Raw genomic sequence first — 72,089 nt, 5'->3', positions numbered from 1 at the left:
ATCAGCTGTAAGTCTGAAAGCTTTTGAAGATATGAAACAATATATTCTTACTCTTTAACATCTCACCTTACACAATCAGTTTTAAAGATAGGTCCATTTTTTAATTCAGCTTCTTTGGACAAACCAGTTATTTAGAAATATCTACCAGTCTGCAATGTTGAGCACACAAAACCAAGCAACACCAGCCGTGGCACACTTACAGAATCAAAACTGCATGACTTTCACTAGAATTTGGTATACTACATTTCCTTCCCTTTCCCTTCCCCTACCCCTTTTTTCATGACTCCTTGCCATTCTAATTAGGTTGGAAGTGTTGTTTAACAAGAGCAAGATAGGGCAAGATAGTCACCTTTGCAACAGAAAATGACGGTGGGAAACGACATGTTTCCAGGTTGTGCTGGTGGGACTCCACCTTTGCATGGAATAGAGGAGTGGTGTGTAGCCAGTTCCTTTGAGGATAGGACATGGTCTTGCTTACACAGTGGTGGAAGGAAGACCAGCATCCCACACTATCTGTTTGGAGGAAAGCAGGGGTTTCATGCAGGTAGGGGGTAGAAAAGATAGGAAAAAGGCTAAGCTTTGGCTTTTTTCAAAGTATAATTTCAAACGGAAATTACCTGGATTGAGGAGAGAATAACTTGTTATGAAAAGAGTTGTGACGTGCTTTCCTTCCTGAAGCAAAAAGAGAAGCTGTGAAGACAGTGAAATGTCACAGATTACACTTACTTCCCCAGGAAGATCCTGGATTTTATAAGTTCTGCCCCTGGGGAGACACATGAGGCTCAGTCCAGTCACCTAAATATCAACCATGAAGGGTGAAGGAAAGGAGACAATTGAACGGTGAGGTGGGCTTGTGGGTGACATGCCTGAAAGGGAACAATAACATAGTTCCTTTCAGCTTGCTGTGGTAGGATCCCACAGTTTGCTGTGGTAGGGTCTCTAGCTGAAACAAAATAGGAGTTTATATTCATTGGTAAACAGGAAAGAATCTAGATGTGAGCTTCCTAGCCACCTGTAGGTAGGAGAGGTAGGAGAAAAAAAAATAAACTCTTGAAAAGAATTTAATTTCATAATATGTTTACACAGTCATTCACGCAGCATGCACTTTTAAAACATTACTTATGGATTTTCAATTAGATTTCTGAAAGCTACACTTGATATCATTTTACTTCAGTATGCAGCCTGTATTTGTCTGCATAGTATAACTTAAATATACAAATTCAATTAGAACTCAACGTAAATATTTAAATCCAATTATTACTAGCAGGCAAGCACACAGATAAATATTACCAGACAACAATGTCAGTCAAAATTACACGTAATTCACTGCACTTGGAAGACAATCAGAGTTTATATAAGCTTGTGAGTTCTTTATGCGATAAAATGGATACCAAAATTAGCTTGTATTACCACACCGTAGTCAGGTTATCACAACCAACTAGCTAAGACCCCATGTGGCACCATGGATGGGTAGCATCAGACAGCTTTCCTTCTCCCATTTGAAAGAATTAGAAACCAGGCTCTACTGCTATTCAGATAAATGGTTCTATCTGCCTGACTGACATTTGTTTTTCTGCTATAGATATTTATGTAAAGTCCCTTTAAAATCAGGCCAAGGGGACTAATGGGAGCCAGCTGAGAGCAACCAAACATTGTGTAATTTGACAATACATTTTGTTTTCTTTTTCTTATCTAACCTGGATTTCTTCCTCCTGTCTCACCCCAAAGGCTGCTTCTCTGAAACATCCTGAATGGCGCTTGAATTTATGGTTATGCTGATCTCATTAAAGAGCATTTGTGCCTCAGCTAGAGCATGCGAACCGGTTTCTGCTGCCAATGAAAATGTTTGCAAGGCAATGAGAATGATCCCCCGTGTTATTGCTGTGGATAGTCATTTTGAATACATAAGTGATTTTGTGGAGCTTGGGAAGAAGAGGAGGGAATATTTTTTCTGATACTTGCCACTGTTTTATGCTTGTGTGATGGGTTCAATTTTGACCCTTTAAGTTGAGTGGATTGATTTTATCAGGTTCTAGGAATAAAGAACTGATCAACTGCTTAGGAATAAAATTTTAGGAATAAAGAACAGACACATTTCCTAGAAAATCTACACCACTTTTTAGCCAGCCAGCCACAATTCTAAACCAAAGTTTTGCTACAACTTCCTTCTGTGAAGCACTTCTCCTGATTGTATGCACAGAATAAAACTAAGCTGCCAGTTCCCCATGCTGGTGAGCTGCATGGAGCGGATGTTCTCCAGCCAGATCTTTCCCATGCCCACCTCACCACTTAGAAGGCCTGACATTATTAGTCTAAATCTCAGCACATTTAAGTCAGAAACACAGTACACAAAGGAAAATCAGCGAGGAATTGTTTGATGCTGTCTCTCTGGATACCTTCCAGGTTTGGGAGGTTGGCTGCTGTGCCGGTCAGTGCTCTGGCCTGAAGGACCTACTAGGCATGCATACTTTTCTGTTGGGTTGTAATTTGTAAACGATGGGGAAGGTGGTGGGGGACTACCTAAGATCTCTAGACGGCTTGCTTCAGACTGACTTTGGTATCAGAGGGATTTGAGCAGGATGGTTTCTTACCAAAAACTATTTCATGATTTTTAATTCAGGGACGTCCGAAACTGATTGTTACGACTTGGTTTTAACAAGCTGTCTTTAACAAACATGTCCTAAAGAACAAGGCTAAAGGGCAGAGAAACTTATTAAGCAGGTTTCTTTGTGGACTCAGTGGACACAATGCTTAGAAATGAAGAGCTCATAATAATTCCCAAATGTAAATTCTCAATAATTCCCAATATGTATGCTCAATAATTCCCAAATGTAAATTCTAAGTTAAATAAAATTTGAGTATAAGTGAGCCACACTTCTGTTTTGCTAGTCTGATCTATATTTAAGTACAAAACCATTGTCATATTTCAATATTTTTAGGATTTTTTTTTGTACTATTGACCAAATTAATATTCAATGGGTAAAACACGATCAGCTTTGCATAAAACATGTCCACCCAAACCCACTATTGCAAAGACTTCATAAATAGTTTTTTTTATATAACATCACATATGGTATTTAATAGGTAAAGTCTCAGATCTTAACTTGACTCTTGAATCTCAGTGAATGCTTCATAAAAGCCAACCTTACAGATAGTCTTCTTCAGTCTTTCTCTCCAAAGAAAATTTTGATCCTCAAAGGCTCTATGTTTGAAATTCTGTTAAGAGTTGGGACAGGCAAAACACTCTTGTCAATCTCACTTACTCTTTGGAGCAAAGCAATTTTCTTCACCATTTTCCTTGAGAAGCAGCATTAGAGCAAAGAGAATTCATTTTGAAAAGCTATGAAAGAAATTAAAATGGGAAACTGTGGCTGGTCATCTTAACTGGAAGTGCACTACTCCATGGGATGTACGACACCGACACAATGAGAGCTGCTGTTTTCTGAAGAGGTGTAGTGTGAAGCCTGAGACCATAAAAGATATGTGCTGGAGAAGGCAAAAAAGCACCTGAGAGGGAGTAAGTATGCTTACCACTTCAGCAGAAGAGCTTAGGCTGTGATTGCTGCATTTTAAAATTCCAAAGGGGAGAGTAATTGAGCAATTTAGGCATGGTGGGCATGTTAAGCAAAATCAGAGCATGTGCAAATCAGAGCACTTGCACTGCTCCCAAAACACCGCCTTCAGAATGTGACAAGTGATAAAGATTTCTGTCTTTATACTGCCATAGACTTAAAGCTTTTAAAATAATCTGTTTTCTATGACTATAAGCAGCATTGGGACGAACTAAGCTGCATACAAACAGCACAGAGAATGGAGTTCATGCAGGACCTTTTGTTCTAAAAATACATGTGTCTGTCATTTGAGTTAAACAAGAGATTCTGTTATCCACAACAGAAGCAGCAGGAGGGCTTTTATTCAACTTCCAGAATGACATAGTAGGCAATATTGTGAGAAAATAATATTTCTCTTTCCTTATCTGAACCAATGTGTTTCAGTAGGATAAGAGGGCACTATATATATATATATTTTAAAATTCATTTTCTGCCTCCATAATAAATTTTCCTTTGTGAGACTCTCACATATTCCATACAAAATACAAGTCCATCTAGTGGAATGGTAGTTTTGTGGCCTAGAAGACAGGAGATAGGATTCAGTTCCGACTCACGATTTTCTCTGCATCACTTTTAATGTTGTGGTAATAGTGTGCATTCACTGAGACAGAGGGCTCTTCTCTGCATATAAGAATATTTAATAATTTGTGAAATTGTGTCAGGTTTATTTTTCACTGGGCTAAAGGGTAGAACAGTGTGGCTTTTTACAGGAGCCATTCTCCTCTCCTGAAGTCAATAGGATGTAACTGTTATAGTGTATTTCTGAGGCAAGCTTGAAAGGGAGGTGACAGCCACCAAAAGTTTCCCCCAAACTTTTGGGGAAAATTTGTCTGAAAACACATGGAAGTCTGGAAACAACATATCGTGGTGCATCATGAGCCCTTTCACTTGTGGGATCAGGTGCAGGAGAGGGGTAGGGGCAACGCCTCCCCCCGTGCAGCACAACCCGAGTCCCGCGCTGGGGCCAGGCTGGGGACGTGGCACTGCAGGAGGGGGACACATCTGTACCACCAGCCCAACATCCCTCCCCACGCAGCCTGCGTTGGGCAGCTGAGGAGAAGCCACCACACTGCCCTGGAGAATGCCCATTTCTTGCTTCTTGACTGGAGCAGAACTCATAGAAAGGCTAAATCTCTCCGAGCTTTGTTTGCCATCCTCTCTTCCCTTTTCCTGACAAATCTGCTCCTGGTTTCCCTTCCGGTTCTTGCACTGTTTTAAGCTGCACGTTCTCCAGCTCCTCCGTGGGCTAGTAAATTTGTTTCTTGTAAGGAATGCAGAAACATTCAGGAACGGCTGAAGTAGAAGAATTAGGACTTTAAGAGGCAATGATATTGCACAGACTGCAATGAAATCTTAGAGAAGGTGGTACTGCTTCTATGTGAATTACAGCTAATTTTCCAAAATAAACTGTACTACTTATAACCATCAGAACCCATCCCTCTATTAAACGTGAGTATTTGGTATATTAAAAAGAAAACATTAAGATCAAAGGCAATGGCAAACTGGAATGGCATTACTTATTAGATAAAGACCAGCAGTTTTTCAAAGGAAACTGAATCTTTCAATCACAGTTGTAAACCAAGTCCCTGAATTGAAGTGGAGAACGGAATTGCATTTAATATCTCAGCAGAAATTTGACTTAGGATAGATTAATGTTCAACCAAGAGAGATCAGAAGCAGGATTGGAACCTCAATGCTATATATCTAATTTCACTTCAGGAGAATTACAAAAGCCTGCCAAGGCAATTGCTCATATGTTGAACTTGGATACTATTTTTCTCCAGACAATATTTTCCAGTGCTGCAGATATACTACAGTGATGTTTTTTCCCCAGTTTTTATCAGATGGAATTAAGCAGCTGTTAGAATGGAAAAAGATGTCATCCAGCTGAAACTGAATGCTTGCAGCTTAGGTTTCCTCTTTAAACTGTACAGTCCTACTAAGTGCCAATAAAGTATCTGACATGCTTGAGCCTGTCTAGCCTGGATCGTCATTGCTTCGTAACGTGTTCTCATTAGCACCAATTCAGCTGAAACATAAATTAAGCCCTGTCCAAATCTGTTTTTTTGTTTGTTTGTTTGTTTTTTATTTTTCTCCTTCGCATGGTGGTAAAGTTCTTGTCTGTTTGATCTATATGATTAGACAACTTGAAACAAGGACATTGGAAATTAGGCTTATGTCTCTTAAGTGAAATATTTCAATAATCTTAAATACTTTAATAATCTTAAATTGAATAATTAAAACATTATTTAAAATATGGTCTAATGACTTTGAAGATTACAGCAAACAATATCATAGCAGGAAATGGAAGATAATGTGAAAAGCATTACACAAAGTACTAGTTAATACCAGAGCTGCTTGATTTAATTGCTTTCATTGAAAGATATTCTGTCTTCAACCGTGAAAAGCTAGTGGAAAAAAGTCTTACACTTCTTCATGTTGTAAAATTTTCAAGTAATGGATTCATGAGAAGAAAAGATTTTGTAATGATACTTGGATACAGGCAGGGGTGCTCAACCTGGGGCCACAATGTTAAGAAGGCTGCTCTTCCCATCCATGGAAATGAAAATGAACTGATTTGTCAGAGTTGATCCTAAGGGATCAAGTCAGTGGGAATCTGCTGTAGGCGCCCAAGGAATTCTGGTATGGAAAAGGGAGAAAGCAAACCGGAAAAGATGATCTCTGCAGTTATAACCCACTGATCTCTACTTACTTTTGAATAATTTGCTTTTGTAAGAAAGACAAAAAAATGAATAATTTTAATCACTTTATTTCTTGTTCAAAATACATATGAAACAATTAGAATAAAATTATTTCAAATGAGTTCTTTTCTTTTTCTTGTCTTTTTAAATATAAAATTATCACAAACTGTACACTTCATAACATCTTTTGAGGTTTCATTGTTACATATTTTTTTCAGAATTGACAAATAGATTCACACTTTCTAGAGAATACATTGTAAAAATACTGAAATGTGTTACAGCTCTCAAAGGCTAGTGCAAAAAAACCCATTTACTATCAGTAGTACAATTTTATGCTGTCAAGTTTCACAAGTGGCCATTTAGCGCATACAAAAAGCCAGTAACACAAGTTCAAAAAGTTTTGTTTTCTTGTCTCTATAACGCAGAAGCCAAGGATATTGACTTGAACAATGGCTAGGTATCAAATCACAGACTTCATTTAAAAAGTCACATCATGAACACTGAATAAAGGGTACTAAAACAGTCAGGTATTTAATATTAGATCTTGGTCAGCCAACACCACATAGCAAGAAGAGACAAAACCTTAGAAGAACTCTGCAGTTCTTTGTAAGCTACATAGACTTGGCAACATTTCTGATCTAATCATAAAAATTATTTTAAAGGTAGGGAGTTCTATTAGAGTTTGGGCCAGTTAGGGCCTAATCCAGAACCCCACATTGTCACAGCAAAGATGCTTATTCTGACATTCTAATTGTACTGTGTGCTTTCTTTTGATATTTCAAAATACTAGTATTGAGTGGTTTGGTTTTTTTTAAAGCTGTCAATGTTTCCTATGGCCAGGAACTCCAATTTAACTTCCTACCTTTTGAAGCATACACTCTGGAGAATGCCTTCCCCACAAACAAGCATATACTAGAAAAACATAATGTTCTGTGCTAAAGAAAAGATGTGGCTAATTTCTGTATTCTACAGTCCCCGCTTCAGTTCTCATGAGGAGTGCACTGAAGCCAGCTGGCTTGAATGCAGTGCAGACCACAAGCTCACGAGAAGAAAGGAGAAGCTTTTTGGGACTCCCCTTGCAGTGGCTAGAGCAGCATCTGGCTGGTGCGCAGAGGAGCCGGCGCTGCAGTCCTGCTGCTTAAGGTGGTGAGGACTGGGCAGAGCAGGACAATGAAGAAAAGCAATTTGGCTTTGCCCACTCTTATCCCAGCTAGCCCGGCTACGCTAGCCTGGAGGGTGTGGAGATGTGCTTTTAGCATAGACTACCCATGAGACTCCCGACATCACCCCATTCCTAGCCAGCAAAGCACCTGAGCGGCTGCTCTGCCAATCACGACTTCACGGGGACTGGATTAGCAGGTCATATTTAAAAAAATATTTCACATGGTTTGCTGAACAAAGGCCCTTGTGATCTCCACCAGAAAGGGGAGAAAGCACAAGTCAGAAGTGCGTCTCCAAATCAGGACGCCAACAGTGCCTACTTGTAGGGTTGGGAACCAGCCATATCCCATCCTTAGACATGTGCATTTAAGTCCAGTGTATCCTACTGAGACTACTCACCTAAATAGAGAAGAATAGAAAGAATTTAGACTCACACTTGGAAGAAAAAGAAACAAGAAACAATATGAAATATATATCTATACTTTTTCCTTTTCTTGAGAAATAGTTTTCTATTTATTTAACAAAAGTAAATTTTGTTTACTATTTTTCCGTAGAAATATAGAGTGAAAAGAAGTGCTTTATATCTGATGTGCAACAGGACTACCTAAATGTTACGTATTAAAGGTTTAGTGTATACAGACACCCTCTGAGCTTCAATAGCAAGACAGAATCTTCTGGAAAACTGTAGGCCACTATTAAAAAGGAAAAAAAACAGTAAAAATACATCTGACCTCCATGCCTGACTACAGAGACCAGACATTTTTATTAACCAAATCAGGCAGCTGAGGCTCATATTTCTTACCGGTATTAGTAAAATCAGCATTTGCAATAATAATTCATACCCTAGAGATGCACTGAAGACTTTTAATGTAGTCCGAATTGTCAGCAAGCCACAAACATCGATAGTGGGTATAAGAGAATTCATTCTGCTTGCCTTGAGACTCCTTACTGGGTTCATTTCATAAGATGCTATGGTACACCATCACATGCAACTTGATGCAAAGCCAACTGAAATCAATAGGAGTTTTTCTGCTTGATTTCAATGGTGGGCTGGTCAAGTACGTAAGGCTGTGCTTTGAAATAAAATGACATATTAAAAAGACCTACAGAGTAATTTTGGTGGATATATTTAATGGTCTATTGCCATGATATATAAAAAAAAAATAATTATTTTAATTAACACAAGAACAATTGCCATATAAAGTAGCAAGTGATAGACCTAAAAGAAAGTGCCTTTTGGAAGCATGTTATAATTCTTATATATAGGAAATAAGGTAATGAATAGATTTCAGTAATATTTTGTAGTAATGCAAAATATATAAATGTGTATTGTTAAAACTGCACCTTAAAAGGTTGAATGAAATCACTTTTTTGTGCTATATTATTTCAACAAATATTAAAGCTACATTAGATACATTTACCATCTTATGTTTTTCTTGAGATAGCCCAAAAAAGGGAGAAGTATTTTAATTCTATTTTTAAAAAAGAAAGAAAAATCACAGAAAAAGCAAAATGTCTTTTCATCAGCATCTTTATATTTTGCTGCCACATATATTTTTGCTAAAAGGCTTTTTAATTTTTTTTGCGTCAATATTATTTTCAGTGCATGAGTAGATTGGTACTTTAGTACCATTTTTGCCCTGCTAGAGATTAAATTATAAAGTTTTGTCTTAAGAAAAAGTTCATTTTTAACAACAGTAGAGAAAACGAGGCAAAATGTTCTAAAGGATGCCTTGGAATAATTTGAACGAAATCCTTTTTCTCGGCACAGATTGCTCATTATCAAGCCCTCTTTAGGTAGGACTGCTCTTTGACTTCATAGGCTGCCCTGTCTCTGGAGGGCATGCAGAATTAGATCCAAGATTTTAGAGGTTAATCCTCAGAGCCTCTCTGAAACCTGGCTATGACCTACAATTGTCTGTCTGCTACTGGCGAGTAGCTAAAGTGCAGTAGTGCCAGGCTCCCTTGCAGAATAACGCAGAAAAGGTCTAGCTGTGCAGATCCAGTTGCTGGCTGAGATAAAGCTATACCTTTTTGTTAGTGACTTTGATTCTCTGGCCCAAAGTTACCTTGGTGGAATAAGAACTGAAAAGGTTGTAGATTTAAATAGACCAATCAAGTTCTTGTGCTATAAAGATAATTAAGATCATTAAACACTTATACTACATAAAGCTTGAAAGGAATAAATGTAAGAGTGTAAAGTGCTCTTTGGAGAGTCTACAAAATCTCCTTTTTCATTTTCTGTGGTAGCCAAGTCTCCATTTACATAAAGAAGAAAGACACACCCATCCACGCATACCCATTTGCCAGAATTAATTGCAGATGGCAATTCTATGTCTTGTTCAACTATGCAGCCATTTCCCTCATAAGTATTATTACGCAATTAAGCCTCAGAAAACTGTGGTGAGGGAAGTAATGGTCCTCTATTGATCACTCTGATTTTCAGTAAAAGGCATCTACTCCCAGGGTGAAACAATCACAGTACACCCTGTATTATGTGACAATTTAGGACAATTTAGGACAAAGGAATAAGAGTTCATTATTCAGCTGAACCTCCATGAATAGGAAGAACAGAAGGAGACGGGATTTGTCTGGAACATCAGTTCCAGGACCCTATTCGTGCACAAAGACCTGTGGGATTTTAAGTGAGAAATACACCATAATCACGACTTCAGTTTTGTGAGTCATTGGAGAATTAGCACCCGCAACAGCCCAGTGACTCCTCCACCACTGTGTGACATTAGTTTAGGCTTGACTTGAAAACAAAACCAGTACCTTACGTATCACAGCAGCATTTTCTGAGGTGTTTCCTATTGGTAATTCAAGTACTGATTGTCAGAAGCTTTGAAAATGTGAAGAGGTGACATTATAGAGAAAGGATTTTTCACCTATTGGAGATTTTCCAACCTGTGCCAGCTACAAATAAATAGGAGACCACTACAGCATCTAGAGAGGAGCGCATCTGAGCACATACTGGCAATGTGCCTTTTTTGCCTCCTATATGCTGCAAGAGAAAGACCGGAGGGGGAGGATGTGCCATGAGCAACTACAGGTGCTCCCGGCACTGTGAATCCTCTGGGATCAGGAGCTGTAGGGTGGAGGGCTGTCTATATTTTAAGAACAGACTCAAGTTCTGCAACATGGCTCCCACTACCCTTGTGAGCTTGCAAATGGCTGTACAAGATATGAGGTAGGGGAATTACATTAAAAATCTTGGGTTTTTTTCGGAAGTGTTCGCTACACACACATTGTTGACTATCGAAAATACTCAGTTCACCCCCTTTTTATATTTTCCACTTATTAACAGGGTTTTTTCTCAAGAGCTTTTTACATGCTGAATAGGCTTTTCCCTTCCTCTCGCCTCTCATGTTCATGGCTCAGATGCCACAAAAGATTTTAAATACCTTCTTGTTCAGTCCTTTTCACTTCTGATGCAATTATCAGTCTCAGCTCATAGTATATTGAAAAAAAAACAACTCCACCCTTTATCTCTCTTCTTTTGTAGGCTGTATTAATACAAATGTATCTGCCTCACAAAAACAGCTAACAGCCCACAATCTCCCTTCCCCTGAAATTAACCTAGAAACCATCCAAAACCCAGATTTCTGGTGATGTTAATCTTAAGTGCCTAAAATGCCTGTCTGTTATGTTGACAAGAATTTGTTAGACCATCTCTGATATTCGGAATCACACAGGGACTAGGCAAGTAGGAATTCTGTATCTACAGATAAATGTTGTTTTATAATAGGAAACACAGCCTTTCCTTTTAGCCCTAAGAGGTATCAACATATCAGGTCTTAAATCTATACCATTATTCTACACAGGAAAACAACTTCAGGCATGTTCTAGAGCTTTATGTATTTTTACTGAAAGTTTTGATTTTCCTCTTTTTTTTTTTTTTTCTCATGGGTAGATGCATGATAGATTTGCTTTACCTCAGGGGTTTGAATTTCTGAGGTATGAAAAGACCCCAAACTATTTAAAAAAGCAACCTCTCCAGAACGTTTCTATGCTTGTATTTTGAGGGAGGGGAAAACTATAGAGGGTAGCTTGCTGTCATGAAGACATGTTGCTGGCACTCTCGCTGTGCCTTGTATAGTAAATGAGCGGGAAAGTTCTCCGTGAGCTCTGAAGTTGTCATGAAATAGCAATACCCTCATCCTTTCCTTGGTCTGCCTTCAGTTCTCTTTTCATGTCAGGCATTCTACTTTCACTTATCCAGGGGAGAGGCAAGATTTCCCAATTTTTCTATGATTATGCTGGGCTCGGCGACACTGTCTGTGTCTGTAGTAACTGCTAACCCAGACAGTTTGAATGGATTTACAACTTTTCTTTCAGGGAGTCTGTGAATATTCCACTTCATTAAAAACAGAATGCTATTTAAATATTTAGGCTTGAATATGTAAACTTAAATATTTCAATAAAACAGACTTGAAAATAACCGTCTGTATACGTAGCTGTCCTGTATCAAGCTTTCCTATACATTAATGGAAAAGCTTAATTTCTCTGTAAAGTATAGCAACAGCTTGCATCCCAGCCTGCTCAGACATAAATCTTGTCTGTTCTGAAACAGATCTCTTGATCTTTCCTACGCTTTTTTGCTATGCCTGCTTCGGTTTTCACCATTTTTGATGAGATACATTTTTCAGATGGCTGTAGCGTCGGGAGAATCTTCTGGGCTACCAGGATGGCCATTAACGTTTTGCAAATCTCACTTTCTTTTAAGACGCAGTCCCTTGTCAAACATTTTCTGCCCGTTGTTCTTTTTTCCCTAAAGCCTGCTTATTGAACTCGCCTAATTCGAGACCGAGAGCCAAGTCAACGTATTGTATTCATAAATTATTACGGAGCAGCTCCACTTTCATCACAGCAGCTATGTGACTTCCTGCAGACCCAACTTGCAGAGCACAGCGTCTTGAATTATGTATCAGGGAGTCGGTATTTCTTTCCCAGCAGAGAGAGCTTTGGTACTCTGATAATCTATGTATAACCTGTATTTATGTCTATTAGTTATGTTCTGACAATATTGATACAGAGTGTCTTCAACAGTGCTAACACGGGTTGCCAATATGGGCTTAGCAGTACAGAGTACTGTAAGAAATGTCCTCCCTTGAATCGGTAAGGCACCAACGCTTGCCCGAAGTATCAACAAAGTGCATAGTCCTCCTGAAGGTACAGTGCAAAGCTTTAATTGCTTTTTCCTGCTCTGCACATTTAACATGCTTCGTGCCCTTCCAGAGGACTGAGTCCCATGTAACATAAGACCCACAGCCTGCGCTCGGGTGGAAAAATTTTACATAGCAATACCAGAGGCATTCTCCTTTCCGAGCAAGTAAAGGAGAGGTTTCCCAGCAACAGCAACATTGTAGAGGTACTATCAGATAAAACAAAATCATAGCCCTGAGCACTTGCTATCGTCAAGCATCCCCTAGCACTCAGCACAAGATTGAAGGTGTTAGTTCCATTTTCCTGGCCAGATTCCCCTATGATATTTAAATCCCACCTGCAGCTTCACTTTCTCTAAGAGTTCCAGCTCTTGCTTTCCTGCGTGCTGTTAAAAACCTGCCAGTTTTTTAGGGCTAAGGAAAAGGGGAATTGTGCAGGAGATATTTAGTCACTTGGATGAGTAAACAAAAGACACTTTTTGAAGTGAAGGTATTATTTGCCTTGGAAATGGCAAATGGCTGTGATCAGCACCTCGATTAACTCCTATGCCTAATGCTGACTCTTCTTCAGGAACGCCCCTCTTTCTTACCGCTTTACAGTACAGAAAGAAAGGACAGGGGCTATGACTACTGTAATGATTATCAGTTTTGAAAGGAGGCTTTTCATTTCAGAGTGTTTGCCGTTGCATTGAATAGCTGTGCGTCTACTGCCACTTTTTCCTTTGTCTGTCTTAGCTCTGCGGTCTGCTCTGTGCCATGATTTAGCTATTTTCTGACACCAGAGAGCCCAGTTTAGACCGGCAAACCTCAGAAGCTAAGTGCAAGTGAATCTCGAGCAAAGGGTTAAAGTGAGTCTCAGCTGTGGTGTGAATGACAGAGAAAATTTTCCATGAAAACATGTATTAATAGTCCTGTCATATATACTATTCTTTATCCATATTTTGGATGGCATAACAGATATTATGTGAGCTTTGTCCAAAAGTCACCTCACTGTCTTATTAACATATAAATCATGCTTTAACACCTACAGAATCTTCAAGCATGTTCGTTTGCAGAAATAAAGTCATATGAACATTTCAGGTCAAGGAACTGTCACTCAGTATAGATTTGTCCAGTTTTTATCACAAACTGAAACATATTTTTGATTAGGCGTGGGTGTTCTGCTGTAACAGAAGTGCTAAATAATAATGAATGTACATTTTGCAAGTGCAAATACTTGTATGTGCAAATTTAGTTTTTTGCATGCTCTAATAAGGTGGTTTTCAAATTTTGCAGGCACATTTACGGATCTCTGAAAAATTTGACATTTTCAGCAGGAGAAGAACTCTATTACTGAGTTCTAAAATTGTTACCCTTATTTTAAAGGTTTACACACTTTAAAAATATAATCAAATTATTTCAGATGTATAAAGATTGTTAAATTAATGGAGTGTAATAAAAAGTTAGTACATATAAAAGTTTATAAGATACAAGCAGTTAATTGATTAAAAAGACATAGCTAAATAATCTTGGAACTAGACTATCATGTATTTGTTGTGCATCATCACGTTAAAAACTTTCCAAAGGATTACATTAAAGCAAACTAAAAAAACTGAGAAATAGGAGAAATGGATGGAACAAATAAGTCTTTTTTAGAAACTTAAAGTTTTCTTAATATTGCTCCAAAAATGCATCCATAGAAAGAAATGAGGAAGTAATTGCTTTTTCCCTGGAATAAAATCAACCCAACAAAAACATTTCACGTTTGCTCAAAATTTTCTTCAAAAATATTGAATGTAGTTGTGATTCTTTAAGAAAAATGTATAGGTTTGTCATGTAAACATAGGAAGTCAAAACAATTCCATGTATTGAAGAAGAAATTTTGCAGGGGAACTTTTTCCCGATACACTAAGTTTTGGTTTATCTTATTTGTTCTGGCCACTTTCTCTGTCCTTGACCAACGTACATATCCCTGAGATATGTATATTACCCTTTTAGTGCTTGCTAGAAGCGAAAAACCAGACAGGATTGCTGATTTCTGAATGTCTGATGATTATAAGGGACTGCGAAGAAGGGAAGTTACTTCCTTGACAGCTCTTCGTAGAATGAAAATGAGTGATGTAGCTATCCTACACCTTTTGGTCAAGACCCTGCAGGTTTCATATTACCACTTTTTTAAGGCCAGGAGTCAGCTTTCAGCACTGCAGATGAAAGTTAGGGTCAGGGCTCTTCTGTTTGAACAGAAGCCCAATATAGACTAAAGATGGTGGGAGATGGTAACTTGCTGGGAGAGTGAGGGAAGGGCCATGTTGGCAGAAGTATACAATACAGTGACCTAAAGTTGAGATCATGGAGTACAATACGTGACCTACATCTCACTGAGCATATGCTCACCTATGCTACTGTCTGCAGTGCCACTAGAATCCTAAATCTACCTGTGGTTTAGGGTCCTGCTTAACATTTTGCATAGACCTAATAACAATTTTATGGTTGCTTAGAGCAAATCTAATGGTCCCTGAAAACTTATTTAATACGGGGAAGGGAAACAGTTGCTTGAAAACAATATTTACCCAAAAGACTAGAATGGCTCATTAGATACATTTGTATGTGGGCTTTTTCACTTTACAGTGCATTATTGAAAATAAATATAAAAATTTAACAGCTCCCCTGGAACCACTTAATCCGTCATGTACTTTCTCTGTACAGTTCTGTGGTTTACTGTTGTGAAAGTATAAAAAAGCTCTGCAGTGCAAAATACAATTCTTATTAAGTACTGTTGCTGTTTCCAGTAAATCATTTCAATAAAAGAACTCAGGCTTGTAGGAATGCGATTTTTTCAAACTGTTGTAAAATTACTACAATATATTTTACACCAACCATTTGCCAGATTTGATTTTGCTCAAATTAGGCTAATGTTTGTGATACGGCAGAAATGTGGATAAGCAGCAAAACAACATTCAGGATGGAAGCAGGGAGTTTACAACTTCTACAAATTAAAATATTTTATATTTCTTAATAAAGAGATTCATAAAGAAACATATTCATTGATTAAAACTGCGCTAAGATTTACTTGGTGCTTCTGTGAGTATGCTCAGAGAGTAACTTGTGAACCAGGTGCTAAAGCCAATGGGTTGGTTATAATAAATCTATACCCTGTCTTGTGAGATAGCTAAGAAAGCAGTGGAAAAAACCCCAATCTTTTGCATTAATTCTCTTAAACACTGATCAGAGACTAAAAATAATTAATTAGGGGATCATTTTTGAAGTTAGACATCCTGATAATTTCGCAGCCCGATTTTATCCTAGATGCAGAGCACCCATAAATCGAGTTTAGACACAGTAGTTATTCACTATTGTTATTAACAATACCAAAAATAACACAAGAGGGCACAAACCGAGCTATTATTCCTTTGGTGTTAGACAACAATTTAAATTTAAGAAAACAAATCTTGAAATACCTTTCTACTTATGACGAAACATACAGGATACTCACAGAGAACAATGAAATAGTTAAAAAGATGTTGCTCATTGCTGAACACTTATGCTACATTTGATCGTGAAATTGTTAGCTTTTTGGATATTAGGTGCAAAAAAGTGCAAAGAATATTTAGTTAACTGTTACAGTACCACATTACAAAAAGTATTTGCTAGGCCACAAAGGCCACTGCTGATATAATTTATATTAAGATAAATGTATACACAAAATAGTTTTTCAGTCTCCACATATATATATATCTGTTTCTATATCAACCTTGCAAAATCGTGATGAAAATGATCCAGGCCACAGAATCTCATGATGATAACAATGATGGGAGGAAAAAAAAAACGGAGGAGAGCTTGTTCTCCGATTTAAAAAGTTACTCGCCCAGAGCAAATGAAAGAATGAAATTCTGCAAGGCTGCTCTGTATTTATGGTGATGAAAATACAATCTTGAGCAGGGAGGATCCGTGTTCAGCATTACCAACCCTCTCTGGGAAAAACTGTTTCTGTCTAGAGACCATGAATAGCAACTTGGAACAGACATTCAAAAAATTGGGCTAGATCCCTTTTTTTTTGTTTTCTTTTTTTCTTTTTTAATAATTTGTAAAGAATGTTTGAAAGATTTATTTATTTGTTTTCTTGCTTGCTGTGTTTGTAGGCACAGAGGGCAAGGTATAAAACCTGCCTCCTTTTTTTTGGCCTTCGAAACACCTGTAATGTTAAGACCAGCCTTCCTAACTTTCCTGGAGCAGTTAAAACTCTTCAAGGTATATTTGACAGTCTTAGAGATTAGTTAGCGGAATGGAGGAACTGGATCTTTATGAACATATTCTGTGTCAACCAGGCCAGACTAACCAAGCCAAAATGATTCCTCAGAAGTCTAAACTGCCTTTTGCCTTCATAACTGGATTAATTACCACAAAATTCTTTCATCATCACGAACCAATCCTCCATTGGCATTTTTCTAGTGTATCACACTTTTCTTCTGTAAAAACGCTGTTTTGGAAAATAGTATCTTCTCGGTTTTCTTTATACATTACAAAGATACAAGAAGAGCCACCACCTCAAATTTTTTTCTATTTGCAGTTCAGCCTTCAAAATCTCAGTCCCAATCATGCAATCTTCGCCATGCTCATCAAAAAAAAGGAAAAAAAAAAAGGGAAAAAAACCCCAGAAAAACAAAAGAAATTAACTATCCAATCTATCCAATTGAGGCAAACCGCAGTGTTAAAAAGAGTTAAATTCACAAAATAATGTGTGGTTCTCTTCCAGGGTTTAAAGGAGCTCAATTCAGCCAATATAGTTTTGCATTTGCTGTCATTGTGTATTCTAATAAATGAGTTTACCAGTTTATAAAACTGTTACATTTCAATTTCTCTCTCCATATATTGACACAAAACATATCTCAAATTCATATTTAGCATATAATTCTAGAGGCATTGAGCCAGGGACCAGAAACCATTCCACATGAGCTATGCACTTAGTCAAAATAACTTCCAAGAAATCTAATACTGTTACATTAAATCAAGAATCAGAAAAATGTTGTGCGTAACTGCAGTTTTTGGTCAAATTTTTTAACAGCTAAAATATATTAAATTAATTCCTTTACTTCAGAGCATTCTCTCATCTACAGTTTGACCTGCGTGAAGACCAAGTAAGGACTGCGTGATGCCAGCGGCAAATGGGCTGCCTCGAAGGGGCCGGATGCACCTCATGAGGAGACACCTACATCTCTGCGGAGCTGCATCAACTTCCACACAACTCATTGCAGACACATTAGTTTTCCACAACGATACCCGTCCACGCGCTGTTCAGTGCCACGCAGAGACACCCCAGCTCGCTCTTCATCAGCCGGCGGGTAGCTGAAGCAAAACAGCCGCTGACTACGGCCACCTGCCTGGGCGCACGTGCCTGGTTGTTTTGCTGGACAGGCTAACGAGTTCCTGTAGGGGCAGCCAGCATCTTGATTGCTTGAAGATTTTAACTGCATAGATCCAGTTGTAAGACCTGTCCCATAAAGGCTGAAACCCGTAAAACCCAGTGAAGCCAGTAAGGTCCTTCTCATCGGCTTCAGTGGGCTTTTGATCAGCCCTTCCTCCCTGCCCAAGGAATGAACTGATTTTCCAAACACTCAAAACATGGCAACAGTTGTTCTTTCATGCAACATTCAGTTTGAAGTGTTATCTTAAGAAGTCATACAGGATTTAGTGCAATTTAGAAGAAATTTACTACATGAGCTATAGATGACTATTTGCTTTCCCTCAAAACAATTAAGCGTTACAAGCTGCAGTGGTTTTGAATTGCTTAAGGGTTTGGGTTTTTTTCCAATTTCTTTGTCTATGCGAAGATATAGGTCATATCAAAACACTGCTTGGATATGACACTGGATATATGCCAGCGAGAAAACAGGTGAATGACTTTGTATGAGGAAGGGTTATATTTGGTTCAAGTCAACTTCATTCATACATTAAGAAATTAGTATAAACTGTAATATAAGATGTAGAATAGGAAAAATGTATTTTAATAAAAAAATATGGATACAGTTCATCTGTGGAAGCAAACCTTCTGTTTATGTAGATGTGAGCTAGAAGGGAGCTTCGGACACTGAACACGACGAATCCACTCTTTTTCCCTAGGGTGTAAGCGGCGGTTTTGGTGATGAACAGGATCCCTGGCTATCAAAACTGGTTGCTCGGCCAGGCAACTGCAAGAAAAGCGTTTTACAAATGTCATCATATCTGGCTGTGCATCACAGTCATTTCAGAGGATAAGCGACTCCCTCAAGAAAGAACCCAAATCACATCTTGACCCTTTCTGAAGCAAAGTCTCCAGCAGAACTAATAACAGAAAGAAAATTTTTAAAGTGACCTCCTCAAAATGCCTCTCTGACACATTTCACAGGAGCGGGTTTATTTCGCCAACCAGTCGGGGTGGTACCTCTGTCTCCAAACTGGCATAATCCAGACAGAGCCAGGAACCTCTAAAGAGAGGCTTCTTTGCTGCATTGACTCAGCTTCCTTGACCTCACACTCTCGTTTAGGTGTTTTACTGAAACTTTGCTGTTGGGCTGCTTCTACCTATCACTGGACATGCTGTGCAGCCATGGGCTACACAGTGGGGAAACCAAATGGCCTCTAATGCCTCAGAGACAGCAACTCATTTTTCTGCACAGATTGCTTTTGGGAAGGGCTAAACAGTGTGTCCTCTGTGTTCCAAAACAGGGCCTGCTGCTTCTTGGGGCTTCAATATGAATCTTTCCGAGTCCAAAGCTGTGAGCATTTTGCATACAGAAAGCCAGTAAGATGTGTCCACAGCAGATTGAAGACAGGGTCCAAGCTCAGGGACTTGTAGGTATAATCACCCATGCGTTTGAATAAGCTTCCAATAAGTGTCTGTTTGAGTTACTCTGGAGGTAGCTGCTGGTATGTTGCCTCAATTTAGCCTAATTAGCAGGCCAGTTTCAGATTAATGTTTTAGTAACATAGCTGTTCATGCTAAAGATTTTTGAATAGGAAATGATTGCTTTTGAAATACTTGCAAATGATCTCCTCTAAGTGGATGTAAGCTCCTTATCATAACCTCTGGAAATTTTAAATATCTTAATTCACTCTTAGAAAGCCGTCGGCTCATCATGGAAACTTTTGAAATGGCACATTTAAGTAACTGATAAACCCATGCAACTAGATTTACGTTGTGCTGAGGATCTTATAGCTGCTCCATAGATGCCATACTGGTTTTCATCATTCTCAGAAGCACATAAGTGTGAGATAGACAAAAACATTCAATATACTGAGAGGAAGAAAATGTCGCTACTGCTTACCTCTACTAGTGGATGCCAGTGAGTTATTGGTTTACGTGGGTAAGCCAACATTTCATTCCAATGATCTCTTCCAAGCCCTTCAGCATCAATTCCTGTCCGACATACCCCAATGACCTCATTGTGCCCTACTCTGAGAAATGCAGAGAGGCAGATTTTTTTTTTTTTTAATAAAAACAGTTTTAATAACATCTGATGTATAATTCTGTTTACTGGTTTAGTGCAGCACAGAACACATGTCCAAAGTTTTCACATTATTTATTACAGTTATTAGTTTTAGTGGTAGTATAGTAATATTAAGTATAGTAATATTAAATTTTGTAATGGTAGCATCTAAAACCTCCAGCCACTACCAGAGTGCTTCTAGCAGCTATAAAAATAGCAATGAAAATGTAACCCTTGTCATTAAAAGGTTACAGCCCAAAAGACACAAGGACTGAAAAAGACCATAACACACCAAATGATCTAGAAGCAAAGCATGCTTAAATTTTGTGGGAGATGAAGGTGAAGCAAAATGGCAGGGAATACACTTCCTGCTGCAAATCCTTCGACACTATATTTCCCAGCTTTACCTGTTGTGGTCATTGGAACTTCAGTCAGAAAAGTGACCGGCAAGCGGCATAGCCGTAATAGGCTATAACTTTAATACTTGATACTCCTGGCAGTGCCATAGACTTGTTGAGGCACTCCAGAAAGTAATTTTCTGTCTCTTGCCTATATGTACCTTAGAATAATATTTCCTAACTTCCTCTTAGCAAACGCTTTGAAAGGAGCGGCTGAAGAGGACTGAAACTGTGCAAGTTGCTGTGCTCTTCTCCCTCTAACAGCACCGCAGTCCCACTTTCACATCTGACTGAAAAAGTCTTCCTGACAGAAGCTGCAGGACAATCAGAGATCTGATGGTAAGGAAAAACTATCTGAAGGTTCGTGTTACCGAAATGGACTTTCACTGTTTGTTTGCCCTGCAATCTCAAGAGCTTACTACTAATAGCACTTGAATGAAGCAGACTCGGCTCGGGCACGATTCTGTCAGTCTTCGTCTGGTTTAACCTGTAGTCCTTGAGCCACTCTAAGCAGGAGTCTCTTCCTGTCAGTTCTCAGTGAGGACATAGATAATTGAGGCTCAGATATGTTATCAGCGAGGGCTGAACACAAAGGTTACAAAGCTTCTTTAGTCAACCGGAGAACTAATTATGACTCAATTCAATGAGGTAATTAGCATCTAATTTTTTAGTCATCCAAATTGTCTTTGATTTCAAGTACCTGCAATTTAAATAGAAATTAGAGGGGAGTGGGCCTTTTTTAAACTGGGAGACATACCTGATTGAGCTTTTACATAGTCCAGCCACCAGATGGGGACAGAAATGCATGCCAAGGACAGTGGCCCGTAATATTGAGCCATGTTTCTTCCTCATCACAGTTATTTATGATGCAGATAAAATGGCCTGAGCTCTAAAAGGTGTGGAAGCTTTAAACCTCTTCAGGAAAAGACCCAAAGGCTTTACTTTTTGTGACACTGAACCTACTTGAACGTTCAAGGAGGTAGAAAGCAGTTGCTTGCAATGATAGGTAACTTCTCACTGAAGATTAATGGCCAGAAAGCAAACTGCGCTTACCGATCATAATCCATCACTGCAATGGAGAGGCTGACCTGGTCCACATTCTCTGGAGGGATATCAAAGATGATGGCCTCGTTATAAACAGGATTGAGCGTGTTCTTCTTTGTGGTTGTTTTCCGCTTTTTCAGTCTTCGACCCTCACACATCAGTGACACTTTGACATACGGATCTGAGGAACAGATAATCAGTTGTGTGCATTTGGACTCGAAGTCATTCAAATGTGTAGCATAACAGCAACACGTTTTCTAGGAATCTCATATTGATAAGACAAAAAATGACAAAGGTTTTAGTGATCCTGGCAAACACTGCTTTCAATGAGCTCTCTATGCAGAGGAAAGGTATAGGCATTCTGAGCAGACATACCGACAGACAGACCAAAGACAGCCAGTACATCTGAACAGGGCCTATACCCATTCTCCTGATACTTCCATTTCACAACCGTGTTAAACACACAAAAATGAAGGAGCTCTTATTTGTCCCTTTCCTGAATAGACTCTGCCTTTTTATTTAAAAAAGAAGTAGATTCACCTGATGCGCCAGTTATGTCCATTGCTTTGAGATTCCTACATTTGATGACTGTCAATGTCATTCTCCCAGCAGTAGGCAAATAACAAAGGGAAAACATGATCTCACCCAAATCTATGCTTTCCTGAAAAAGAAAAGCAATGATTAGAAATCAGACCATACTGCCAACGATTCAGTTCGGATCATGCAAAAATTTAGAATTTCTTTTTTTAACATGAGAGACTTCTTTTGCAGCCTCAGATGCTTTTAAAGAGGTCACAAAAAAATTCAGGAATTATTTCTATAAAGTACAGAAAGAGTAATATTTTAGTGACAGGATCTAGAATTACTGAACTGAGAAATTAAAACAATAGCAGAGCCAAAATTTTCTGGATTCCTGATATGTTTGTGTTGAATTCACACGAATGAAAAGGTGCTGAATGTAGAATGTCAGGTTCTGCTCTTGAAGACTCAAACTCCCAACAGAAAGAAATCTGGTGGAATATTTTGATCACACACATTTACATGCCTTTTAGCCACTGGAATTTATGTAGGAGGTTTATTTCTACACACGTGTATGTGTATGAAAAGTTTATCCTAAGTGCTTTGAAAAGATGAACGTGGTTGTAAAAGTTGCTAGCTTTATTGCTTTTACTGTGCTTTGAGGGGTTGTTCTGTTCTAGAAGAAAAGCAAAGTAAAGGAGTAGCACCTACAACTTTCCTGGCTCAACAGTAATTTTTTTGAGGATAATATACTCGGAAAGATGGGTAAGGTCCATATGGATCTTAATAATCCTCACAAAGAGATAGTTTCTATGTTGAGACAATGTGCTGTGAATTCATGCAATATGATGTTGCTATACAGTTCAGATGCTATAACACTTGAGAAATGTAAACAAAGGAAGAAAGGTTCCATCAGTTTTTATTTTTTCTTTTCTCACAGTCACATATCTAACCTAATACTATAAAAGTTCAGCTGTTGAGTTCTTAGTTACATTCTAAATTGTTCCTGCTTCTTTTTTAAAGATTTTAAAGACACCCCCAAAAAAGCACAAAGAAAACTGCATATTAAGAACAACTCCGCATTCTTAAATATGAGCTTGTAAGGAGCATGTAAGGACGTCACTTCAGCAAGGCAGCCACTCTCAAGCACACTCGTGCAATCTCAAAGGACTGTTTTTGACTCCTACTAAAAAGCTTATTTTTAATATCTTAGCTTCAATATTTTATCTATCAAACCAACAGCTGCCCTGAGAGGACAAATTTGTTTGAGAACTGCTGGATTTATGGAACAGCTGTTCTAGCATCAGAAGGCAAGCATGATATATTTTTAAATGATACATACTAAAATAATGATTGCTGTGTAGATGACAAATACATTGCCTATAGTTATGAGACAGATTGGGGCTTCTTGTTCACATTTTTCAGCTGCTTATATGAAGAGTTTTATTGACTTCCTTCAGGGTAATGCTCTGCCTAAATTGAAATAGGTACTTCGGATCTTTCTGGAGTAACAATGGACTTAGTCACATGCTTCAGGGGTTTTGTGTTTTGTTTTGTTTGTTTTTTTTTTTGTTGGCTTTTTGTTGTTGGTGGTGTTGTTGTTGTTGTTGTTTTCCTCTGCATTGCAGACTTTAGATTGAAGAATGCAGTTTTAGAATGCAGCTTTAAATTCCCTGTTGCACTGTTAAAATATTGACTTTTGTGTATGTTGGTCAAATCACATAGTCAATCATTTTGCTGGGATTCTGTGCTGAGAATTAATAGATTGATAAGCATGTGAACATGCACTGTGGGTAAATTTCATCTTTGTCAGAATTTCAGATTGCTCAGGATTTCAAAATGATTTAGCTCATTCTGTCCACACAGGATCAATACAGCTATTTGACATCTCCTTAGCCCAATCCCTTACTTTGCCACACAGTGTGCAGAATTTTGTACCCCAAAATACATTAACAAACTCACTTTTCTATTTCAGAAAATTTAAATTAAACTTGAACAAATGAAGTGTCATTCTTTTCACTCATTTGTTACAGTGGCAAGTGCTCTCTGTTATATTTTACAGTTGTTGTCATACCCGAAATCTGTTTTAAGCACAGCTTCTGTTACTAGCATTACTTTCTATATGCAGAGTCTGATAGTTGTTCCTCATGTCCATATGTCAAAGAGGTCTCACTGTTTTGTTTGAACTGGAAATATAGTTCCCCTGCAGCAGTGCTTCAAACTTTAAGGTCTATGTTGAGAGAGGTGATGAAGATGAGTTGGATCATAAAAGACAGTGGGCAGCTTATAAAAAGGACTAATTCTTCCTTCTTCAGACAGATGACTTGTTTCGGCGAATAGAGAAAAAATCATTTTTGAAAGATGGGAGTATGAGCTTGAGTATTCTATTGTTTCTTTTCGAAGAGAAATTGGATAGACACTCAAAGGTTTGGGTGAGCTCAAATGATAAACAAGAATATAGACAGGACTATTTACCATGACTAAAATACTTTAAAAGAAGTATTGCTTAAAATACTTGCAAAACTCCATATGGTGGTAACACTACGGTATTTTTTTGAAAAGCAGAGAAAAGCATTGGTGCTTAGCAAAATGGCAACCATTTGAGGCTTATGCTCAGTCCTGTTCCTTTCCTTTCTGGACACTGCATACACGCTTGAAAAAGATCTTGGAAAACCCCTTGCAATCAAACCCAGGGGTTTTGACAGTGCAATGAATAAGCAAGACGCCTTAATGCAAAAAGAAATACTTGGACAACAAATGAGGGGAATCTTTTCACTCTGCCCAGCAGACTGTCCAAAGGGCAGATGTACCGAAGTTACCAGAGCTCTGTAACTGGTGTATTGACTCTTCAGTTTGAAGTAGTTTTGGGAGTGGGAAAAGGCTCTCTACCACTCCACTGTTTATGCAGGCATTTTCTGACACCTGTGACCTGTACCGGGAAAAAACGTGGCTTGTGCTGCCCTGAAATGTCTGGTTTTCTTGTTGTGGAACAACAATCATGTTGTTCTATGCACTATTTAAATAGACAAATTCTGTAGTAGACTAGAACAGATATTATTTCAGAAAACACTCTTGTCTGTATCAAAGACATTTAAGAGTCGCTCATTGTAAGATCAACGGGGTAGAAATAAAATTAGTCGTTACCCTGCACTAGTCTATGGACACCATTTAACTCCCCTCCTAGTGGAGAGAACTGACTCTTACAGATTGCCACCACGGACTAGGAGTTCCCATCGTCCTTGGATTGAGTTAAAATACAAGTTCTTTCAGAATTCTTTAAACAACTCTGATGATTTTATTTTTTTAATTTGGTACTAGTTGTGACAGCTAATGTTTGCTGATAGTTTTGTAGACAGTGTCTTTTTGGTTAGTAAGGAATAGAAAGTCCTAGTACTTTTATTTAGTTTCCACTCTGAGTATCTGCTGTTACTGGTGGTCTTTCTTCATACCTGAGTGAACGGACTATATTTCGTTAGGACGTCTACAAGTCATAGAGCAACTGGGGATTAAGATACTAAAATGCATGGTTAAAATAAATATTCTTTGGAAACCAATCACACAAGGTGAAGCCAAAGACTCACGAACTTTTAAATGTTCTTTTGAAAGATGAAGGTTAAAGTTATGCATGTATATATATATATATGATAGCACCAGAGACTGAGTACTGGGTAAAATGTCTGGGATATCACCATTTGACCCCCCCACTCTTTTTGTTAACTTAAGCACTAAATGTTCATGAAATTGAAGCTGAAAGCAGAGGTTCAGACCTAGATAATGAACAAAGTAAGGCTCAGCATTTAAACTTCTCATGGCAGTCTTTGTCTACCACATTGATTATCATGAGTAACATTTTTAAATGACCTGGATCCTTAAGTAGTATTGATTTTAATTGAGATTTAAAAATAGGATTTGAATTACTTCAGAATCCCAGTGCTCTAGAAAATTCATCTTTTTCTCACTTTATAATACACTAGGTAATTAAGTTCACACAAGTCATCCGATAGGAACCCTTCAGTACAAGCAAGTCTGAGGAAGCCAAGGCACAGACTGCCCTCAACAATCACATCTGCGTTACACTCACGGTCCACCTCAAACAAAACACAACTCAGAAGACACAAGCCTGGACCCAGTGGCTGCCTTTCATGCAGATTTTTAACTATGCTTCAGATTGTCTTACATATATCATACAAATTACACATTACTTAGGTAACTCCCATGAAATTTTATCTCTTTCCTAGGTCTATTTTGAGTTTTTCTTTTTCTTCTTAAATTAAACTTAGATTTCAATTAACAGCTAGCTTTACAGATGCTTGTAATGATTCCCCCCCACCAGCTTCCAATAACGGGTACAGGAAAAACAGCATCGAGCACAGCTGCACTAATGCAAAAGGAAGCATTTGTTGGTACTGCATAACTCGCCTTCATTTATTTCCCTTTTGTATACACAAGCCATCATACACAACTAAGGAACAGGAACAGTGATAAGTGCTATACCAGCTTCAGTTATTTTTATGGCTCCCAGTTTACCTCGCTATCCAATCCATTTTCGGGTACAGCAATGCTAGAACAAAATAAAACAATCAAAACATCGATCACAAATGCATATGTCAGCTATTCAGATGAACTTGGTTTTTTCTTAGCTACAGAATACAGAGTCTTCAAATAGCGTAATCCTCATCCCACACAAGCAACCACACCTGAATGGACTTGCTAATCACTTTTTCCTTTAGGTTACCAAGGATCTGTCTGCATTCCCTGCTTGATGGGCTCTTGGGAAATCAGTCCAGGGGTTGGCAAAGTCAGATGAAAAAAGGTCTTTTTCTATTATTTTTCTTACCAGACCCAATGGACACCAGTGCTCTCATTTTCACAGTTATGCCTGTAGAAGCAGCAGCATTTCTACAGAGGCTGTGCTCCCTGCTCAAAATATGGACAAGCAGGGGAGGTATGTGAGGAGAAGTATGTAGCCCTTGTAGGGGACCATCAATTAGCCTGATTGAATTTTCAGAACTGTTGTTGTTGGAAAAAGCTTTGCTGTCTCTTATTCCAATTAATTGTCCCAGCTGTTTCCATTACAGTCAATAGAAGAGAACTTTTAGCTAGGAACCTCCACAAATTCAGTGAAGAAGTTAGATAGAGATCCTTCCATGTTCAAGGTAGTTTCTTCTCATGTATCACCCATATTATGCCACCCATAATCCTGAACTGAACGGGAAAAAATATTTACTGACTACACTGAGGGTGTAAGAACTTCTGTAGTCTCTCTCCTACACTACAAGATCTTACCCGGTTTCCTGTGCTAGCAGGAGTGAAAAGCTTATAGAGAGCTGATAAGTGAAATAAGGTGTCATTTTTGTGTCATTTTTTGATCACAAATGAACTCTAGGCCATTTTTTTACTGATGTTTGTTTCTTCTTCTTTTCCCCTAGTTTTGCAATTCAAACAAAGTCTTAAAAGGGCAACTTGCTATGGATGCTTGCAATGAGCTATGTAAATGTTACTGGAACTAAAATAAATATACACTTTTATTGTTACTTGTGTGTCATTAATTTCCATGGTTAAAATAACAAGTATTTGCATAATTAATACTTCATTATAAATTAAATTACCTCAAAAACTTCATTGTTGTTACTTTCATTATCATTCAGATTATCATAATCCACAGTAAATAACCATTTTAATTCTTAATCTCGATTTCAATATCCAGAACTACCTTCCTATTAATTGTAATTTAAATTATGTCTTAAAGATTGCATGTGAGAGTAGCATAGCAAAAACATTGAGGATGGCATGAATTTATTTTGCACTTGATTCCTAAAAAAGTGGTTTGCTAATTTTTTTCTCTTCATTTTCCTGCTGCATTTTGAGTAAGCATCTGTACTAACTAATAATAATTTTCTAGATATCAAAGAAGGTATTCAGGCTTTTAAATTCCTAGACTTTTAGCTGTTTCCTTTAGTCACACTGAAAATTGCTTTTCTGTATAGTGTGTAAATTTAGAGAAAAGCGCATTGGCAGAACCAGACTTGAATACTGCAGGAAAATAATTCCCTCATGGGACAGATTTCTCTCTCTTTTTTCTTGTTATGTTTAGAAATATATTATATATATTCCTGCTTTCCAGTAAAAACTACTGACCTCAAGCTTCAAGAATCAGGGGTAAAATAAAACAGAACTATAAATATTGGAGGTTAGATGGAAAGAAAAGAAGAGGGAAAGCTGTTCCCCCAGACAGTTAGCCAAGAATGGATTAAGACATCTCTGGTTTTGAGGTATAGATCAAGAGTTAAAAGAATGATAGGAAAAAGCAGTACAGAAAACTACCAGTCTGTCTGTTTTCTCATCTATGCATGTAGACTTTCATGGTATTTATACTATCACAGAAGTTCTCAAAAGTTACAGGAAGCTCGAACTGGAGAGCTAATTCTACCACCTCTCAGGGGGATTTTATTTTGGAAACCTTGTCCCCACAGCTAAAACTTATTTTCCTCTCCTGTTATTCCTCGCATATCAAATCAAGGTCTTTTTCTTCCTCCCAATACGACTTATTGATTGAGTTGTCCTGTGAAACGAATCAATGAGGTTTGTGTTTGTTCTTGCCTCTGTGGAAGACAGTATGGAAGCAGTGGGGCCTGTTGCTCTATAATGACCGCGTCTTCTGCTTGGGGAGGCCCAGTGCTTGTTTTCGCCTGACATCCTGATTGCTCTGGGTAAGCGCAGCTGCTGATTGCAGTCCTAATGGCCTAGAGAGGACTCCCTGAGACAGCACGCTGGGTCCAGCAGGCTGGATGCTCTCGGTAGCACCCTGGGAAGCCTCCTGAGTCCTTCTTTTGTCACTCCCTCTGTACATAACCATCTGTTTTATGCACCGGGGGGTAGTTTCATCTTGCCAGGCAGCAAGGAAGCCCATACCTGCTTCAGAACAGCTGAGAACAGAGATACTTCTGTGAACTAACTGTGGCATCCACCGGCATGTGAATGAACCGAAATGTATGCGTCTTCCCGTATAAAGATACTCTTCTGAAGCAGCAATGCATTGACTGCAAAGAGACTATTTGCAGTGAGACACTCAGAGAGAACTTAGGGCACAGCAGGTCAGTCAGGCCGTGCACCTTAACACAGCTATCACAGTACTGCCTGGATGCAGAGATATTAATTTCCCTTGAGGAAACCATATTCTTCATACATCTAATATTTCTTACTTTTAAGGTAGACTGAAACTAGCAGTTTCCCTCTAGCAAAGCAGAATATTCAAATCATCGTCGTTTCAAATGAAAAGAAACATTCATTAATAAGAGAAACCTTCCCTGCTTTCAGTAACAGGACAGAAACCCACCTTTTCTCCATCGTCTTTACTAGTTATCACCCAGACCTAAAGCTGTCCCGAACCTAAATGAAAAACCTTAACATGTTTGCTGTGAAGACTGACCCAGAGTATTCTTCCATCTACTCAGAAGCAGGTGATCACGTGAATCCTTTATATCATTGGCCCTGAGTAGAGACGACAAGTGCATTGGCTTTGAAGGGGCTGTTCCCTTTATGGAGATGATAAATGTTTTGATACTGACAAGCTTTTACACTTTCATACCTGTTTAACATTGTGTTAAAGTTTTTACATGGATTTCCAGAAACACTAATAGTCTAAGTCTCTTCTGAGGAGGATGGCTAACTGTAGGCCATAGTCCACTACATTGCTGGTGATAAAATATTTCCTGATAGTGCTGCTCTTTGAACACTAAGAAATAGGACAATCCATATAATGTGGCCTCAAAGTTTGCCTGCCATAAGACGTATCTTTGTCAGCACTATACCACTATTGCCTTACTCAGAGTAAGGCCTAGTGTGCCATTTTTTGTCCACCTATGAAATAGCAAACTATGGAGAAAACTAAGCAAAGACAATGTCTGCAATTGCTCTGGGTGAACAGCGGAGGTGGGCTTCATTCTTGTTTGATCAGGAAGTCAGAAGAATGTCTTTCCATAACAGAGGCCAACAGCTAGCAGGATTACCTGTGTGACATCCTACTCTAGCAAGCGTTTGAGATAAATGAACTGAGACAAATGCTACTGTCCCACTTATTAAAAAAAGGTATTTAAGCACTTCTGCCTTTTCCAGCAATGCTATTCACTTATATTACAAGTGCTTTAGAAACAGCACACACCATGGGCATCGCATGAACTCTGTGTCCTCACAAAACCTTCTTTTATATCCCACCTCACAAATGAGAAAACTGCAGTGCTAAAATGCCTGGTGCCAGAAAACTAAATAATAATCAAGTTCCATCTGTCTACGTGAGATAATTCAAGAGGCTACAAATATATGACAGCTCCATGACTAACATCCCCAAGAGACTACCACTGTGCTGGAAATGGCTTTCCTCTAAATTCTGAGCCCTATTTTTTTTCCCAGTTGCAGAGTTTCCTATAATTGGTTACACTAACAGACTTCACAGAGTACCTTTGGAAAAAAAAAAAGTTTCTGACAGTCACTCGCCAATTATTTTAGGCAACGACATTAGAGGCAGAGACTTCCAAAGCAATCAATCATTTTAAAAACTATAATAGGAAGTTAATAAACTTTTACATCCAGAAAGTGTTAGATCACAAGAGGTGGTCTTTTGCCTAAACAATTTTACAACACTGAATATTTGCACTTAAGTGCTTGTTAGCAATTCCAATAAGTGAGGGGTTTTTTTAATGTATGTGGTATATTTTGATAGTAACAAACCTCAGAAATGTATGCAAAACTCACAAGCGCTTTGCAAAAACAGAAGCTAGATATGTTGACTAAACAATCCATTTGATATTATTTGTTTGCCTCTGATGTTATGAATTAATTTTCCTAAAGTACATTAAGAATTACAGTATTCCTATATACTGAACAACCTTCACAGGTGGTCCAAAGTTGCCTTTTGAGCTTTTCTTTTTTTTTTTTAATTAATCAAACGAACAGAAGTAAATGATGGATTATTTATTGAAAATTCAATCACCCATGTATAAGCAAAATTTGTGGATATTAGTATCATCAAATATCTAGGTTACTTTTTTTCCACAACGGATTTTACACCATATTTAGCTTGTTAATTTAACATTAAAGAATGAAAATGCTTTAGCACTTACAACAGGTACATGCTACGTATTATACAATAGCTGTAGTTTTCAACATAACGTATAACAGAGAAACAATGATATGAATGAAAAATTAAAGGAACAAAATACAAACTACAAAAGATGAATAAATATCAACAGCTGAAAACCATAAGAATAAAAATGAGCATGTGGGGGGCCAATCCTGCACTTCTATAAAATAGTTTCAAATTACTATTATGAGAAAAAAAAAATATTCAAACTGTAGATTCCTACAGAGTCATCGATTTTACGGCCAAAAGGACTCAGTGCAACCATCCAGTCTGATTTTCCCCTGTACCAAATTAAAACTCTTTACGGATGTGGGAGTAAATCTTTTAAAAATTACGATAACTACTGACGTAGAGTCTTTGCATAGCAAAGAATCTCCCAATCTCTTGTGGTAACTTCCTTCACTGGTAAAATCTTGCAGTTCATTTCCTTGGTAAATCTGTTCAGTAGGTGTTCAACTCCGAGACTGCAAAGCCTTATGCAATAAAAATAGGTTCTTTCCAAACAGGTAATAGGAATCATTTATACCCTCACTCTACCTTCTGGATAGAAAATTCTTGGCTATGGAAGAGACGTAAAAGACTCAAAGCTAAGGAGAGGCCACTTCTGCCGTGTTTTTCCAGTTTTGGACCAGTCTTTCGATCTATCACTTCCACCACTTTCTACCATCTATCATTTAGCAACGGCATGAGCAAACCACTGGGTGTAGGAAGCATGTCTGAACAAAAGGCTGAAAAACTTCACGGAATGTACAACAAAATAGAGCAGCGGTGAAGCAGGAAAAAGCATGAGAGAAATATATTTGCAGAATGGCATGTTGGTTCCTCTGCTCTACCGTGTAAGTAAGGACCCTCCCACCGAGACAACAGTTTGCTTTAAGATTCTTTTTGAACACCAAACCACACTTGCCTGGAGCAGTTATTTTTCACTAATTGTAGAACTAGCTGGATCCTTTTTTTTTTCAAGGCTTAATCCAAGTCCAATTGACTCTGGTAAGCATTAGTTAGTTAGTTAATTGCTAGTTAGTGACTTTGGCAAACTTCAGATCTGGTACTTAAAACTGTAATTCTCCACTGATTAACACCTTATGCACTGTTTATTCCTGTGCAGGATTGGCTCCCTCACCTCACAGTTTCTGAAATGGCAGAACTAGAAACCTTTATTACTAACCAATTTTAATCTACATGAAACAGCTGAAGTAAAACACAAGGCAGCACATTGCACATATAGTAACAGGACATCGTGTAGGAGGGCTTCATTTTGCCAGGAAAAATCAATTCGGTGAGTTTCTTACATGATTTTCTGAGGATGGTGTAAGGCGTGTGAAAGCTGATGCAGTCACACAGTGCTAGAAGACATCTCAATTTCATGTGTTTATTGTTAATGGTTTAAGTGGAGACAACTTATTCACACACATGGAACACTGTAAACTGTACCGGCTGAAAGGCTGAAATCCCAAAACTTCATGCTTTCTCTTAAACTTTATACATAGTAAAACACCAGCAGAGTGAATTAAGCACTATAACTGCATGTACTAAGCCCTGGTGAGGAAGAAACTTGAATAAGAGTTCAGCGCCAAGATTAGCAATCATTTTCATCCAAATGTAGATCAGTATCTCTCCCAACTGCATAATTTGGTATGGCATTTTAATCTGCACAAAACCAGTGCTGAACAGTCCAGGGATTCTAATTTACTGAAACCATTCTAGTTATCAGGTAAAAATCTCACACACACGCCTGTTGCAAAGGACCAGTGAGCATCTAAGTAATTACTAAGGTATTAAAGATTATATCAAAGCTAGAAGAAATTTTTCAAAAATGTTACTGGGTTATTATTCCAAGACCTTAAACGCAGATTCAATTTTAAGCTTGAGAACCCAGTGCTTAAATTTACCTGAAATCTGAGCTCGATCAAACTAAGCATACACAGATGCGGTTTTCTGGAGGTGTGCCGGGGGCTGTTCGGATCAGTTTGGTAGACCCGGCAGTTAAAATAAATAGCTAGTTTTGGGAATTCACATTCAAAAACTGTCTCCGCTATGCTCCGCTCCCTAATATTTCTCCTTCCTTAAGAAACACATTGCTTCCGATCAAACTGGTGAGAAAATACCAGTCTTCTGTCCTCCTAGTCGTGCAGCCCCAGACTTCCCTGTCTAGCAGGTATGAACAGCACAAAAACATTTGGGAAAAGAGGCATGGGAAGTCTCCGGCTCTACTGAAGGAATGGTATGAAGCTTCTGCCACTGAAGCAGTGTCTAGTACTGCTCTGTCGTCTGTTCATCCCTGCTGTGAAGTCCAGCCCATACTCAAACCCAGGGACGACTCAGACTGTTTTGGATAGCTCCACAGAACGAGATGGGAAAACTTCTGTATAAATAGCGTAGTAGTTAAAAAAATACAAAACCAAACCAAACAAAAAAGCCCACACCCCACCATTTCATTTTTTTTTTTCCACTGTAAAATTCCAGCCAGGGAAGATGAGTTTGAATTTCAAGGTTAATAAAGACAATGTTTGGAGACTGGTGGCTTTCCTGCTGGTAGCCTGTCATCCATCCTGTCATCCATGCACAGGCCTCCTTTTCTTGCTTGCAACAATAAACAAATAATTTCTATGTCCTAACTCTGCTTGCCTCTTGAGTTTTGCTAGTAATCAGCAACAACACAGACACATCTACTGAGGACCCTAAGCACTGGGCGGCCAGCAAAGAACATTTTAGACTTCAAGCATTTTTAGCCTCTCTCTCTTCCTTCAAAAGATTCCCAACCTATGAAAATCTGCCAACAAGAGCAGGATGGGCCCTTAATAGATGGTCGTTTTGAAGGACAGGAACAGGGTATTTTGCTAACAGGAAAACGTTAATTGTCCTTGTTAAGCAGTGACTTTTGTGATGTACTATTTAATTAATAAACCTAATTTATATTTGCACAGTGAGCCGTAAGGGTGATGGTATGTTCCCAGAAGATTTTTTAGTAATTAAATTTTATAGCTTCCTAAGCATCGTATTCTCTACGTTTTATACGTTTTAAGGAAAACACTGACAACTCTTTTTTTTTTTTTTTTTCCTTCCAGACTCTGCTGATAAACAGGGTGCTCTGCCACAAACTACAAAAGAGAAATGAAAAGATCACGTTAATGCTTTTGGAACACATTACTTACTGTGGTGGCACAGTGGATGTCTTTCCATACATTGGCTTCCCTGGAGAGATCTGAGACTTCAAAAAGGTTATCAAGAATAACTTCCCCAATCATGTCATGTCTAGAAAATCTGTCAAAATCATAAACACTGAAATGCAATTTCCTGTTGCTGAGTTGATCATAGGCTACAGGAAACTGAAAGGTTTCATCAAAGACAGGATTTAATGTCTTTCTGTGAACTCGTGTCTGAAACTTCTTTTTCCTATCTGGAAGCAGATAAATCTTAACGTAGGGGTCGGATGTTCCTGTGAAGTCTTTAGCAGGCAGATCTAAGGCTTTCACAATTGTGACAGCCAGAAGTTCATTCTCATAATCATACCGGAGAGTGAAGTTAAGTTTTCCACATGTTTTCACATCTTCTTGTTGCCCATCAGAATCCACAGACTTCTGTTTGTAGAGTTCCGGTTTTATTCTCCCGATGCTGGTTGTCGTCTCTCCCCTTTGCAAAATCGGATCTGTCCCCATGTTAAAATCAACACTGGACACTTGCATCTGCCTTGGCAAGTGCCTCCTGAAAGAATTGTGCCTGCACACATACACACACACAAAATGAGCCATGGTTATCTCTGGGAAAAGACCTGGCTATTACTAAGTAGCAAATACAAGAAGACCAAATTAGTAAGGGTCCCTCTCTTTAAATTATTTTAAAATAATCCCCCCCCCCCAAATTTTTTGCAAGTGTCAAAACAACCTTGAGAGGAAATGATCATTCAGAATGAACTTCTTGGCCTGAGACACCCCCAGCGTCCTGGCAAGGCATATATTTATAACCTTGTTTTTCAGGCTATGCAGCTGAAACAGAACTCAGATTCTTTCACAGAACAAGTTGACAGTTCCAACATTGCTCGATCCCACCGTGCTAGAGCCTGAGTAAAGTATAGTCAGGCAGAAAAACACTTTCAGAATTGCCATTGGTACTTCCTGGGTTTTGGAGGCATTCCTTGGTGGTTTTCCAATTAAATATTTACCAAGCCTCACACCGATCACTGTGAAAGGCACCTGAAATTGCCATGCGGAGCTATGTCTGGAGGTTTTCAGCATAGTGTTTTGCCACTCTACAACATTTTAAATACACCTGCTTGGCATTTGCTAGACTTAGGTACAGGCTGCCTTCTCCAGACATACTGGGAACATTTTGTTCTGGCCGCAATACCTTTCAAAGTTTTGGTCAACGTTTTCTGTTACAGGTTTTTTTCCTTCTGTTCTCACACTCTGCTGTGTAGTGTATTAGAAAGCTGATTCCTGTACTCCTAGCAAGAAACAATATGTTTAAATCCTTGTAATTCTGAATACAGTGTTGCACAAGCGTATGTATTTATGGGCTTATCTTGACTCATGAACATCAATGGAAATTCATGCCCTTCTTATTAAGAGTGAAATCAAACCCCTGGTATGCCATAGAGCCTTACAGCAGTATAAAAACACTGGTGAAAAAGCTTCATAGGATTAAGCATCAGCAGATGCCATTATGACCCCGCTGTCCAGTTTATTTTTTGGGCATTTTCACGTTTCCTTGGTACCTCACTACCCCAACAATCTGTACTGGAAAAGCTCACTACCTCCTCCTGTGAGCATACTTAGTTGCCATTAAAAAACAATTTAATTGTCAGAATTTCCTCTGCTTTTTGCAATCAATTGCTTATTAATGCCAAATGCAGCCTTGCCTTATTGCTTGGTTTCCCTGTGGTGTTGTGTTCTGAAAACAAGAGGTGTCACAGCTGTGTGTTTCTTTCTTTAAATCAGAAATGCAAATTGTCCATTTGAAAGCAACCAGGACTCATTTCATAGATATTATTTGTATTTTTGCTGTAAGTGAAGTGGCTGCAGAAGGCGTGAAGCACAAAACTATCGCAGTTCAGCCGAGCAGAGATACAAGAGGGTAATCTGCAGCCATTAAATAATAGACAAGAACGTTTCCCCTTTCGGCTGTTTCAGTACTGGTAGGTGCAGAGAGCAGTACTATCATAATACAAGAATAGGAGAGGGAGAACTTCATAGTCTAGATTTGAAGTAGCTCCAAAAAATCCAGGTGTTTTGATCTCAAACTTAGATGAACAATACGCCCCTCTCATAACACATTCTACCTTTCTTTTTTTACAGACAGACAAGTTGAAAAGTTTTCTTTTCTCTTAGATGTTAAAACGTGCCGAATTCATAATGTACGATGTCTCCATTGGAATGGAGCAAGGAGTCAAAGGGCCCTAACTAGTCAGAAAAGTACAACGTTGTCCTCAGGGAGTTTCAAGGCTGTCCTTGTGCCTTTGTCCTCGGAGAAGTCCAGCCTCATAGGTGTGCTAAACACAGGGGAGGAACTGAACTCCATCCAAAACGTAGTGGCAATAAATGTTTGGGTATGCAGTAATTTAGGCACTAGCTCTCTAGTATCTTTGACTCCTAACGAAGTCCAGGAAGACCTGTGTTACTGCTACTTCTATCTGTGCTAATGAAACCTGTGCAGGTAGGCCTTTCTGAGTGCTCCTCACACCTGCAGCTGGAGTACTGAGATGCCCAGATAATCACATTCAAACCCCGCCACACACAAACAATAGAGAAAACCGCCTATGCAGGGGAAACTGTCTGTATGGCATTTCCAGTTTGAGTGGATACACAAAAAATTCTCTTTTCCTCGACTTCTCTTGCATTTATGAAGCTCTGAGTTAATATTTGTAAAAGTAACATATGAAACCCCACATCTCTGATTTCTAAGGTACCAACCTTATTTCAAATTTTCGAACTTTAGGCATGTAAGATCCTCCAGTGAACACAGTCAATGGTGCGAGATGTCACTAAGTAAAACAGTGCAGCTGTATGGCTGTTCCCCATGGGAACCAGCAGCGTTTTTGCTCTGGTAAGCCAAAGTTCTAATTACATAGTGCCTAGAATCTGTTCTGAGTCACAGCATTTCACCAAGATAGCTAATTGGTCTGTTAATAATTAAGATGCTTCGTTGTTGTCATGGCAACATATTTATCTTCCATTGTTCTGCAATAACAAAGGAATTAATGACTGTGATAATGAAGTACAAGGATGTCAGGCAACCAGGTTGTGAAAATGCTGCAAAGTTACTAACATGTGCAAATCCAGGTACCTCAACCCCTACTGGCTCTTATGTAGCACTCCTATAATAGTCATGCCTTCCGTAACTTAGAACAAACACATTTTGAGTGGCAGTAAAGCTGTACGTAAATCTCTAATATAGAATTGTGCTTGCATAGGAATAATGATAGTATGAAGCTGATTTCTAACTCAGTAAGATTGCCATATATAAGACAAAAGAGAAGGACGGGATGCTGATTTATGGTATGACTTGAGATTTGTGAGTGGTGGCTCTGGACGAGCCTTCCTAGATAGCTTTACACCAATCTTGGACCAAATCCAGGAATGGACACCAGCACTTGTGGTATTTAGAGAGAACAGAGGCTGCTGTCTCCTCCTTGCAATCGCTAAAGTCAGCAGACCTGCTTGTTTTTCTTTAACGAGCTGCACATTGCCCACCTTGTTGGTGAGAACAAGGTCCAGCATAGCACCTCTCCTCATTGGCTCCTTTATCACTTGGAGCAGGAAGTTATCATCAGCACATTCCAGGAACCTCCTCGATTGTTTATGCTCTGCTGTGTTGTCCCACCAACAGATATCGGAGTGGTTTAAGACCCCCATGAGGATCAGGACTTGTGAAGATGAGGCTGCTCCTATCTGTCTATAGAGGACCTCATCCACTTGGTCTTCCTGGTCCGGTGGCCTGTAGCAGACTCCCACTGTAACATCACCTGTCCCTGCCCTCCCTTTAATTCTGACCTACAAGCTCTCGGTCCCTAGGCGGAGCTCCATGCACTCCAGCTGGTCACTGACATAGAGGGTGACACCCCTTTCTCGTCTCCCCTGTCTGACCTTCCTAAAGAGCCTATATCCTTCCATTCCAACACTCCAGAAGGAAACAGGAGACCTGGTTGTATGGGATATGGAGAAGGCTGATGTACTCAATGACTTTTTTGCCTCAGTCTTTACTGGCAAGTGCGCCTAGCCACACTGCCCAAGTCACAGAAGGAGAAGGCAGAGACTGAGAAAATGAACTGCCCACTATAGAAGAAGATCAGGTTCAAGACCATCTAAGGAAGCTGAAGATGTACCAGTCCATGGGACCTGATGAGATACATCCACAGGTCTTGACGGAACTGGCGGATGAAGTTGCTAGGCCACTATCATCACATTTGACAAGCCGTGGCAGTCCAGTGAGGTTCCTGCTGAGTGGAAAAGGGGAAAAATAACCTCCATTTTTGAAGAGAGAAAAAAGGAAGACCTGGGGAACTACAGGCCAGTCAGTCTCACCTCTGCCCCCGGCAAGGTCATGGAGCAGATCCTCCTGGAAACTATGCTAAGGGACATGGAAAATAAGGAGGTGATCAGTGACAGCCAACACGTCTTTCAGTAAAGGCAAACCATGTCTGACAAATTTGGTGGCCTTCTGTGACGGGGTTACAGCGCTGACGGATAAGGGAAGAAAAACTGACATCATCTACCTGGACCTGTGCAAAACATTTGACGCTGTCCTGCATGACATCCTTATCTCTAAGAGATAAGCGACCGGGATTTGAAGGATGGGCCACTTGGTGGATAAGGAATTGGCTGGATGGTCACACTCAAAGAGCTGCAGTCAGTGGCTCAATGACCAGCTGGAGACCACTGATGAGTGGCATTCCCCAGAGTTCAGTATTGGGACCAGCACTGTTTAACATCTTTTTGGTGACAGGGACGGTGGGATTGAACGCACCCTCAGTAAGTTTGCCGGCGACACCAAGCTGTGTGGTGCAGTCGACACGCTGGAGAGAAGGGATGCCATCCAGAGGGACCTGGACAGGCTTGAGAGGTGGCCTGTGCAAACCTCATGAAGTTCAACAAGGCCAAGTGGAAGGTCCTGCTTGTGGGTCAGGGTGATCCCAAGCACAAATCCAGGCTGGACAGAGAATGGATTGAGAGCAGCCCTGAGGAGAAGGACTTGGGGGCATATTGATTGATGAGAAGTTCAACATGTGCACTTCCAGCCCAGAAAGCCAACTGCATCCTGGGCTGCATCAAAAGAAGTGTGGCCAGCAGGTTGAGGGAGGTGATTCTCCTCCCCTGCTCAGTTCTAATGAGACCCCACCTGGAGTACTGCGTCCAGCTCTGGGCCCCTCAACATACGAAGGACATGGACCTGTTGGAGCAAGTCCAGAGGAGGGCTATGAAGAGGATGAGAGGGCTGTAGCACCTCTCTTATGAAGACAGGCTGAGGGAGTTGGGGTTGTTCAGCCTGGAGAAGAGAGGGCTCCAGGGAAACCTTCTAGCAGCCTTCCAGTTCTTAAAGGTGGCCTACAGGAAAGATGGGGAGGGACCCTTTATCGGGGAATGTAGTGATAGGATGAGAGGTAGTGGTTTTAAACTAAAAGAGGGTAGATTTAGATGAGATATTAGGAAGAAATTATTTATTCTGATGGTGGTGATGCACTGGAACAGGTTGCCCAGGGAAGTTGTGGATGCCCCATCCCTGGTAGTATTCAAGGCCAGGTTGGATGGGGCTTTGAGCCATCTGGTCTAGTGGGAGGCATCCCTGCCCATGGCAGGAGGGCTGGAACTAGATGATCTTTAAGGTCCCTTCCAACACAAATCATTCTATGATTCTATGATTCCCAAGCACCTCACTTTTGCCTTTGTGCCTCTTGGAAACCGATGTACTCTTTGCAGAGCTGAATGACAGTTTACTGGCTAACTGGGATCAAGGACTAAAGAGCTTTTTTGTTTTGTTTTGTTTTTTTAACAAACAGATCTTTTCAGGAGCTATGAAAACGATATAGTTCTGATAAAGCAGAAATTCATCAGTTCCCTACATTAACATGTCTTCATGTTAAATGCACAGTCTATAAAAAGTGATCAGGCACTTTTTATTACTGCCCTGAATGGCTTCTTAAAATCCTTATGCTTCAATTACAATGACTTAATATGATTCTATTTCTCTTATTACGAGCTGATCGCTGCAAGAACCTATCACAGAACTGGTTACAACCTTTTTCTTTGCCCCAGCTCAGGTAAGACCAGCGTAGGGGAGACAATCCAGACAGCGGACATTTCTCTTAGGTCCTTTGTCAATGACATACAGTTAGGAGATAGTGCATTTGGGTCACTCAGGACTCCTGAGTACAACAAAGCAGTGATGCATTGAAGGTGGTGCTAGAAAAAATTATGCTACCTCTGTGTCTGCTAATGGCTCCCCTTTATTTAGAGGTCACCAACAAAGAATGCCAGAGACAGTTTTCAGTCTTTTTGTGATCCAACATTTTGCAACACAATGGAGGAGTAATCCAGAAAGCTGGTCTAAATGTCCAGTCTTGATCTCATACATGATATTCTTGGCAGCAAAAATTAACATGGGCTGTCGGAAGGTTAAGACTCACTTGAGGCAAGCAGGCGTATAGAAAAAAATGCATTTAGAAACACATAAAGGACCATCTCTGGGTAATTTTTAAGACTCTTCTCATTCTAAACATGTTTTGTAGCAAGGGCGCAGTTCTTCAGCAAATTGTAAAGGAAGGTGATGTCTTCAAACACCCTGCTATTAATTGGCTAAGGTGGGACAACCAAGGTTGCTCAAAGCAAAGACACTGTCCTCTCAGGAGAGATTTAACCCTGTTAATCTAGAGACGATAAAAAGAAAAAGCACCCTTACAAAGTTACCAATATGTGCAGAAAGAGTAGGACTGATGGCAGGTTTTAATTTTGTAAAACTCTTCTTGGCTTCACAGATATTTTATATGCATTTAGATCCCAGTCCAAATCACTCAAGAGGTCTGTGGGAATACTTTCACAGCCTGAAGTAGCTCTGGATCATGTCCCTGGAACTTCTTTCTTCCCCTATAGTACCACGGGGACTATTCAAGCCCATTTGCCAGCCAGCTATTTCTTCTGTCTGTTCAGAAAGTCAGACAGTCTGATTACCTACAGATTTACCTGTTGGTACATGACGGATAAAACTCTTCCAATTAATATCCTATTAGGTAACAGTGAGTTGTGTAATATCCTTGTCATGCTAAGCTGCATCAATTTTGGTCCCTCTGTATTTCCTGTAAATTTCAAAGTTGTCTTCCCAGGATTTTGGAAATGTTCCTCAGAGTGGCTTGGATACTGTGCTCCCTCTCTTCGCAGGTGGATACAGTAGCTGGAGCCAGGCACAGCCAAAGCAATGTGGCTTAAAGCCAGACGTACAGGCTCATAATTCAGGAGATGGTTCAGCTGCTAAAGTCGGTTAGACCTCCCCTGGCTAGAGGGCTCTCGTATTTGGGAACCTCCAGTGGTTGCCTGCTGGCCGTTCCACGCCGCTGGAATAGCTGGGAAAAAGCACTTCAGCACTCACCACCATAACGAGCGCACTGGGCTGGCAAAACACTGTCTTTAGGGACTCACAGAAGGCCAGAAAAGTATGTGCACACAAAATGTAAAGCACGTGTCTTCTCTAATCTTGTGCCTCAAATGATTATTTTTTTTTTTTCTCTGGTAGCATGTGTTCATTTAGCAAATGCTTTATTGAAGGAAAGCTACTTCCTATACAGTAGTCTTACTTATGGCATTATGCAACACTTCAGGTGCCTGCCTTAGCCTTCATTTTTCCATTCTTTGTTTATAAAACAGTCTCTCTTTTTTTTTTTTTTTTTTTGGCTGATGTAGAAAGTGATCTTTGCAGTTCACTGGTTGTTTTCCATACGTTAAATTTGCTGACAGTATTTGAAGAAAACATCATTGGAAACTATACGTCACTGCACTCGTCTTCAATACTTTTCAATATAAAGCACTACTTGAGACAAAATAAAAGTTTGTGTCCTCCACTTCAATACAAAAGAAACCACTTAAGCACTATTACATGCTTGCCATTTATTTAAGGATCTATATGAAATCTGTACTGCTTTAAGAGCAGCCCATAAGGATCTACATTCTCAGACTGGGATTTTAATTCCTTTATAAGTGCCAAACTATGTCTTAAAGAAATGTGCCATCAACAACAAATCTGTCATTTGTTTAGTGGAGAGGGAAACTTTCATCTGCAACAGCAACTGCTGTATCTATAAAAATACCTCTGTGAAAAGCCAGACTTGCAGTACTTCAAAAAATAACACTGAAATAGATTTTCCTGTACACAAAACCTAAAATGGATACGCTTAAAGGAGTAACATATGTATTTACAAAGTAGTAGAAGACATAGATTTGATCTTCATATGTTAAAATAATGACGTAACCGAAGGCACACCGTTATGTTTCAGAATATTCTGTTCAAAGGACACTGAGGCTTCCCCTTCAAGGGACTGCTGTTTCACCCGTCACTGCTAAGGAGTCAGTGAATAAACCAGGACCCTGGAAATTTTCAGCAGGGTGTTCTGGCTCTACCTGTTCCCAGGAAACTGCCACAAACGCACGTGCCCCTGACTTACCTTGATGACGATGTGGGCTCAGTGATCTGCCTCTGCATGCGTGCATGTCTGATCAGATGCTCTTTCAGTGCGTTCTGGACCTCTGCTGGTATATCAGGTGAAGTGTGGCTAATTTTCAATGCGGCTTCAAGCACCTTCGCTGTAGGTTTCCCATTTTCTTTAACTTCCTTTTTCTCACTGGTCTCAAAAACCTCCGTAGGAGCACTGGAGTTGCTCTGAGGGACATTACTGGCATTGGAAGTGAGAGGTTTGCTTCTCCAGCAGGGCCAACACAACTTCCAAAAGACAAAAAGCGAGACTACCAGCAAGGCGAGCCCACAGAAGCTGACGACTACTGCTAACAGACTGACTGAGATGTCTGCAAGGAATTAGAAACAAAGATCATCGTGACAGACAAACAGGAGAGAAAAAAAAATTAAAAATGACACAGGTAAGGAGACAGAAGCATTTTGATCATTATCCTGCACAGAGCTTTAAAGTCCTATCTAATGCTTTTTTTTTTTTTCCTTTTTGATATCTAAGCCTGTACCTTTAAAATGTTATCATTCTCTAATATGTTTTTCACAAATACTCCATTAATTGTTGTTCAGGCCAGGGGCCAGTATCTGTATCACTAGCCACGCAATCAGTCAGACTTCTCAGGAAGTAAGGGACGGCCCAAATGGTCCCAAGTACACCTGGCCATTGTTGGCAAAGGGGGTCTGCTCAGGAACACATCTTGCTCGAAAAGTTAAACCACAGTCAACATTTTCTGTAAGTGCACATGAAGACGGACCAGTTCTAAACCTCCAGGCTGATACACAAATTTCTTCAAGACTCGCCAAACTTTTGATTCTGTGTGCTAACTGATTCAGAAACAGGTTAAAACCTAATGTTTAAGTGGCTTAAATAGGGATAGGATATAGTTTGTCATAAATAAGAAATTTCCAGGGTTAAATCTTAAGCTCTGGACCAAGACCGTCTTAGACCAAGACAACACATACACAATGGTATATAAAATTCTGCTCTGAAAATGCAACTGGCTTCACTATACAATGCCCTGAGTTGTACAGAGACATACGGTACACTTAGCCACCCCTGCTGCCCTGTATTTGACTTCTTCTGCCACAATTAGTTAGCAACTCCAATAGCACAGACAAAGATGAGAGAACAGATTTCATACCAATGAAATTCTATGAACATACTTGTATTTTAGGAGATGGTGGACAACCAGAAATGCCAGTTGAGCCCTAATTAGGAGTTTTATTCTATGTGACATGTTTCAGTTTGATTTTTCCAGTATCATGTACCATTATAAAGTATAACTAAAAACATCCCTTTCCTTTTGAAAAGAGCCTTTTGTATGCTTTAAAAGTATTCAGTAAACCCTGCTTAAATGGCCCTCAAGCAATGGCTGCTGCTGCTTGTTACAACAAGTTTTGACAGTATAACAGCTAATATTTTGTATCCACAGCTCCAGGCTACTGGCTACTAAACTGAACCAGTGGAAAAGTGCAACGAGAGTTTGACCGTATTTTTTTCTAGAGGATTGCAGGAAGAAAAATAGTCCTCTAGGTATGTATTAGCTCTGTGGAACCGTATGTAGCTCACAGGTCCCTTTGAGAGATGAAGATTCCAGTAGCAAATTTGGGAATGTTTTCTTTATTAATATATAACATCCAGACACATCTCTCAGTAGCAAACACTGAGCGTAAAGCCCATTCAACAGGAAAATGTGTGAGAATAGCAAAAGCAAATAAAGAACGCTTGCAGTCTGGAGATCTGAAAGATACGGTCCTGCTCAACCTTACCTCATACGCGTCCTGGCCAGTGTCATAGGGGAACTGGCAGAGGATGTGCTTCTTGATTTAAAGAGTTTGGCACAAACTGCAGCCCTGCCTCGAACAGAAGTATACCTCCTCGACCATTTCCTGACAGTCCTGAGAAAGGTGTCCTCCTTTTCTGCCTGTAGTTAAATGCCAAAATGTAGCCCTTGGAATATGCATGTCAGCTGAATGAGAAATTCACGCAGCAACTGCTGATTTAAGATGCTTCCATAAAACGAATGGATGCATGATTATTTCTAATAATAATCTAACACAAGAAGCCAACGATACTTTTGCATATGATTTTTCTAGATACTTGATCCCTAGAAGGGATTATTAGGCTATTTGGTTTAATCTGCTGTTTACCCCGATAGCCTTCCCAAGCCCGGTAATTTCTATTTGGCTTGTGCCTGTTCTGCAGCAGACTGTCCGATCTTGACAAGAGAAGATATTAAGGCATGCTGAGTTTACTGCATGTTTCAACGGTTAATCGCTTTTTGTTGTAAATTTGTACTTCTGATTTGTATTTCTGTAGTTCTAATTTACAGTCATTGTTTCTTTCATGTCTTTGCGTGAGAGATTAAAAGATACGATATGCTTCGTACGACATGGCTATGCAAAATACAAATAAACTAAACAGTCCAGGAATGAAGCCCAGGACTTGAAACTCAACTGCCCATACCAGTCACTGAAACAGTTTTAAACTGGGCCAGTCCATACCTTCCTAGCCACTTCCTGGGCATGGATCAGGAATTAGAGCAGGGCAACCATTATTCTAAACAGGCGGTTTGGATGTGGCTCTTCCGTTTCAGCAGATGACAGGCTCGACTAGCACAGAAGGAGGCTGTCACGTGCCAGTTGGCCTCAGTGCCCAAGAATGGTCTTAGATGAATTTAATATATGAATACAGAGGTATGCCCCACTGAAGGAACTTTCTTGATAAACTGAACCAGATTAATTTTCAGTCAAGCTGGACAAAATATTTTTCCATTCTCACAGACGGATAAAAAGTAGAAACCTTGAAAATGCTGATAATGTATCAGAAATTAAAAAAAAACAACCAACCAACCAAACAAACAAAGCAATTAAATTTTGGGTCATTTGCAATATTTCCAGCTCAGTTTAGAAATGGTTGGCATAATTAGGTTACTTTTTGAGAGGAAGGCTTTTAAAAGTGAATTTTTATTTTTTTTTTCATTTAGAAAATGTTGAAACGGGATGTTTTAACAACTTTGAAACTGCTGGAAACATTTCAAAACCAGAAATATGAAAATTGATCCCTTCCAGCAGAGTTTCAATTTGATGAATAGATACCATTAGCTGAAAAACGTTCCATCAAAGCATTTCTAGCCAATCCTATTTTAAGTTTTTCACCGCAAGACATTTTTCAAGCCTTCAAATAACTTGGTGTCTCTTTTCAACACCTACTCCTGTACTTCAGCTTTCTCTTTTTTTTCTATATTTCCATTAAACTATTTCAAATTCTAAGGCAGTCCCAAAATCATGAAACATCTGAAGTCTCAAGAGCAGAGAAAAGATGTAGGAGCTAATTCTACAAGCAATTGCACAACTTATAGTCTCCATTTTTGCTATTTTACTAATGAATTAAACAACCTCCCATATAGTACTTCATAAGACAACAAATACTTAAACAGAAATGTGAAATATTTTAATTGCCAGGAATTTCACCAAAAAATACTTCATTACCAAAAAAATTAATTTAATTACATTTACTGCCAAAATTGCTAAAAAGCAATCAGTATACCATATAAATCGACATAAAAAGCATATTGCTTAAATTCCTCACTTCTGACAGCCACTCAATTGACAAATTATGAGAGATTTGCTATGATGTGAAGGTTGAAACCATCTGTAGAAGTGCAGACAAATTGGGTTTCCCAGCCCCTTTTCATGTTAGACTAGATTTGTCTCTTTTATTACCTTTTTTATGGGAAGTTTGGTTTAAGAATTAAGAGACAGTTCTGCAGACTGGAAGTTTCTTCACACCCCTGCCAAGGAAACCTGGTGGGTACTGGAGGATGGACATGTCATCAGACCAGGGTAGCACCTCACATATGTAAGTATTATTTAAAGATTCAGAAATGGTGGCAAATTCAAAGATTGCCTAAGTTTTTAGAGGCGAAAGGAGATACACTCACGCTGCTGAGACAACGTTAATTGCCAGCACTGTAAACAACGTTCTCACTGGTCTCTGGTACAAAGGAAAAGAAAAATTATCTCAAACTACAAGCAGTTGTTTCACAACTCTTTTTCTGAACTGGTAATTGCAGCTTGTCTTCAATGCTAAACGTTTGCACAGAACAGGACACCTTTCTGAATATTCACCTGAACGTGCAGCATTATGTTTTTACCATTCCTGTTCACATGCTGGGTAATCTTGGGAATGCGAAGAAAATCTTCTTTCACACACACCTACTTATGATTAGTAGGAAATCTTCCAGTGAGTTCGATGAAGTTAACACTCCTGGTGATTTTCCTTTACTGACTCCTGTCTTTAATGTCATCGTCATTGTCTTGATAAAATTTTATAACTGAAAGTATCCTGTTTTCTCATGGTTTTCTATTTAAAACTACTCTTTCAAGATACGGAACTTTGGACAAATTTATATTTTTTATTTGGGAAAGGCATGCCTATTTGGGAAGTGCGTGAATTCTATTTAGCTCAAAATCTCTGCAATTTTTATAAGTATCCTCAGAAACATTTCCACCATAAGAGTCTCCTTGATAGCCAGTCTTTCATATTAGGCAAGTACTTCAGAAACATCCCCATCTTTTTTTCTGGATGCTAGGGAATGTTTTGAGCAACGGTTTCTGTACTAAGGCTTCCAACAATTTGTTGTTTGAAACTTGCCTCTGAAAAGTTCTGCCCGTGAATCCATTTGCAAACATGCACATTGGCACACTTTCCGTTTCCAAATCAAATTAAATTCATTTACGTTTTAGTCAGTGCCCTGAGAGCCTATACCCCTTGATGCTTAACATTGGAAAAGCATACTCCACAAACCAATGATCTTGAATGGAGCGAGAGGCCAGGCAGTGCCGTGATGTAGCTGCCCATGTGTATAAGGGGCAGATACGTGTCTGACGTGGACCATACTAAAGAGAAAGTACTCTTGCCAGCAAAGGAACAGGGGGAAAGGAATGCCCGGAGAAAAAAGGGGTTATATTCTCTTTTGACCCACCTCTTGGTCTATATCTGATCTTGGTTCTTTTAAATATTTAAAGTAAAGTGTCTCTGTAACTTTTTTCAAACATATTTTTCTTTAACTTTTAATTTGTTCTCTTGTCCATCAGCCGTAAGGAACTTCACTCTGTCTATAGTGACCAATCTAAAGGGAAATCTTGTGTCTGGAATATCAGAAGTCAGCTCAATCAGATATATTAATATGTCTCTGATTTTCTCGGATTTGGAGGGAAGCAGGATCTTTGTCAATTACAAAAGGTCTGGGTCCAATAAATCTCCCTTATCCCCATGTATATGAACTAGTTGGTCCAACCCATCATTTCAGCTGTTCAGTTTTCCTTGGGGAAATTCGAAGAACATTAAAAGTTGCTGGTGTTCATTTTTACTCAGCATTATCAGATCTTCCACAATTACCTCTGTTTCATGCAAATCCCTGCAGATGGGGATATAATGCTTTGTCATGCCTCAGAAGGTGGCAGGTGCAGAGTCTTATAGTTTCTCTCATAACCTGAACCCGTCAAAACACCCGACTTAAATTTCAACCTGCAAAAATAGCCTTTCACTTAAAAGCCTATGTGTGATCTTCTCTGCCATTGTCATGGAGGAACATACTTTGAAGATCTTCCTCAAATCTTTTGACTCTAGCCCTACTGAGAATGTCTTCCCTCCTATGATGTTAACTCAGTCTGATGTCTGAATTTGTTCAAAACAGCCATCACCATCTACTGGCTGGTATATCACTTCTTAATGCTAATAGACCTCTATGGTAGCATGTTTCTTGACAGTAAGGGAATAAAATGGAGTCAGGTATCACTGTGATTTACTCCATCTTTACAGCACATAAAATTATTAATCTCCTGTCAAAATCATTTTATCTAAGTCATATTCTTTATTAATGCATCTGATAATCTATATCTGCCCAACCACAAGTGGAACATGCTCTTTTGCCATTTCAAACTCCACGTATGAGACTCTGGATTATGTGACGTACAGCAGATACAGGGTATTTCCCAAAACCTTATTAGTCTTCTCTTAGCCCACATTACCTTCTGTTTTCCAGAAATCAGAAGGAATTTGCCACAACAGCTGTGTATTCATGACCCTCAGGGCATGATTTGTGTGCTGCATGTGACTGCAGAAGATGGTTCTCACTTTTGCCCGACTGGGTCATCGTCTTTTGCCTGCAGTGTAGGAAGCAAAAGATATTGCACTGGCCTCTCCTCCCTAATTCACCAAATGTAAATTATTTGCCTCCACTTCCAAGGCTTTTTTCTGGCCTTCCTACTTGTTAACTCCCACTTAATCTCAATAGGTGGCAACCCCCATCTCTGCTCAACCCATGTCTGCCCCTCTTGCCTCCCACTAAACAAAACCCCCGCTTTGGGCTTGGTCCCATGCTGCTCTCACACTTGGGAGGATGTCTCTGTAAGCACCTGCAAGAAAACCTCATTATCCTCTTTCAGACAAGAAAACGAAATGAAAACACATCATAAGCCCACTGCACTGCCATTAATCACCAACGTACCATAGCCGTAACAAGGTTCACACCGCTCAAGTGTCATTTCTGAATTGTCACGGTTATGTTTACTCTTATCCAGCATTATATAACGAGCATCTCACACAGATGATGAGACCCAGCAAAACACTGTGTCTCTTTATCTTCATCATGACAGATTTGTCTTCCAGCTGTTATAACAATTTCTGTATTTTTCATCTGCATGTCTTTGCAAAACATGTATGGAGGAAGATTATTTTGTAAAACTCTTGCTTTTACTGTGTACCACTGCTGTCTGCATGTCGAGTACTTCTGCATTGCTGTGACTGCCTTCACATTTACTGTAAATAAATCTGGTCTCTGTGGTATGATTACCCCTCTGTTCTACCTTTACACTGCTGAATTAGATGAATTTCTGGTTTTCACAGCTTGTTAACACTGATTTTGGAAAGCATATTTTTCAGTAACCCTACACTTCTTTCCCCCAAACCCTTATTTCCCTCTGGTGAGAACTTTGTTCTGACCAGGCGATGAGCTGTACCGTAAATAATTTGATCGGTCTGTTAACTGTTCAAATGTTTATTATTTAGTTTTATCACATTTCTCTGTAACAGAATGCTCAATTGTTTCACACAACAGTTACTGGCTCATGAAGAAAAATGTTTCTTTCTTGTATAACAGTCCTGCACTGATGACGGTAGTCTTCACATTCGTTCAAGCCGTTTCCGGTCCCCTTCATGCTTGCTTTGGCACAGTTGAGAAGAACTTGCAAGCACACTACAGGGTAAATCTGTTCTTTCTCCCCCTTAAATGTATCTAGGCAGGGTAAGTGAACCTACAGCTTATACTCTGTGTGTGCGCGCGCGTGCAAATGCATGCATGCACACACGTCTGTTTAAAGGAACCAGAACTAGATGTCAACCATCAGCTGCCATCAGCAGGTTGAGAGCTGTCAGGGAAGCAGCTGACAGCCAACGGGAGACTCGTGCCAACTACAGCAGGAGGACCCAGGACACTGCTCTTCAGGGAAGAGCACGTCTATATTACAGAATGGCCACGCGTGGGATGCTCCATTGTTTTCTTACTCCCTCTAAACTGTAGTAAACTGTTGATCAAGGGTAGGGTTCCAAACTTGGTAGGGTAAACTTTAATGGTAATGGTGTAATCGTGAGTAGAATATTTAGACGAATAAAAAATGATCCTGTAGAAGCTGAGGCTCTTTGCAAGGTTAACTTAAAAAAATTCATTGCAAAAGAGCAAGAGTGAACAGCACTCTAGAACTCTCTAGCCACTCTAGATGGCTAAAATATGCCCTGCTGGCAGGGAAGCAACTGTGTTCCCAGCTCTGTTATAAACATCGGTTCCCCATGAGAACTGATAATGAGATAGTGAAGTTCTGCAGGACCAGCAGGCCTAAAAAAATGCAAAGACAGCAGAAAGTGCCCACCATTTGCAGAGGACATGCAAGGAATTTTAAACATGTGTCCCTAGAGCTGGATGCCAAAGCTCCTCTTATTACACTCTACGCAATTGGCTTAACCTTCAGAAATGCTCCCAACTGGGACTTTGATGTGCTTGGTTCCTTTGAAAATGAAGAGGGATGCTTAACTGGCAAAATGAATTAGAGCCCTTTATTAATCAGATAATCTGAGCCAAAATACAGGTATAACCAAGCTGCATATATGAATTTTGGACACTTCTAGAAAAGAATTTACTTGGATTAAAGATAAATTTTGTTAGGGCAATCCCACACATCCAGCTCCCATTTATTTTCCACATGAACTCTTCCTATTCATTGACAAACATCTTAATCATTTTGCCCAAATCTACTGGAAATAAAGGAGGTGTCAAAAAATCCCCAGAACAGTTGCACATCTAATTCAACATTTTGCCAAAAATGTTATACCCTTCAGAAGAAAGCTCACAGTCCTCTAACTATATAAAGGTACCATAAATGTAAACAGCTTCCTAATCTTTTCACTTGAGCACTCCTCTGAGATGAGAGAATTAATAGTCCTTGTAATTACCAGGACAGAAAATGTAACAGCAGATGTCGTATCTTCATTAATTGTCTAAAGCTCTTAGAAATTTACAAAATTATTTATCACACTATGATTCTTTGCTATGAATTCCACAGATTAATTATCCATTACACTAAATATGATTATCACTTCTTGACCCACGCAGTGAGCAGTAATTGAGGGTCCTAAGGTGGTGATGTTGTCACTGAGAGCAAAAAGCTATTGAAGAATCGTCCATTTCTTTGATGTGATCCTGTTTGTCTACAAAGAATATCCAAACTCTTATTTATCTGAGAATAAGAGGAGTCAAACACATGGAAGGGTTTTGTTTGTTTTGTTGTTAGCAGCAAGCCTGAATAGCTCTCCTTTCTGCTTTGTTATTTCATTTTGTTGTACTTTGCTTTCCCAAAGCCATACTATCCATTTTTTGTTCTATCTCTGGCTCCCTCTTCTTCACTTTTGATTTGGTTATCCTTGTTATGTTTCTTTCCCATACCCAGACACCTATACTATAAAAAAAATCAGTACCCAGCCTCTCCGTTTGCCAGTGAAACTTCTGGGGTCATGAGGTCAATATTGCATCGTATTTTTCTGTGATTGGGTGGTGGATCTTTTGTCTCAAGTAGCTGATTCCTCTGAGAAGCTTGGCTGCTCTTCACTGTCTAGCTGAACAGAAAGCAACCATCACACCTGCCAACATAACCGTATCACAGCAGTTCTAGTTGCCTTTTTTAATGTCTTCGACTCCCAGAGCATGTTTTTATTCTTGTATTAAACAGAAATGGTCTGCTTTCCTTTTTACCATCTATTCTTCTACTTTCTGAAATGTTTCTTGTGCTATTCTTTCCTTTCCAAATTTCCTTCTTTTCTTCAATGAAATCTCATTAGTGATTTTTACTTCTGCTGTCTTTGTGACACTTTTAGATGTCTTCTTTTTGAGATTAGGAAAACTAACTGAACCCATCATTTAAAGAGAGAACATGCTATCCCTATATAGCTGACTATTATTTTCTTTTCTCTTCTCTTTATACTGTCTCCTGGACTATTTGCTTTCTGGATTTTCATTGAAAGTTCAGCTGTGATTCCATAACATAACAACACACAATAATTAACCATTATTCTGTAATAACCCTCTCACAGTCTTTTATCTTCTCCATATCTTCCAGAAGTCCTCCTTACAACTCAAGTATCTTCTTACTCTTACTACAGTAGTTTCTTCTCCACATACTTCAGTCCTTGTTGCAGGAGCTAATTCCCAACCCACTGCTACAGCTGGAGCCCCAGACAGCAAATAACTGAATTGGTTCCATGATGCGTATCACCCAGTGTGGGCATACACTGGGACAGAGCTTCCTGCATCATCGTTTGGGAGATACAGCAAAACTGATAGGGCTAAATTAGCCATTCCTCCCCTCTACCATACAGCAACAGCTGCATGAGACCAGAACTGTGCAGAATTTACTCAGCCACTGAAGGATATGGCTACATGATATGGACTCTCACGCCAAATGCTACCACCCTACGTATGAGACACAGATATTTCTGGAACACACAAACATTTATGGCTTCATTCTCAGAATGATGATGGAGAACACTTAGCACTTCTACCTTAATGAACAGGAACTATGATGTTCAACACTGTGGACAACCTTAACTTTATCCATAAAGATGATAAGGAACTCTATGTACATTTGAAGAGCAGAAGAGATGGCATGATTCACTTTTCAATGACCACATTTCTCTCAGCCTAGACACTGTATTTACAATCTTGCAGTTCACAAAATTCATGTGAGTGATTGTCTTTTCTTGTCTATCCAAGTGTTTACGTATTAAAATATTGCCAATTATCAACAACGACAGTGTGTCTGTTCCTCCTCTGGAGCCAGAAAGTATTAATATATGCTCACTGCCAGTGTTATTAATGCTTAATTTAATATTTGTGCCAATAAAGTTGACACCCATAATCTAATAATGGTTTCCTTTTAAGGAGGAAAAAGTGGGACTTAGGAACTCAGTTGAGATGTGGAACCCTGTGGTTTAAGCCCCGATGTGTTAAATAACAGGGTTTTTTTTAATCCAACAATTGCAAGTTGGTTAGGGTTTACGAATGGAAAAACAGAAAGATGGTTGACTTTGAAGAAATGCCTAAAAAGAAGCTCCTGTTACTGTACACAATGCAATATCAAGGCAAGCGTTGAAGAGTCAAATTTTCTAAACAGCAAACCTGGGTTGACCTCCTGGGACATTTCTGTATCCTTCACATCCCACCTGTTTACACATCAACTTTGGCTTTATACGACACCTAATATTGACTCCCTCTCTAAAAACCAGATAGAGAAACTAATCTTTTCAGAGCCCAATTTTCCCAGCTCCATATTTCCACGCGGAGCTTCTACCATTCGGACCGAGACAACTAACACAGTGCGTGATCGGAATACGCTCGGTAGTTAGCATTTACAAACCGCAACAAATCCACGATCCGCGCTGGTGGAAGCACGCCACGACCCCCGCAACCCCCCCGGCGAACCGAGCATCCCCGGGACGGCGGGGTCGGGCCGGTCAGGGTCGCCCCGTCCCCGTCCCCGCCGCCCGCCCCCGCTGCCGCGCCGAGACGCGCCCGCCTTCACCGGCTGGAAACTCAGCGCTCGCCTCAAGCGCAAAACCCGGGCAGAATCCTGCAGGTACCGGGGCCAGAAAGAAGAATCACTCCTCTTTCAGCCAACAGGTTTTTGTTCGGAGATACTACAAATAACCCGGAATTTGCGGTGAAATCTGTGGGCATTAGAAGAAGGGAAGAAAAAAAAAAAAAAAAAAGGTAACAGCGGCGGTAGCTCCAGCGCAGCTGGGGCACATGCTGAGGACCTGCTGCTTTTCATGACTCGGTGTTAATTTATTTAATTTGCACTGTACGCTTGTTGTTTGTTGGCCATAATTCAGGCTGTCCATTTGCCCATATGGAATGCCCTTCTGGCAAAAATTAAGAACAGATCCTTGGACTAATTTTCAAGCCCCCTCCTTCCAAGTACCGTGGGGGCCAGAGCCCACTGTACAGAATAACGCAAAAGCGCAGAGCCGGTTCCGAAAGACCCAGACAATCCTGAAATCAGTGACCAAAGACACCACCGTTAGGAGTCAAAATCTTGGTTTCGACCCCGACGATTTTTCTGGCTTCGGAATATTTAAATTGACCTGATTTCCCTCCTTGTCCCGTCCCCTCCCCCCAAATTTCCCTGGACAAGTCCTGGACCGCACCGCACCGGAGGGCCGCCCTGACTCCACAGGTTCCCACTCAGCGGCTGCCTGAGCGCTCCCCTGCCGTCCTCAGCGACTAACGGAGGGGATGTAAAACAGCTCAAACCCCGCTCAGAAAGAGCCGGGGGCTCTGTCAAGTTTCATCGCGGGGCTACTCTGAGCCGCGGCTTGGCGACCTGTGTCCCGAGCCCGGAATGCACCCGCAGCTGTGCCGGCTGCCCTCCCCCCCCCCCCCCGCCCGGCCCCGAAATCCCCCACCGCCGCCCCAGTTCCCCCCCCTCGGCGCAACCTGCTGCCACACACCAAACACAGAAGGAGGGCTGGGACGAAGTAGGGAGGGCGACCGGGGCGCAAAGCACGCGTGGCGCGCCCGTCGCACGGAAACGCTGCCCACCCGTGACAAGAGCATCAAACACTGCCGGCTCCCCCCGCGCACCACCCCAAAAACACATGCAACAGCCCGCGTCCGGGCTTTGCCTGAAGAGAAACTCCCGCCGCGGGGAAAAACCTCGCCGACGCGGAGCGACGGGGAGAGGCGGGGTGGGGGGTGGGGGGGCAAACGAGCGAGCTCTGGGGGAAAAGGGTCCGTCTCCGGCGGCGCGGCACCAGCCGACGGCCGGGCTCTCCCGTCGCTGGCCATTTCTCTCCCCTCGACGCCCCTCTCCTCGCTCCCCGTCCCCACGTTTCGCCTCGTTGCCCCCGGGGAGCTGACCCCCCGTGTGTGCGTGTCACCCCGCGACGGCGGCTCGACGGTCCCGGCGCTTCCCTCGCTGCTTCCCGGGCGCGGGAGCCTCGGCGAGCTGCGAGAGGGAGACGATTTTAAAGCGGGCTGTGTGACTGCTTCCCCCCCCCCCCCCCCCCCCTTCCGCCCCCTCCGCACGCAGGGATGGCAAAGGAAAAAAGTTGCGCTCTCCGGCCGCCCACGCCGGCGCTGCCCGCCCCGCGGCGGCGGCAGGACGGGGGGCCGGCGACGACGGGGCGGCGGAGCGGCGGGTCCCGGTGCCCGGTACCTGTGCCGCCGATGCCCTGACGGGCGGTCTCCAGGGGGAAGATGCCGGCGCACTTCTCCCGCTCCACCTGCCCGCCCAGGCACAGCTCCGAGATGATCTGCAGCGCCTTGTGGCAGAGGCTGCCCACGCCGTCCTCCGCGGGGAAACTCATCTTCTGCCCCGGCCCCGGCCGCCCGCTACGCCATGGCCGGCGCGGGACGGCTCCGCGCCCGACCCGCGCAGCCTCCCGCGGGGAGCGGAGCGGAGCGGGGCGGAGCGGCGGCGGGAGCGGGAGCGGCGCGGCGGGCGCGGCGCGAGTGAACCCGCGCTCTCATCCGAAGAAGTAGTGAAGGGGGAAAGGGGGGGAGGAGGGGGGGGGGGGGGGGAGGGAGAAACACAAAAAAAAAAAGGGGGGGGGAGGGGAAAAAAAATAAAAAGAGGGGTGAAAAAAAAATAAGCATCCACTTAGCAACGCCTTTTGTGCCTAGCGGGCTTCGGTAGGCGGCTCGGCCAATGGCAGCCCGGCGCGGGGGGGCGCAGGCGGCGGGGGGGCTCCTCGCCTCCCCCGGGGAAACTTTTCCTTCCCCCCGCCCCGGGCCGGGCCGGTTCCCGGGGTGACGGCCCCGGTCGGAGCGCGGCGGGGCGGGCGGCGGCCGCCGTCAGGGGCTGCGCGGGGAGGAGCGGAGCGGTGCGGTGCGGGGGTTGCGGTGGTGCCGGCGGGCGGAGTCCTGCCCCCCCCCCCCCCGCCTCCCCCCGGTGGGACCCCCGAGCCCCGACGGCAGCGGAGCTCCTCGGTCGCTCATCGCGCCGGCAGCAAGAACAGAGTTTATTGCCCACCGTTCCGGTCGTTTTTTCCCGAAACGTTATTTCTTAGGTGACCTGAGCAGTTAATCTTCAATACCGTCTACCCAGTAACGCCAGATAACTTCATCAACCGAATCACCACCTCCAGTACACTCTTCAGCAGCAGAGTTACGGAACAGTTGCCTTCGGCTATTTCTCTAACTTGTGAAGGAGTTAGAGTCACCTTATGATTGCCCGGTCTATTTCCTCAACAAGTTCTGTGAAGTTTTTTGTTTGTTTGTTTATTTTTTAACAGGTCTAAAAGTTCCAGGTACTGCCTGTGCTTGAAAATACTTCCAAAAATCAATGCGGCATATGCTGCTAGTTGTTGTTTCAGTTATTGGCTGCATAGCCGAACAAGACTTAAGCTGTTAATTTGTTCATATACTTACTGAAATTCTGATACATTTTTATGTTTGTGAAGAAAAATGCTCCTCCTTCGATGGCATATGTATGTCTTTCAATACTTAGTTCTATTTAAGCATAGTTGAAAGGAAGTCTGCTAGCAGTTTGCTTAACCGCACTGCCTCTAGTCTGCTGCTAGGGTGTCTTGGTTTCATAAGCATGAGAAGTTAACTTGTGAACTGCTGTGATTTTTTTTTTCCCTCCAGATTTCGAAGTTTTAATCTGTTACACGAAAATTAGTAACTCTAACAATCTGCAAAGTTTAACATTTGAAAATTTTATAACCACCAATAACTGTAAGTTAGGAAATATTACAGAAATGTGTATTCCAGTTTTAATTCTGGAATTCTGTACTTTACATAGTATAGGTACTTGTAAAAAACACAAGATGATACTTTGAAAAATCAGCCACTTGGCATTTTGAAGACTCATGCATTTATGCATATGAATTGATACACATGTATTTTTCAAAATCTTAGGAAAGTGATAGACTCTGTTGTATACAAACTGTAACACCAGCAGAAATTCTGTTCCATAAAGATATTTCACAGATATAAGCAGATATTTCAGAAATACCAGATGCTACTGAAGAAATCATTCCCTGTTCAATGCATTTCCTGAGACTAGACTAGCATTGTCAAAACTCTGTTATTTCTCGAAAATGTTCTGACAAATCCTAGAATGTTTGGGCCGTAACTAATCCAGGGCACAGAACTGTGTAGTATTATTTGAAGACTCATTTGACCCTCATAGGGACCTAAATCTGTATAATTATCTCATGAAAAGAGGCTTGCCAGCAGTAAAAAGGTATGTACATTATTTCATTGCAGTGAATGCAACTGATGCCTGCTTCCAGACTTCAAAATATGAACATATTTACTGTTCATGTGACATTTACAGTCCTGTTCCCAAAATTCTGTCATGCACCACCAACTAATAATTAAGCAGTCTGTTTATCTTTGAGACATATTCAGAACTCTAGCAGAAGCTAACAGGAGATACATATACAGACTGGTGAAGGAAGGGTCTTAAACAGAAATTGGTTTTAATGAGAGTAAGGATTGCATTTAAAGACTGAGACCTAAGCTGTTCTATTTCTGAACCTTCCTATAGACTGTCTTTGTGCCCATGGATGTATCATGCAGTCTGTGAGTGATTTTTTTTTGTCTCTGAAGTTTTGCCATAGATTATAACAGCCAAAGTTTCACATGTAGACCAGTTTGCCACCTGGCTTGTTTACTTGTGTAGGAAATTCTTATATTGTTTGCCTTTGCACACAAGAACTTCATTTCAGTGAAGATCATACCATTTTATTACTGTTACTGTTGATAGTATCAGTAAGTACATAGATACAGAAAAGCACAAACAGGTATATTCTACATTAATAATTTAAGAAAAAAATTGTGAAGACTCAGATTTTCAGGTAGATGTCTGGAGACCGGTACCTAACTGGTACCTCTCTTAGCTGTCTTGAACTTTAAAAATGCTTTTAGGTATACAGAAAATACCGGCCACAGTAAGTAGTATCACTGTATCTTTATCAAACGCATCACCATCTAAATCCTGTTCTCCAGTAAGTGGCATGGATATAAACTTTAATTCATCAACAGAATAGTTTTGCTCAGCCTAAGTACTATAAGATGAGTTTTGCTAGGAGATAGATAAATGATTCTGCTGGTGAGGTATGTTGACAATCTTGTCCTAAACCAGATCCAGACATAACTTTTGTTGTTGCGGTCAAGTTATTGATGAAGGAAATTCGTCACTTTTGTATTGAGGAGGTCAGTCTGAAATGTGAATTCAGATTAGGAATCATGGCATTTTTCTCCAGTGTGTCCTTTCAGTGGAAAACTACTTTTTCTGCGTATGAAAGGATATAAAAGCCTGTTTTCTAGGTTCAGCTCCCACTGTTTGGGTTTTCAAGAGCCTGGCAGTTTTTAAATGAATATGCAGTTGCATGGTGTGTCCTTGTATCCACGAAGACCACTTATTTTATTTCCCTATTGGAAGTGGTCTCACAACATGTGATTTGTTCAGACACAGTGGACTCATGCCTCGTGGGTTCCAGCTGCTGGGATCATACCAGACCTTAGCTACACTTGCTATGCTGACTGCTGATCGTTACCAAGTTCATACTGGCTTGACTGCTTTCTATTGATTGATGTTGACTAAAGGAGAAATTTGCCTTTTTTTCAAACTAATTGCACGTATTCACATCCTCATATTGTCTATGCAGTACCCAACCAGTGGGTACTACACTTTGGACTGGAAAAACATGGGATAAATACCCAGTTTTGTAAGGTGTATCCTTTAACAAACACTGTGTTAGGATTTTTGAAGTTTAGTCAATATAGGTGGCCTACAGGCAGATAAGGTTCAGATGTCTTTCAGAGTTAAGCTGCATTACCAAGTGTAAGGCCACAAATTATCTGGTGTAAATGAGTGAAGGCCTAGTAATTTGCAAAGGAAGAAAGGGCAGGTCTAGTGAGCATTAAGTGAGAAGTACTCTTTATGCTGCAGGTGATCATAAGCAGGTGTAAGAATAGCCATAGTAATGGTATACTCCACAGTTCGTAGCTTTTCACCACCCTCTGAAGTGAATTTCTGTCTGCAATTCAGCTACAGTGGGAGTGCACAATGCCAAAGACATCTGCAACAGAATGTAGTCTCCAACTGCGTTTGCAGCCATACTGGCAGGCTGAGGCTGGCTCTGAGGGTACCACTGGGCATGGCCAAATGGAGGCTTTGTAGATGTACCCAGGGAGAGCCTTAATTTGTTCTTGCCCTGTGCAGTCTTCAGCTGCTCCCCCCTGTGCTTCTTGTATATCATGCCTGTTCACTTTTTTGCATGAGGGCTCACTATTTTTAACAACATGTCACCCAGGTCTTAGCTGGAACATTCAAATATTTCTGTCTTTTTGCCTCAGCTGAGAGTTTGGCTTTTGTCTCTTGATTTAAAATTAAATAAAGATACCAAAAAAGCAACAGAGTCAGAGGAAAATAAACTTTCCAGCATTCAGCTTTTAAGAAGCTATGAGTACAAGAAAGTGAAAACACAGGTTACAAATACAGTTTTTGTTTCTAACAAAGTTACAAATACAGGTTTTTCCTGATAGCATCTCCTTAACTTTTAAATTCTCTTTAAACAGCAAAATAAATCCTGAAACCTTAAAGATTGCATTAATCTAGCTGCATATTTTTATCCCTCTAATTTTAAGTAAGAAGTGCATTTCAGTCCTAATGTTAAAAAAAAATAAAAAAGAGAGCTGTCTGACAGGCATTATTACAGTTATACAGCAATCCAGGAGACAGTCAAAGTGGAACATTGCTAACCTGCAAATTAGAGAGGAAAGGTTCCATGAGCTATGTAAAGGTGCCCATAATAACAGACTGAAACATTATGTCAGCTGGATGTAGGCATGCTTTTCATCCTAATTGAACAAAGATGAGATTGTTTAGGTCAGAATTGGGCCTCTGCTCATGAGGTCAAAGGCTAGCACAGGGATCTGACACATGAAATCACGCCTTTCTTTCTTGTGACATGAAAAGGTAACTGCTTGGCATTGTTTTGTCATGAGAGCAAATATTGAACAGTTTAGAGAGCGTCCAGCTTTTTGAATATTCAGAGCTGCCTCCTTGGAAGAGGACTGAGGCCTCGTGGCTACAGCAGCAATGGGCCATGTTGTGCATTCCTGTTTTCCAACAGTTTTCAGGCTGTCCCTGTGTCTTTGAGAGACACCCTTAATTTCTCTAAGTTCCAAACTACAACATGAGGACAGTAACTCTTTCTGGTATCCGTTATTTTTCTTGCCTATGTAAGGTTTGAACACTTATGAACAGGAACCCTATCTTAGTTTTAGAAGTAATATAAGAAAGTTCAAATTCCCTTTTTTCTACTGTGCTTCTCAATTTGCTCTTCTCAGTTCCATACTTTCATAGTACCTGGTACAATGGAGCCCTCATCTGGGTTGCTTTTTCCAACTTCCATTTCACTATGAATAAAAACCATAATCATAAAGAGAGCCCCCCACATTTGGTCCAAACAGATGCTTCCTCAATTTTCAGAAATGCTGAGGAACCATTGCTTTATTTTTTTCCGCTTAATTGAGTATAGTTGATACTTAAGACTACAAGTCTGAACAAAGAAAGTCCTACAGGACCTGCACAGAGAGCTGAAGCAACTTCTGAGAGTTAGCAGCAAATAACATTTGCGGTTTTGTGGAAATGTTTTTTTAAAAGATGTATGGTGTGGAATAATTTATGGAGATTTAAGATGTTATAATTATTCGAGAATAATTGGTTAGGGACAGAGGGCAAAGTTATTACTATTCTATTTTATTTCAAATCGTGCTTTGTAAGTGATACATGGGATGGGGAAGTTTTTGGTATCTCAGAGTCCTGAATCCACTGTGAATTGTTGCTTGCTTTTCAGCTACTAACTGGTAAATAAAATACTTTGGTTGGGTTTTTTTCACTGCAAAGTCAAAAGCATGTGGTATGGTCTTTTCTGTGGCTATTTGAGCAGAAGGAATAGTGAAGCTATTGACAGGGAAGCCAGCAGATCCCGAGAGCTCATCCTGGCCATCTCGGGAATAGCTGTGTGGCCTGGCACGCCATTTGCCCCCTGTGAAGATTTTAAGGCCTACCTAACCAGTTATATGCAAAGGAGCTGTGAACGTTCATTGATTAATGACCACAAAATGAATAAGCTCGTTGCTGCCAGGGTGTGGGAAGGGCTGTGGAGCTCAGAATGATGGTGGCTTGGGAACAGGGCAGCCAGGGGGGCACTGGAGGCAGCCCCAGCCTTGGGCATATGGCACCTCCCTAGGGACAGGGATGGGCTGAGGCTGGGCCAGGACGTGGACCTGGCTTGGTTGTGCTCATGACTGGGCAGGGCAAGGCTGTGGGAAGCTGGACACCAGCCCTGCTGCAGTGTCCCTGGGGCAGGACCTGATGGCCCCAGGGGCTGAAATGGAGTCCTGGGCTGTGGGCAGGGTGAGGGGAGTTCCATGGCCTGAGCAGGTATGGTCTGGCCTAGCAGTGCCCCCCAGGGCCCTGACAGTTAATACGTAATTATTATTAGATGGAAGTAAAGGGTGCTTAGAAAACCTCATCTGGCTCATCTTCAGTCCTAAATGGGGTGTGACAGTGGTTGAAGATGTGGTGCTCTGTGAGGAGGTGGCTCCAGGCTGGTGACAGACAGTAGAGCAAGGTAGCAGTAACTCCTGTTGTATGATGTACATGTTGGAAGAGGTGAGAAGAGCGGTCTGGAGACAGTTTCCTCTTCTGATTTTTTTTTTTTTTACTAAATATAGTATTTTTGAGGCTAATAAGCCTTCTATATCTGCCATTTCTCAGTTGAAGGGCTAGTCTTTGTTTCCGCTCTGTGGCAGTTGGCTGTATCACCTGCATTGTACAGCCTCTTATTTTTATCATTTTTCACCTACTTTTTGAAACAGAAGAAAGGCAAGGTCCCAGAGAAGCAACATGTTCAAGCATGTGTGTGTGATGTGGTGTCTAAAAGGACACACTCTGTTGAATGGCAGCATGTTAACAATCTCCCTTGCCTTTTTTCTTCCTGTTACCCTCCCTTCTTTCTCTTAGCTTTACTTACTGAGGAATGTGGTTGTGACTGGCATTACAGAGGTTTCTTCAGCTGTGGATAGGAAGTCATGATGAAATAATATCATGATTTGCAAAGTAGGTGTGTTTGAAGAACTCATGATAATAGAATAATGATTTTTTTTTTTTCTTTCTCAGCAGACTTTTCAAAGTTTTTCCTCAAAGCCAGCTTCCTCAAAATACTCTGTTTCTGGTAATACAAGCCAACCATAAACCTTCTAAGGTATGTTTTGCTGCTAGAATAGTTCAAGCAGCCAGATTTTGCTGATGAATTTGGGCTATTCATCCACATCTAATGAATTTATGTCTCTGTGTGCCTTCTAGTGAGATGGCTATGAGCATGCTCCTTATTGATTTCCAAAAGCTGTTATCAACCTGGACACAGCCACAAGCAGTTTGTTTGGTGATTATAATTTTTGTTCTGGTTTTGTTCCTCTGTACTTTTCATGGTAGAGTGCCTCCTATAACAGCTCCAAATTTTGCTTCCAAAATTTGTCATTAAAGAGCCTAATAAATTAGGGATTTTGTGGCCTGTTATGTTGTATCCCCCTCTCACAGCAACACTATTTGGTGAATGTATAATTAGGTCCTAATGGAGCAGTACAAAACTCACTGAAATAATTTGTGTTAGTGCAAATGCACAAAAAATACTTGTTTTGAAGGACTACACTCTTTTGCTACAATACATTAAGACATCTCCTGTCTAAACTAATTAGAATAAAATAGGTCAACTATTTATGAAGTGAACACCTGTTCATCTACGCTATCAGTAGCCACTGAAGAAAATTATTACATCTGTATCAATCATTTAGTTCCACATAATAGAAACAAATAATTACTACTCAGCATTGTCAAAAGAGTAAAGCATCATGCTTTTAAAAGACACCAGCTCTGCCTCGACATTCATTCATGATAAATGAGCCTCATTTCAGCAGTTGTTGAGTGGCAGGAGACCTTTATCCTGTGACATTGTTCTATTCCACTGTCATTATTTCTTAATTATCTCTGTCATTACTAGTTTGGAGCTTGGTATATGTTACTGGCCAAATTCAGCTTTGACTTAAGTGGGTACAGTGCCATTTACAACAGAATTTATGTCCATTTGTGTCAGGACTGAGCTTAATTCTCAGCTCTTAACCAGTGGCTCATGATTCACTTTCCTTGTTCACAGCAGATGCTGGAAAATGAACTCAGAAAACTAATTTTTACAATGAGAAGATGCCATTCAATACACATCTGTGGATCAGTCTCACCCTGCTATTTCCCTCTTCTCCTTGCCAGCTGCCCTTATTCTGTTGGGAAAAAAGAAGAGCTGCCTTAACAGGGTGTCTGACGTCCTACAAGCCAGGTTTGCAATGTGCACAGTGGGACATGTTCTTTGAAGGTCTGATGGTGGCAGCAGGAATGTAGTACTTCTTGGCCATCCTCAACCAAAGCAGTCCCCTTAGGTAATTGAAAACTAATCAGATTTTCCCTGCTGTGGTCAAGTCTTTTGCACTTTAACAACTGCTGTATAATACTTTGGCTAGACTGTAGGACCATAGTAATGTGCACAGTCATAAATTGATATATCATGTGCTGACTCTGAGAGAGCCTGTTTCCCACCTGGGTCATGGTAAATAAATTCTGTTAGGCTTAGAAGGATGTTTTCTATTCTCTAATAATTTGTAATTTTTTTTTTTTTTTCTTTCAGTGAGAGAAAGGAGCTAATCTCTGGTAATTCTAATTGACACAACTTCAGTTTTGCATAATCAGTCATTTCAGGGATTTCTTTCTAGCCCTTTAGTTTACAGTCAGGGGAATAAGCCAGAAACAATGCTCAAAGACAATGTGTTAGCACCATGCAGAGACCTGTTTACGAGTTCTTTCATTAGCAAGCAGAGTGCAGTTGCTACTAACTGAAGAATTTGGTGGGGACGGGAGCTGCAGCGTGCATGGCTTCCCAGGAAGAATGGGAAGGGACCATGTAGTGCCATGGCATCAGGTTTTCCTCCAGCACTGACTGACAAAATGGGTAAGTCTGATGCACTGGAAGAAATGTGTTGCACTTCTTTGGTAGGTTGTCTTTTCCCTTTCACTTGGCCTCAGAGAAATCAGATTTCCTGGTGGACACAAATGGACTCCTCCTTATACAATAGTTGTGGGTTTGCAAATAGCATAAATAAATGCCAGGAATGCTGATTCCATTCACCCCACCCCAAACTCTGGTTACCCGTCTTGAAATAATTATCATATCACAAACTACAAAATTTAAAAATTTCTTCATCTAGCACGTGAGCATTGAGGAAACTGACAGCAGCAAAACTTGCCTAGAGGTCACAGCTATTAATAACTGTGAAAGCTATATCAGTGCTATTTTATTTTAAGTGCACTGTATATCTTTTTTTTTTCATGTTTATGGGAAAAAATTAATTTTTTCCACTTTTTTGAATATGCTGTCACATTGGCCCACCACACCAATAGGAGTCCTGTGATACAGACACAGATGTAGCAATGGAACAGGATATAAGACAGTATACCCATAGTAACAACTCAAGCGTGTAAACTAACATGTTTCAAATGTGGCTGAATCATGAATATTCTTATCAAGATTTCATATCAGGATTTCTAACTTGTCATTCAATTGTGTATATATATGAACAGTATTTAAATAAATAAATTCTGGTGAGGCACAAACTGAAAGGGGTGGGAGCAGAGCCAAACATTCTTGCTAGTACATCTGAGTCTCTAAAACATGTGGTTCATTAACTTTCACAGGCAGCTTCTCTTGATACCTGGTCTCTGTGTCCTGACAGGAAGGTGTCATAATATGTATTTCGTTCACAAAATACATAACTGAGAAGGAACATGACAGAGTTGTAGAGGATGCTTTACCGTTTCCAAGTCCCTTAAGAAAATCTATACCTGCAAAATGGCACTTCTACATTTTTTTTTCAGAATTAGTTGTCACAAGTACTTTTTCTCTTAAAAAGGTGAGCTTTTACCAAATGCTTTACAACACACACAAACAAAGCCAATAAATATAATGATAAAATAATATAATCATGATTTGAATCAGTCATATATTAACCGACTGAGAACAAACTTCTGGAGTACTCTCATTACAGCATCCTCCCGTTCACTGTAAAATTCAGAAATCAAACCACAGTTTTAGGTTAGAATCACTGACAAGTGACTGTGAACATTGTTTAGTGTTCCTTTCTTAACAGTGAATGATGCCCTTAGGGAGAAAACTCTGAGAAGATGAACTTTAAAAATGCAGGTTTTAAAGCAAAAGGAGAAAAAATTAAAAGCAAGTTTTTTGTAAACTTAAAAGCTTTTACACAAATTCTGAGTCTGGCACTGTAGACATTAATTTCTCCTCCCAGTAAAGATAAAAATATGGCCAAACTCTTCTCCATATCTAGTCATCATTTGATTTAATGGGAAGAAGCCCACAAAGAATTGACTTGTAGGTGTGGTTGTGAGACTGGTACTATATTCCGGTTTTGATGAGGTTTTGAGGTTTTGCTCTATTTCAGAACAGCCTAAAGGCCTTTTTAAAATGCATTAACAGATTGTGACTCCATTGTGCCTGTCTGTCAGCTAAAGATCAGCTAGAAATCACAGCGCACTAGTGCTTAAGACCTAGGCCTATTGTCGTAGAAGAATTTATGGGTAGGGTTCATCTTACCTACATTTAGATACGTACACTGTAGATACATGTGTCAACTGTCATCCATTTATAGCTTATGGTCAGAAGTGGGTACTGTACTGTGATTTATCTGAGCCCTCTTACTTGTTTAGCTTAAGATGAGATAAATTTGTCCATTAGCATACCTGTTCTTCTCCATTGTGAAAGGATGGCCAGCTCAGACAGGCACATGAATCCCAGTGCAGGACAATAAGTCCAGTGCTGTGATTTAGAATTTCAGCCTTCTAAGATAATGGCATCCGTAGAAAGCATCAAGATGTTGCAGTATACCATGAAACTAAATAACCAAGAGGTTCTGGGGAAAGCGATTCCCCTTTCACTAACCTCCAAGTTCCTCACACAGTCTGATCTCATGGGATTGCTTGGATTTGTTTCCTGATGAACATCATGCATGATGGAAGCCACAGGCCAAGACAGTCCTGAAGTCCCCTTGAACAATCTCCTCCTTCAGCTACGCATCTGGGAAGTCAGAACCATTCTATGGGCCTCCTGTACACAGTGCCTGCTTTGACAGACTGCCATAGAAAGGCAGAAGAACAGCTGCTTGGTGGTACAGCTGGAAATGGGGTGGGAACGGGACTGATTTGGGAGGGAAGACTGAAAAAATTTATATTTTCCCTGCCTAACTTCCCTTCCTCTGGAGATACCATGCATCAGTTCTGGAAGGTGTGACACGGACGCGAAAGAATATGCAGAGGCTCCATTGTGGGTCATAAGATTGCCATAGCAACTAGATAATTAAGTACTGATACGGTATTTGGATACTGCCCATCCTCACCAGGGAACACACACTCTCCTTTCTAAGTTGCTTGAGTGATCTAACGTAAGAGAAAGCACGCTCTGATAGAGCTACCACACAGGAGCAAGGTTTGGTCTCTTACAAAACATGATTGAGACCACATACTTTCTAAAGCTCCCAGGCGATGACTAGCTGTCCATGTGATGAACAGTTGATTCATGCAGCTCTCATGAGCCTAACAGTCAAAGAGTAATAGATTTCCTGCACATGCATGGGCCCACGTGGGCAGCACGTGTCACAACTGGCAGCTCTGAGATGTATAGAGAGACCACTGTTTATATAGTGCCTTTGCAATTACAACCCGTGCTCACTAAGGGGAACTGCCTTCTTTGGGAGTTTGTTCTTTTCCCTGAACCCATATATTCTAGGTGTTGCATGGCAGGGTGTTAGAGCAATTAGGAAGAACCAGAAATTCCTTAGTCTGCTAAGCCACCTGAATGACAGCAGAGCTTGGAGTGAAGATGAGAACTGACCCACAAAGCATACCGATGGATCCAGCTGGTATTGCTGTGCAGTTGTGCGGAATTACTTATAACGAGTATAGATGTGCCCTCTAAGAAGTGGTAAATCTGTTCAAAGAATGCACTGGGATAGGCTGGACTGGAATAGCCTTAATAAAAGAATAAAATAAACGTGTGGGTCTGCACGCTTGTAAATGCACTGGTGTATGTGTTATACACGTTGCGTATGAGGAACAAACCTAAATAATAATTATCTTTGTAGAAATTTTTCCACATCGCAAATAAGATAACAGTATGTAATTTCTAAATAGTAAAGTAATCTGGACTAATTAGAGAGGTCAGTAAGATTGGGAGCTAGTGAACTAATCATTTTATACTGTTATTTTTTATGGAAGTGATAGTGAAACTCATGAAATGAAAGTGGTTTTCATGGGAAAATCAGCATGCAGACATAATGGAGACTGATCTAAGAAATCTATTATAAAACGTTTAGAAAAACTTTCAGTACACGACATTTACATGATATTTGGTGAACAATTCTGATGAAAATAAAGTGTAAAATAGAAGAGGGGCATGAAAATGAGTTGTAGTCAGTCAGCTACTAGAATAGTGAGAATTACCAACCAGAAGTGGTTCTTCAGGGGAACTAAGGAAAAACATTTGAAAAGATAGAATCAAAGCAAAGGTAGGTAAACTGGGGAAATAAGAGATAAATGAATGCATGGAGTTATGCCTGCTCCTACTAGTAAAAAAACTCAAACATCAAAATAAGCAGCAAACTTTGTTGATAAGGTAATTATAAGGTGGAAATAAAGTAGAAAGGCAGGCTAGAACAGGAGGCTGAGATTGACACCGATATATTAGCGAACAGTGTACTGAGTAAAGAGAGAATTAGTGAAGTTGGCTGATAAAGTTCAGAGGCACTTAGTGTTGATTCAAGAGCTGGTGACACGTCATATTTATTACAGTATGGTAGAGAGAGTTTGGGGTTACATTCTGTTGGCAGGGCTTCTCTAGCTTATTCATTTTGCTTGGCAGTACCAGATAGCTTTCACTCTTACCCACACTTAATATGCTGAGGAAGCATCATAATTTGCTGTTTTTATCAATTATCTCAACCAAAGGATCTGTTCATCCTTTGGCTGGGAGCAATGTTCGACCATATCGGAGATGACCTGATTCCTCTGAAACACAGGATGGGAATGCACGTCTATCCTATCCCAAGAAAACAAGGTGTATGCCTACAGTTTCGATCATTTTTTTTTAATACTGATTAAAATACTGTACACAATGATGCATTCAACACTTTAAAAATTACCATAATACTGCACTTTAAAGTATGAATTTTGTTTAATCTCAATTGAGTAGGACCATGATGGGAACTGTGAGTAGAACCATGGTTGATGGGAAGCTTGTTGAACAGTAAGAATTTATTTAGCACTCAAGATGCACATCTCATTTTAACTGTTGTAGAGAGAGATATATGCATATTATTAATATATATACATATAATGTACATATATGCATCTATAACTGGTTTCTCAGTGTCCAAATTTCAGCAACCCACTGCTTTTGATTTCTCTGAGGTATTATTGTCCTATAGCAGCAGAACAGTCCTGAAGTTGTCTGTGTAACTGATTCATGTTATACAATGCCTACTTAGGACCAATCCAAAGACACTTGAACTAATGAAAAGATTCTTATTGATTTCCAGGGGTTTTGGAGCAAGCCCTCAAGAGGTGTCTGTTACTCAACAAATGCATTGGATTTCTGCTCTTATATAATCCTAAATCATTAAAAAAACATATTTTCAGAAAATCAGAAGCAGAAGGAACAAACACACCATTTCTTAATATATATGTACACATATGCATAATGCACTTATCTTTGAAATAGTAAATTTGCTCTAAGGTCTTTCATATATCAATACATACATCTTTTAATAACGTACAACTGCCTAACGTGTTTTGTAGGCATTATATCTTTGGGTACTAAATAATTAATCACTTCATCTTACTTTTCAGTAGAGGGCACTCAGAACAAATCATAGATCAAAAAAACATATAAAAGACACTAAACATAATGCAAGATAGTCATTAAAAGCGCTCCCATGTCTTAAACAAGACTACTATATATTTACATCTGTTTCATATGATAAGTAACTATATGAAAAGATAAAACTTTTCCAAACTTGAGCTGGCTCATCTGCACATTCTTATGTATTTCACAGCGTGGTGTAAGCAAGCTATTAAACTTCAAGAAAAAGTGGTTTGTTCATTTTTATGGATTAACTAGCCAGGGTCTAATAAAAAATTTAACAACTTTTTAATGAACTAAGCCTGTCCTCTCTTTCCAGGCATAATGAATAGTGTATATAGGTCTTGGTGATAGACATTATTCCCTTTTTTGGTACAGATAATTTAAAATATGCAAAGTAGAAAACATTCAGGCTCTGTTTCCAGCAAAAACTGATCTGTTAATAAAGAGAATAGGGTCCTGATTTCTCACTGTTTTCGTCTAGCTTTTATGCCAGTATAACTCTAACGAATGCAGCTATCACACCATTATAAAAAGAATAACGCAGTGTGGATCTGGATAAGCAATTTGATTATACTACATTTCATAAAGAAATACCGCAGATTCAAATGAGCTTTTATAAAAATGCTAATATTTTAAATAACATTCAAGGAAAGAATCAACCTTTGTCACTTAGAAGTGACATTTCCAAGGGGAAGTGAAATGTAACAAATTTAAGGAATGAAAACTTTTGATGCCTTTCATACAGTTGTTATATAAGAGCTTCTCTTTGTTCTATAAATAGAAAAGAGAAGCTATGTTTCTTTGGTTTGTTTTTTCTTTTATCATACCAGTATCTGAACTGTGAATATGTACCTGTATTTGATGAAATGAATGCTTAGTGAATTAATTTTTGCTAACCTGAACCCGCAACCTTTGTACACAAAAAAGTGTTCCATGAACATATGGTTTAGTCAGTTTTTGTTCAGGAAGGGCTTCCATGCTTACATGGAAATTAATGTCTCTCATCTATTATGCCTGGATTGAATCTAGAAAATAGGGGAAGTGTGGTGTGTGTATCTGTATCTACATAGAAAGAAATGTCACTTACAGACATTTAATTATTTCTTCAAATTATAATTTTATACCTTTTTATACATTTTCCATCCTTGTGGAACGCTAAAACTGCTATTGTTTATATACAGAACAGGTACATCAAGACAGTAAATTTTCTCATACTTTTCCCAAAGCGTGATTCAAATTTGATCTGCTGGAGGAGAAGGAAATCCCATCTGCATGCTAATTCTTTACTGGGCATGACTTCTTGAAAACTGGCCGTGCTAAGGTGAATCGTTAGCACGCTATTTTCGAGACTCAGTGACTTTAAGTACTGACTTTAGCTACAAATGCTGTGAATTTATTTTGCTATGTGACGCACCTGACTAATAAGGCACTACCCCTGCTATGCTAGTGATAAGTTTCTATTAAACTAGCACTGGTAATCATGCAGAACCAGGCACCAGTTCTTTGAGACTAACCACTGGGTATTAGCAGGAAAATTGCAAACTCATTTTATTTCTGAGCTAAACTGGCACCGGAATCTGAAGGTACCTCTGTAGAGGTGAAAAGCTAGAAAGCTAATCTACCATACTGCTAACTCTAAAGGTTTTGCCAGTGCTGTATCACTGCTTGACATAGCTCAAGGTTTTTATTTTTTTTTTTTTAAATGTATAACCCTGGTGATTTAGATATTGACTTTAAAGATCTTCCTAGAAGAAAGTTTATTATATTATCTCTCCTCCATGCCAGAAAAGTACACACTGTGAAATTAAAGTAACACACCATTTCTCAGAAAAGGAGGCTAGTCTGAGCTCTAGCTTTATTAGGGGGAAAAAAGCCTTTATCACAGTCATTTAAATGTGTTTTCTAAATGTACGTGTTATGTTTGAAGAAGACTGTGACCTGAAAAGAAATACGTATACATGGTTATATTCTTTGAAATATATGTATGTATACGTGCTGGTATTTGAGACTCTCACAAAGATACCTATGACTGCTTCAAAAATTCACATCCTAAATAGAAACATTGAGTATTTTTGGTTTTATTTTGCACAGAATATAAATTCTGATAACAAGCAATGCCCACGGAAGATGCATCTACAGCCCTGGTTTTGTTCAGATCAGGGGCGCGATTCCGGTTGTCTCCTTTCTCTGTGCTTTGGTTTGCATCTTGGGGTGGTCTCAGAGCAATGAATTGGGTTCCTTTCCAAATAATTAACCTGGAAGAAGAGATCCAGGAGTGTGTTCAACACACTCAAGCCACTAATGAGTACTCGTTAGTCAAGCCACTAATGAGTACTCGTTAGCCATTTGTTCGTCGGGGGGGGGGGGCAGCTTACCTGAAAAATGTGATGTGGGTATTGGACTCTCAGCACCGATGGTTTCACCCTGTGGATCTCTCCAACTGTGCTGTACTATTTGCTAATACAGGCAGTGCCAAAACAACCCAAAATCTATATGCTTCAGACATCTTAAATATTCTCTTTAGTATTTCTTGGTCCATAAACAATGCAGAGGCAGTTTATCACAAGCATTTGAAAGCTGAGATTTGTTCTGTGTTGGTTGATTTAAAATGTGTATTCAGATCAGATGGTAAG

The 72,089-nt window shown here is 40.2% G+C and overlaps 1 protein-coding gene across 2 annotated transcripts; it reads right to left on the bottom strand.

Moving 5' to 3' along the window:
- Positions 1 to 18,731: 18,731 nt before the first annotated feature.
- Positions 18,732 to 55,764, bottom strand: SYT10 (synaptotagmin 10; the record flags this gene model as incomplete). 2 transcript variants are annotated; one of them, XM_082498218.1, is made up of 7 exons in its annotated part: positions 18,732 to 18,803; positions 19,920 to 20,049; positions 21,533 to 21,704; positions 22,064 to 22,184; positions 34,337 to 34,901; positions 42,826 to 43,183; positions 55,614 to 55,764. In XM_082498218.1, 7 exons carry the CDS (start codon positions 55,762 to 55,764, stop codon positions 18,732 to 18,734), a joined length of 1,569 nt encoding a protein of 522 aa, XP_082354344.1. The 2 variants fall into 2 exon arrangements, with proteins under 2 accessions (XP_082354344.1, XP_082354345.1); XM_082498219.1 differs by having other exon boundaries at positions 55,629 to 55,764.
- Between the last annotated feature and the right edge of the window lie 16,325 nt (positions 55,765 to 72,089).

This window comes from Vanellus vanellus (assembly GCF_965231255.1).
Source record: "Vanellus vanellus genome assembly, chromosome: 1".
NCBI classification, from domain to species: domain Eukaryota; kingdom Metazoa; phylum Chordata; class Aves; order Charadriiformes; family Charadriidae; genus Vanellus; species Vanellus vanellus.
This window is presented reverse-complemented; position numbering and strand designations above follow the sequence as displayed.